At 47.5% G+C, this 72,089-nt stretch overlaps 1 protein-coding gene across 1 annotated transcript; it reads right to left on the minus strand.

Annotated features, from left to right (window-relative positions):
- Positions 1-1,579: 1,579 nt before the first annotated feature.
- On the minus strand, positions 1,580-28,621 carry LOC118503338 (protein pangolin, isoforms A/H/I/S-like). The gene is made up of 2 exons (XM_036036503.1): positions 23,883-28,621; positions 1,580-19,161 (listed from the first exon to the last, which is right to left on the minus strand). Exons 1-2 carry the CDS (start codon positions 26,657-26,659, stop codon positions 19,137-19,139), a joined length of 2,802 nt encoding a protein of 933 aa, XP_035892396.1. The 5' UTR covers positions 26,660-28,621; the 3' UTR covers positions 1,580-19,136.
- Between the last annotated feature and the right edge of the window lie 43,468 nt (positions 28,622-72,089).

The raw sequence follows: 72,089 nt of genomic DNA on the forward strand, positions 1-72,089 counted from the left end.
GTTTGGCACATTCAAAGAGCGTTTGACATTGGCCCGTTCATGGATCGTTCCAGCAAACCATTGGAAACATTCTTTATATATTGTTTCACACGTTTTCATCAAGCTGGTAAAATTTTGAGAAGATGGCGTTTTCGGGTCTTTACACCATCATTGCTCTGCATTATATCGTACAGGGTGAGTGACTGGATGGTTGAGAACCAGTAAAAAAAGCTTGGTACCCTAACCCAAAACATGTCTGCACGGGAAAGTGAGTAATAATAAGCTGTGGAAAGAAAACGTGATGAATCTACTCACTGGGGAAAAAGGAATGCGCAGCATTCGGGTGTCGGGATGGATCCGTTCTTCTGTGCCGTGCCTGAAACGAAGGAATCGCCGGCATTGCGACCGTGCTGGGCTGTGAATTGAGACTAACAATGCGAAAAATAATATCTAACAATAGGAACGACTCGCTCCGCAACTCTGCTCCGTGCCAGGACCTCCGGAACGCTCTAATGAGGGGATAAAACGGAAGATATCTCGTTTGCCATAACCATTTTGTGATCGAGTCGAAATGTGCTGCAAAAAGGGTCTTCCCGTTCCCCGGTGAAAATTGAGGAATGAAACGTACGATGAAGTAGTAAATGCTGAAACGAAAGCGGATCCACCATAAAATGGTTTTACAGCGGACAATAATATTAAAATTCCATTAAATTTCAAACAATTTTTACGACTCATTCAGGATGTGCCCCGCTTCGCTTTTTGGACTATTGGGCTGGCCGGACGGCTGCTGGCATCAGATATGGTGACGTTCTGGTGTGCTGATTTGGCTCACGTTCCTTCGTAGTTCTAGTCCCTCCATGGGCGCGTAGAGTAGTTGTGTTAGGACATCAGAAAGTGGAATCACACCTATCCCCATACCGGCGACCCTGGCCAGGCTTTACACCGTAAATGTTGCAGAAATTATAATTTTGCCGTCACGCTTCCTGTGCCACCACCATCACACGGTGCCTATGAAAGCTCTCAACTACTCACCACTTTTGGTCCAGACAGACGAGTAGTCGGACAACCTGTCGGGACTTTACCTTGCTCATGAAACCGCATGATCATGACCCGGAGCTCGGTATGAAAATTCAATTGAAATAGATGGGATTGTTTAATTACATCTCCCCAAATGGACCCCAAATGGGAACACGACCCTTTGCAACAAAATGACCGTGTTCGACAATAAACCAACAATGATGCCGCTTTGCCGTACCTGCCATCGACAGATACAGGCACACACATACGGCGACGAGCATGCACGCGGCGCATGAAATATGGGCCATAAAATAATCATCAAAATTATTTAAATGTCCGTGCTGATGAAAGGGAGTACGGTTTTGTGCTTTTTGAGCCTTCTTTGGGGCTTTCGTTTAAATGTACTTAAAGTTAAATTGTAATATTGAAGATCAAGATCGTTCCTTTTCCGGCTTCATGAGGATGGTGTGCTGCTGCGTGCTGGTCTGTAAGTATGTGGAAAATGAAATAAACTAGCTTGGTCTCTCGCTACGCTTTCGCAAATTTGTCTCCGGGGATCGGGAACGAAATTAAGGCATGGTGGTTAAGTGTTTTCAAAATGTATCTTTTAAACTCTTTATTTACAATGTTGGTTTTTCTCCATAACGCAAACCGCGTATAAACGCGCTGTTCTTGCGCACCGTCAACATAACTCACGGTTACAACTTACACTAATTCGTCTACCTATCGTGTGGAAGACGGATGCTCCACCTTTACTAGGGTGCGATATGCTACATTGTCATTCCACTAGTTGTTTTGATTGCTTGCTTTTTTACCATTTTCCGGTTTCATGTTCATCACTGCAAAAGCGCTGTGAGGACTGCAATGTCCGCCAAACGGTTCGTCCTACACTAGGGGGGGTTTTGTTGCACTAACTTCTATTGCTCGATTCGGCCACTACGATTAAATTAGCTTATTGTACCATGTTTCAAAAAAACACAGGGCGCATTCTCTCGCGCTCTATAGTTCGTACGTGTATGTGTATGCTTTTGTTCGATTTTCTTAACACTAGGAAAACAATAAAATATATTCAAATGTTTAGAGTCCTTCAGTTGCTTGCTCAGCAATACGTTACGCGCTAACAGGGATTTACTACCTACTTATATGCAATGACAGTAGAGCGAACCAAGATCGTTTGCCCGAGCCAAGATGCGGCCGGTTTGTATTGCTAGGCTTGTGTGACTAACCGCGACATCGCAGCTCGGGCCTTACGAATCTTGCGAACGACAGAATGGGAAATTAGGAGGCATTCTCCGCTTCGCACTAACGAGTCTAACTGTTTGCCCATGTCACACGTGCGGCTATTGGACGAGGATGGAAGAACTTGTTGTCAACAACTGGTTGATAAGACAATCGTGTCGCAGTGTTTACTTTTTGAAAGCTTTCAACTTCCTTCGATTGGGATTAATTTTTCTCTTTTTCATTCTCGGTTTTTACAATTTACGAGTTTACTCACAGGCGATAAGCTAGGTGTTGATCGATCGTTGCAGATTACGACGTTTTATTGTGTACATGCGTTTAAAGGCTCTCGCTCTAGGCACCACCACTGTTTTCTATATTCTTTCAGTTGCGTTGTACTTGTAGTTTTTGGGTTCGATCGTAGTAGTGCGGTTCCACAGCGTTTGCTTCAGTTCATCCTTGTTACACGCAAATCAATATTTCGCCGAGAGAAGCGAAACGGGCAAAAGCAAAATTGGCAAAAAATGAAAAGCAGCAAACACGTATCCAGAGCGGAGGGCGTCCGACATTTGCGCCAAATGTTTGCGCTAGCCATTGGCGCGTTGGCCAATGGTAGGGGAAATAAAAGATCGTTTGCGGCTTTCCAGAAGAGTTGTTGAAAAGTTTAACCCATTTCTTCGCTTGATTTGGTTTCGTCTTGTGCGTTCTCGTGGAAGCAGATATTCAAATATTTGATCATCTTGCCGCCATGCGTACTTTGATATGCGTGCATCATGCCTGTATGCGCGTGTGTGTGTGTGTTTGCGTCTTAAGCAATCCTGTTCCTATAATATGGAGCCTGCCTTTCCGCTTTTTAAGTAGCTGCCTGTGGGGAAGGAATGAGTATTTCTCCCCCGATGTTTCATAACAATATAACTTTGCTCACTCTCCGTTTTTATCGTGTGCCATTGACTCGTTACACCGTACAAGCTCACCCACCAACAATCGTTACGAGGGGTTGATGAGGCTGGTGTACCTTCGCTTGTTTCATCTCATCGTTGCATGATTTTGTGTTGTTTAAATATGTTTTATTTGTTAACAGGTAGATAAAATAAAACGGAACCGGTACACACAGCGGGCGTGTTTTCGTTTTGCCTAGCCTAGACCCACTCGGAACAACGCGTCCCGTCTGTCTTTCTCCCGGACTAGGTTCGGCTGGCTTTTTATCTATCCGATTGGACTGTTTGCATTTTCTAAATAATATATTTAGTGTACGTCTGTGTCTGGGCATGCGTTTGCGGAAAGCGAACAGCGAAACAAGGAAGATGGAAGAAAATAACAAAACAAAAAATAACTCTCCCCGAAAACCTCTTAAAACCACCTGAAACCAACGACGGACGAGGGATGGAAAAGGGGTGGATTTTCCTTATCTATCGTAAATGCGCTGTTACGACTAGGAAAGCAAGAGACACACAAGAAGCAAACGATTTGTGTCTGTGCGTGTTTTTTTTTTGCCTTCTGTTGAATTCTCGAATCTGCTCAACGTGGGTTAAATTCGAGCCATTCATTGTTTTTACCTTTTTCTCCATTTTCTATCATCTCCCTGGTTTGACTAATCCAATGCGTTGGCATCGTTTTCCTCTTTCCTTAATGCTTCGTTATTAGCCTTTCGGTAGTGTGATAAAGACGATCAGCACCCCTACCCCTCCCACCCAACCCTTTTTTCGCGCCCGAGCCCGCAACTAATGAGACCGGTAATCATTATAACATTAATAAATAATCCTCATAACAGAGTTTGGCACTTCGTTAACTGATTTTCTTCACCTTCGTGCCCGGTACCGGCTGGCTTTTGCAATGCGGTGCGGTGGAATGCAGCGCAGAACTTCACACGCTCGCTGGGGCCTTATCTTAACTTATGTGTGCATCGTTTTGGAGTGCGCTCCGTTCTTCCGCTGTTCTGGGAGCGTTACTGTGACGTTAAACTTGTTAGAAACTTCCTGTGAATGGTGCCATTCATTAGCAGATTATGAAACGTTGCTCATGCTCGTTACAGACAGCATAAATTGGGCGAAAGGTACGATCGGGGAAGCAGAAGCAGGATAAGCAGAACATCGACCGATCGAAACAGAACCGAGGATCTAGGTTTGCATCGGCTGGACGAAAGTATAGGTAAGTGCGATGCATTTCACACCGGGCATGTGAACACCGAATACTTTTTGGAACGTTGAGCGTTCCTTCACATGAGAGGTTTCTTCAGCTCGGGTGCGTATGTAACGCGAACGCGAGGTCAAGAAGCAGTAGAAGCTCAGCCAACGTTGTCCAAGCTGTTGAAGCCCTCAGAGTGAACTCTTCGGCCCTTCCCTGTTTGTTGGTGAGTTAGTGGTGCTGGTAAGGGTTTAAGTATTACAGTTTTCGATTTCTTCCTAGTACACACACCGCGAGGGAAACCTTCGTCGTAAGTTGATACGATACTCTGACGTTTGTTTTTGGTTTGTTCTAGAAAACCTAAGACATTACCCGCGAAGAAGCTGATGCTTCTTAAGCGCAGATGTTGTTCCATTTAATGTGATTTGTTTTGAAATCGAGGATAAGACTGGCACCAACGGACACGGAGATAGAAAATCAGACGAGAAACCATTAAGACAGTTCATATTTCAACGCACCCCAAAACGCGTTTGGATGGCATTACCAGTGCAAAGCCCGTATTTATCGGTGCTTAGGTAGATAAGTATTTCGTGGAAATCGTACTACAAAATATGACTAGCAGACACTACACAGGTATGATATGTCGGGATTTGTATCTACCACGACACCACGACAGCATGCACCCAACGTCAACGCCAGAAACGCATCTTTCTGTACTGTCGTGACACAACCCGAAAAAAAACAAGCTTGTTTTGCTCGACTGAAACTGTACGAAAAAGCACCGCAAGAAAAGCGCTGACAAACGTGAACACTTCTGCACTTGTTTCCATCACCTTGCCTGTTCAGGACACGCGATTCCATTTGGTTTACTCAATTGATTGGCACTTTTCGGTCACTTCTTCCACCTGCGCCTAGCAACGTTGTCTTCCTCCAAGTGCGTTGCGTTGCGAACAAGATCTATATGCATGCGGCTACACCAGGGGGACGAAGCAAGAGGAGCGTGTCGCGTGTGGCAAGGCCATCTGCCTTGAGCGGAGGAAAACAAAAACCCTGACAGGGGAAACAGTGGCCGCTCCTCAGCGCGTTGAAGTTAGAGCTTTATGTAATGTTGACCGTTTCAATTCGCACATTAAACGCTCGCGCCATGAAACAACGTGCCTGTCTGCCCGGCCTCTGCCAGGACCATCGACACACTGGAGCGATAATTCGCGGATGACTTTTGGATGATATTAACGGAGGTACCCTGATTTGAAAGGCCAACAATTGTATCGAATGGAGAAAGATAAAAAACGCTAAATTCAGCCAAGAGGACGGCTGATAAAATCTAGCGACTCTCCGAAAATGCGTGCCATGTAGCGGAAACAACGGAATGGGAATGTAATATAGTGGGGTGGCCACTGTGAGCGGTTGTGTTCGAAGTGTTAGTGTGGGTTTTCGTGGTTTTCGGGTAAAAATACCCAAAATTCCAAACCTTACCGCCGTTACACACGCACTCAGCAGCGCGTCCCGTGTATGTTCGTCCGCGATCGATTGACTTGTGATCGACAGCAAACAAGTGTAGTGTGTCCTCTCTCTTTCTCTCTACGTTCGACCGAGGCTTTGTTTTATGTATGTTTGTTCGTTTTTTATTATTTTTGTGTGTTTCCTCTATAGCCGTGTTGTGTTGTCGTACGGTGTTTTCGTCGTCCGACGCGACTGCCCATTCAATGGTGAACGGAGGAGTTTGGCGTCCGGATCTTCACCGATGCCATTCATTATTCCACTCATGTACCGGCCAATGGTTTAGTGTAAAGATAATGGACACCCTCTTCATTCGCGGTTGACGCGGTTTTCGAAGCGGCCATGTTGGTTAGGAGATGGCTAAGCGATGAAATTCCAGCAGTGCGAATCGCTCTCACCTTGTTCATTAGTAAAGTTCTCGTCCGCTGCGGCGCGCCACTCACCCACGGCTCTGTCGCGTAGCGCACGCTGCATACAAGTGGCAGTGTGTGCTGTGTTTACTTTTTGATTGATTAGAAATAATTACGATCACGTCACCCCGTGGCCAACCCGTTACCCCAGCGCTCCGAACCCCCCCCCCCCCCTCAATCACCTTGAGCCTACTCACAGGCACGGCGACTGCTTGCTGCTGATATTGTCGCCAGCCCAGAACACGAGGCCACAGCGACGGTTATCGCCATTATCGCTGCCTAACCGACCACCTAAACACATCGTCGCCTATCGCTCCCGGGCATCGAAAACGACGGTTTCGCTGTTTTGCTGCACTATGTACCCGTGCACATTTTCCGACCTCTCTTCCACCGCAACCCCAAACAGCACGGCGTTTGACCGCCGGGTCTGGTCCTAAGCAGGCAAACACGTTGATTCAATGACGGTTATTGATTGAATTTAGTAGTTTTTTCAGCTCTCGATCGATTTGGTTTGATAAAAATACAAGCCGTATGTGACAGTTTCCAGTGTCGCGACCAGAAGGGAGCACAATCCATGCTCCCCTCCCCCCACTCCTCCATTCACCCGTACTGTCCGCTTCGCAGTTCCATACTCCATGCTGAACATAGGTGCCGTTGGTAGATCGAAGATGATTTTTTATACAAAGTAGGGGAATGCCCGTTACAACGATTCAGGCTATTTGTTTAAAATTGGAGCTTTATCTACTTCTCGTGGAGTACGGCTAAAGGTTACCATGTATCCATCTGAGTATTTTCCCCATCTATTTGGAAGAGCGTGCTGTACGTTTTCTATCGGCTCGGTTCTTATCGCCTGTTTGACTACAGTGGAAAAGCATGCATGCATATCGAAACATTGGAAATAGCCCTCACCAACCATTCGATTCCTTCACTTTTAAAACAATATCTGTTACGACAGCATTAACAGCCCGTGAGCCGGTGGTGATGTTCGTCGTACGAGACTAAAATGCAAGAAATTGAAACGTAAAATATTGATTTTTGAACAAATTATGTTTGCTTTACACTTTTTCCGTTTTTCCCTTGCAGTTGCAGTTGCAGTCGGGACTGCCACGAAACAAATGGTGTATTGCTATGTAAAGGAAGCCAAAGCAAATGAGTGTGTATGTGCAAGTGTGTGTATGTGTGTGTGTGTGGTTAAAGTATTTTAGGCCCAGTTACGGTACTAAATATGTTTTCACTTTTTCTTCTTCCACCCTTCTCGTCCGCTTCAATCAGCTCCACCAAAGGCTCACCAGATTCGTCTCAAAAAAGGCCTGACACACATTCGATGCACACATGTACGCGTATGCTAACGAATAGTACACTTTACACATAGAAGAAAAAAATAGAAAAAACAAACCTGACGAAAAGTACACACATCCCCCAAAACCGCTGCTCCCATCAAACATTCCCGTACGGAGCGCAACTATTCATTAAATGCTAAAAAAACAAAACTTCGGCGGGCCTGTGCGTGTGTGCAGAGGGTGGAAGGTGGGTCTGTGGCACTCGGGGCTCATGTTTGCTAAGATCGTCTTGAAAGGTATTTGGTTCCATTATATTTTCCTTCACACCTGGCCTACTACGCTGGCAGCTTCCTTGACTACAAATCCTTCGGACTGATGAGCAGAGCAGGATTTCTTTGAGTGCTCGCGGAATGGCAATTCTCTGTCTAGTTATTTATTCCCGATATATAACTGTCAATAAAAAGGGATCATTAATATGCATAGCCATTTTAGGTATGCGTATCCGCTAAATATCTCTTTCCAATGGGAGTTGCGTGCGTGATGGATTTACCTAGGGCGTCGTTAAGAACACAAACCTTTGCTGTGTGTATTTAAAGCTTTCTGGGGGCAAACAGAGCGCTTAAAACCGAATACATAAAAAACATTTTTTACCTTCATAATTTCGATTGCCCGTAGTACCAGTTCTGCCGCACTCGAATATGTCATTCGCCTCAAATGCTCCAACGGACTGCGGTAGGCTCCAACTGGATGATTCCAATCAACTCCCACGTACAAACGCGGAGCGCACATATCCGTGCAGGAAGAAGTAAGGAAAAGTTTTCACGCCTCATTTGGTGCAAATTTCTCTTGTGATCAGTGCGACCGTTACAAAAAAAAAAAATCAGCCGCGAAAAAACATTAAGACGGATAGCTCTAGAAAAGTGGGTCTGGCTCTGGTGGCCTCCGAGGTGAAAAATCGGCAAATTTACCACAGCAACAATATTACGTGAGCGTAACGGTCAATTGGAGCCGCTGTCGGTGCCGGAATGAGCAGTTTTAATTGGCTACATATTCCGCACACACGAACATTGCGCCGAAACGAGCGCGCGATCGTTGGTTGGCGTGGGTGCTGGTGTAGTGTCAATATTGCGCTGCAATGTTTCGACTTCTTCTTCATGCTCACTTATGTTTTGCTGCTGCGGTGTAGATCATTCAACCAACTCATCATGAGGGAGGAGCTCATGCGGAGAACGAGAGAGAGAGAGAGAGAGGGCGAAGCGTAACGGAACATGTTCACGGCCAGGATAATGCGCACGTCGTGGTGATCTTCCGACGGCTCGGTACCGGTTCCGTGCTTGGGAAACAACCTCGGCTGTTTAGGTGTCAATTGCATTTTTAAATTTCAATCAACCACCCAACGCTGGTCTGGTCCAGCGTAATTAATTGTAATGGTGCTGTTTAATGGCGAACGACTGTTTTTCCTCCAGAAAGTGTGTTACTTTTTTGTAACACACACCGTGTCCGTCTACGCCTTGGCAAAAAGCGTGATAGTTGTGTTCAAAGTTTTCATCAGCTTCACGGTGAGTTAGGTTTTTCGGTGCGTGAATCTGCAATATGGACCACCGCCAGGCGGTAGCTACCCGTCCTGACCACCGTTTCTCCTCAGAACACACACACACACGTTCCACGCGGAGGTCAAGGGTGCTCATTTCGCAACTCTTTAACGCTCGCTTATCGCATCGCAGGAAAGCGCTGCTGCCAACTGTGTTCACCTGTTCGACAGATGCATGGTACAAGCACGGAAAGCAACGAAGGAGAAAAAAAAACACAAAAATTGCCAACAAAGTTCACCATATGAACGGGGAAGCTACGAACCCTATCCTCTCTCAAGCACCCGGATCGGGTTGGGAGGTAAGTTCTTCCCGTGTGCTTGTTGTGCTGCGAGTGTGTGTGAGCATTTAATTAATATATTTTCCACCAGACGGATCCCAAGAGGTGCGTGAGAAAGGGGAACGGCGCACACGGCGTTGCCAAGCCGTAGGAGGGCACCTAGATGCCGGGCCGCTACGCAGCGAAGGATGGCAAAGCAGCTACTTTGCGGAGCTGCCCATTTGTGGGCCTAGCTGAGCCTTAAAAGAAGTAATTAGCTACCGGAGTTACCCACCGGAGTGTTTACAGGCGCGCAAAAATATGAATTGTGAAGGAACGCCATGTTCGACGTCGTACTTTCGTAAATTTCTTTGCAACCATCCAAGTGTGTGTGTGTGTGTGTGTGTGTTTGTGTGTTCGGGGCTATGTGTGGGACTGCGTGGAAGGGTATCGAAAATTCAAAAAATGTAATAATTGCGCACATAGTAATTATGATAATAAATGAATGTTATTATTATTTCTTTCCCTTCGTAGCGCCATCCCAACGCGCTGGTTACACGATGGTTCCGTTTCCTTCACGCAACCTCGTTTAGACAGGCCGAGGATATTTGCTGCTTTTGCTCCATAGGGTCGGTTGGTCGGGTGGAGCTAGCATTTTTTCCCAACCCACTCTAAACGCATCTCTTCACACAGACTGCGCCTCTTAACGGTGCATGCGCCTGCTGATGCTTGCACCACGCAACCTTTTCCCGCATCCATTCAGCACCATTTCAAGGCCGGAACCGTGGCCTGCAGTAGCGTATTCGGACCGGCAATGGCAACACCGCAATAACAACAGAAAAAATAAAAACGGAAAAACATCACTACCCATCAGGCAAAACAAAACTCCGCGTATCGGTTTTATAGTTGAGCAATTAATTATGCTATAATTAGTACTTACTAACAGAGCTTGTGTCGTACAATGTGTTTCCCTTCATAATATTTGCTATCCCTTTCGCGCAACTTATATGCAGTCTGAGCAGATCGCATTCCTTCCCAAGAGGGCCAATGGTTTGTGTGCAGCATGATGATGAAGGGAAACTGGTCGGAAAAATAAGAGGAGCCAACAAGAGGAACTCCTTTGTATGACGAGTTGTGCTTAGCAGGAAGGAACTTCTAGCGAGAGGAAAGCTTAGTGGAATCATTGGTTCAGATTGATCGAAGACGATGCTTCTGCGAGACAATTCTAAGGATGGCGACGGTTGGAAGAATTCCCACTTTTCAGACGTCGATCGAGTGATCGGATGCTGGGCGATGGCCAACTCCATGCTCTTGACCAGCACCGCAAATGTTTGTGTTTCGAGCAAACCTCCGGAGCCGATAGGCTTTGAACTGATATGAGCGCGCAGTCTGCTGTGGGTGTCGTCTTAAGTCATCGTTAGCGCTCGTTTGATGGTATGAAGCAGGAAAACGACACCATGCGCTTTGGTGCGGTGGACCGCGATCTATCAACCCGTGGATGAGGGATGAAGTTTGCTTCGTCTGCAACGACTTGATCGACATCTCATCACTCACCAACCTCGGTATCTTGCGACCCGAGACGCTCTCGCGCGAACGGAAAGCCGTGGGCGCTCGGAAAAGCGTAAATTCCGCCCGTGCCAAACACATTTGCACTAATACAGCCAGAACCACTCGCAGCAAGTGTTGGCGCAAACGCTTTTACACGCATATGCTCGCGCACAAATGTCTCGTGAAAGGAGAGGGCAAAATGTCTGGCGCACACATGGTAAGAGGAAATGGATAGAGAAATAGATCGAGGAACCAAAACACACATTTCCATGCGGTGCGAGGGCGTTTTGTAAGGCTCGTTGGCCGTGCGCAGCGCTAGTCTGGAGATTTGCAAACTTTGTCCATTCATCGAAGCCATGCTAGTGCCGACCTGGCGCCAGAAAGCAAAAAAAAAAAACACCATTACCGCCGTCGGGTGTCTGTTGGATTGTGTCTAGGCCTGTCAGCGAGAGTATGGCTAGCTTTGTTGAGGACCACCAACGATCCACACGGAAGGAAACGTCGATCTAGTAGTAATGATTGGCTAGTACAGTAAGCTGGCAGCGCGTGTGTCGATTGAGTCAGCGTTATTTAGAAAATATGTGTTAAATTTTTGCTGCGTTTTGCTTAGCTCGCCCCTATCAGTCTTTCAACTTTGAGCGTTATGCAAGCACTTTACTTACGCTCCAGATGCACTTTTGCGTATTTGTTAGTCCTTAAAATTAGAACTATTCTGACCTTTCTCTAATGGTGTTTGTGTGTGCATAATAAATCAATGCTAGGAGGGCGATAAGAACACAAAGCTGAATCGTGTTGACTTTGCACAGGACAAGGGCGCACATCGGAATGATCAGAATTTTTTTTACAAAAGAAGAAGCTAGTGTGTTGATAACTCTACGGGACAATATTTGAACGTTCCCTGTCCAACAGGGCCCTGTAATAAAGCAGCTGTGATGTTTCCATATCGTTGCGCCTCCAGCTAATTGTTTCTCCATCCGCTGATGAGAGCCCGATTTGCCCGATCAATTGGCAGTAAAAGACGCGCATGATTTTTATGTCAGCCAATCATCAGAAGATATATAAACCGCCCCGGCCGTACCTTGACGGTAAAGATTACCTACGCTCGCGCATTAGATTAGCGCTGGACGACGACGACACGTACGACAGATAATCGACACGTTTATCGACTCTTCGAATTTTTCGTCGGTTCCGTCCTTTATGGTAGCCACAATCGCGACGATGACGGGTCGGAGAGGAAAGTGAAATGGTCCCGAAACGTTCGTCGTTCGATAAAGGCTACGGAATGCTATTCCGCGGGGTAAGCCGATAAAACTGTGCGGCAATTTATTAGGTGGGCGTGTGTCATCCCTAGAGAAACGACGAATATAAAATTTATAGCAGAATAGTGACCTAATAATAAGTGGAAATGACTACTCATTCTTGGCTTCCCAGCGACCAGATAAATGCGACCGATCACGGTGAGCCCCTTCGCCTATCGCCTCTATTCGCGCTCTGTCCATTTTCTTGCGCAATTCAATTAAGCCCCAAGGCATATTCACATTGCAACGTGTAAACAAATCGTCTTACGGAAATGCGGCCAGTGCGAGCAGTGGGGAGCGCGCGGGATCGACGGCGAGAGCGAATATGGATAGAAGTCACTTTTCAACACATTCGCTGATTGGTTACAAATAGTAGTACAGAGCACAAATCGTTCTGACCCAAACATCGCTACGGCCAACGATCGGGAAGAGAAATTGCAGCGACGGCATTAGGAGCAGAAACGATCGATCAGACTATGGCGGGGGATGAGATATTTCCCTAAATTAATTTATTTCGTTTCATTTTCACTCCTGTTTTCCCGAACAAGGGAAGGGCGCGGTACGTCGTTAGACAGGTGGGGGGAGGTACGAAGGGATACACAAATCCTCGTGTAAACAGATCGGTACCAGGCGTCTCTTGCGGACCGACCCCTCAACGCTGGACCATGATGAAAAGTTATGCTTAAGTGGTCTGCTCCCCTTTGCAGGTTCTAGTTTTCGATCCATTTATTGGGTCTGGCAGGGTGTGCGCGCTGGAAGTTGGGAGTTCCGGAGAGCGCAAAACGAGTGTTTGTGGTGCCCAATAATGATAGGGTAGCAGCAGCAGCAGCAGCAGCAGCAGAAGCAGCAATTGCCATCGCTGTTTATCAATCGGCTTGTATGTGTATGCGTCAGTCCGCCAGAGAAGGTTTAAAGCCAAGTACAAACAAGGAATTGGAATAGGGCTCTTTCATTGGTTAGATGGCAAGGGGCACTGAGGGGCTGAAAAAGAGAGGAAGGGGGCAAAGGGCGGACAGGAAGGCAGAGACCGGGAACCGACCGAGTGATGAGCAACAAAATTATCTGATGCGCTCCAATCATCACTGTCGCAACTCACGCAAGCCGTGTGGTGGTTCAGCGCCGGCAGCTAATGGGTGCGAGATACGCGCGACAGGACCGCCAGGGTACCAGCCGCCGGGACTGAGCCAAGATTTTTTTTTTCCATCTGTCCGTTAAACTAAACGCATGAGATAACGAGCTGCATGGGTTGGGTGGTGGTAGCGGAACGCTCAAACAGGAAAAACGAAGTGAACCAGAGAAACCGAAAATTCCGATTCCATCCGGACCAATTGGAAAATTAAGAAATATCAGCGTTATGCTTCGCGCCCATAACAGGAGGTGTCATATCGGATGGCAACGACTGTCAAGTGTCGGTGCAACGATAACGAAACCGTCACATCACTCGATTTGACCGGTCCATCATTTGACAGCCTGCGATGATGTCCATCTTCGAACAATGTGGGTCCTTCGGGGGTTCACGAACGACCCACTCAAAGCATGAGTTTTTGGATGTTTGTGGCATACTTTCTTTCCTTATTTTTCGCTTCGCAATTAATTTAAGATCGTCTTCCAACGGCTTGCGCGCGAGAACGCTAGACCACAGTGGAGCTCATTTAACTAACACCCTTTCGCTCACACGCGCCATTTTGCTACCCCATTCGATAGCTCTCAACGGTGCAAAGCAGCAACAACTAAAAATGATAGAAGAGGAGGACGTTTGGTTAGCGTTCGTGTAGCCCCGTGAGTTCACTGATAAGAGTACAACGCGCGGTGTGTGTTGTTTCAATGCCTCCCTGGCCCTTCCTCCACCCGGCTGTTTGTGACGATCCAACAGCCCTTATTTAACACAGAGCCCCACTAGCTTCCCGTCTCTTTTTCGCTCGCTTGGAGCGGGTTTTTTTATCTGTTCTACTCTCCGGGGGCCACAGCAAAAGGCGTCGAAGCCGGTGATGATTAGACAACGACATCGCGACCGAGCGCAACCGACTCGCAAACACTACATCCTATACGACCCCATAACACCTACCGCACGACCATTCGCACCCCTGCCCCAAGCTCCGAGGCCTTACATGCCGTGTGGCCAGAGATAGCGTCAATTTAATTTGTTCGTTTTGCTGCTACTTGCGTCGTCTTGTGGCTTTTTCGTGAGTGTAACCTCAGACTGTTCCTATTCGAGCCGCCTTCACCCCCTTGACGAAGCCAACATTCTATGCAACGGTATTCGACGGTTAGTTCTCCTTCCACAGTTTCGAAAAGGAATTTCGCTGCTGGTTGGATGAGAGGGTGGCTTTCACCTCGTTACGTCCCGAATAGACGGCTAACAAGCGGCCAAGCAAAACACGGAAGAAAGTGCACTGGGTGGCTCCTGTCGAAGGAGCAGACCAACAGTATTCGACGTTCTCGACGTTTTTGATCACCCTTATAGAGTCATAATTGTTGACTGTCATCCCACGGGAGTGAGTGATTTAGCAATTTACCGAGCTTTTTTTGCTGTGAAAAGATAGGATTCCTTCGGACCGCACAACCAAAGGTGGAATGTAAGGAAAGCTCTCTGCTTGAGCTACAGAGTCTCCGCGCGATGTGTTAATCGGTTCACTTTAATGAGACTTCCGCTGGGAGTTTGGCTGTGCTGAACGAGACGCGTGTATTGGGCTTTTTCTCTTCGTTGGTAACCTCTCCTGATCACGCGCGGATAAATGATGGTCTAGGTAGAAAAAGTAATCCACCAGGAATCAACCTCAGACCCAAATGCAATCATGTGTTGCTTTGATGACATCTTCAGTTGTCGTTGCTCATCAAATACATTTTAACACCTCTTATCATCGGATAAGGAAGACGTTGTGATTTGAAGCGCCCTAAAGTTCCATCTCGAGCGGTCTGGAAGTGGTTGGAACGATTTCCTCGTGGCACGACCACTCGAGCTAGCCTTGTTGACATATGCCACACTTTGACAGTAAAAAGATTAGCTGCATTAGGGGCGATTTCTTGATTGTGACAATGATAAACACCGAATGTTGTTGTCGATGAAGCTTCGATTGAGAAGTTGGAGTTGGGAAGAAGCAAAGATAAAGATCACACCTTTCGATCACGGCGCATCCTTCGTGCGATCGGTTGCCCGTCTGTTAGGCGGTCTGTCCCACTCACACTCGCGTTTTCTGAACCTTCATAAACCACTTCCATTCCGTGGCGATCAACAATTATTGTGCGAGAACAGGCCGGCTAGAAGAAGACACGACGAGCCGGCGGCGTGCCGGTGGCTTCACCACTCTTTTTCAGCCAGTATTCAGAAAACCCAATATTTATTTGTTTACTCAACATGCCATAAATTATGTTATTTAAAAAGGTTCTCGTTTCCGAAACACTTCGGTCCGGTTCGTTCGAGACGTGGTTTCTTTTTTTGTGTGTGCTGTTGCTGCTTTGACTCGAATCTGTATTTGTGTGTGCGTCTTTCTGCTGTGCTCCCAGTCTGGTGTTTTGCTTGCTTTCTTCTTGCTCGCAATCATCTTCCACCCTACGGAACGAGAACTGGATTCCCGCAGAACCGTAGAATGTGACTTGTATCGTAGTATTATTACACCACGCTCGCGAGACTCGCTGCTAGCGGCATGATCGCATGACTTTTCCCATGACCGGGTGGACAAAATAATGTGCCAGTGCGAGAGGATACCACAACGGTGACGTGAGCCCACGAAGGCGAAAAGAACAGCAGAAAGACAGCTTCGATAATTCTGCGATCGCGCTCGGTAGCCCGGCAGTAGCAGCTAGGCCAGCAGCCCAGAATATAAAGACGAGAATCGGGTCTCCATCATGGCTCCACAGTACGACAAAAACCGTGGTATTGGTAGACTCACGTTCAAGCGACCGTGCGTCGTCGGTTGGTGTGCGTATGTCATAGCGACGTTCGACTCCGCGAGGTGAACAACGCGGACCGCAAGATAATCAGCCACAACTGATCACCGCCAGCAACAACAACGGCAGCAGAAGTTGAACGCGGGTCGGCTGGTAGCAGGGCGAGGTCCACAAGCGCGCGAACGCGCGACCAACAATAACGAGAATTTCATAAAACCGGCTTGGCGCGATCGGAGGCCATGCGCAAATAACGCGAACGAATGGAGGATCGTTCGTCCACAAGTGTTGCAGAGCACACACTGCAGAAAATCCTCACGGAAGGACAAGAAGCAAGCCGCGGAGGCAGCGGTTTTGTAAAGGATCGTACTCTTACCCCTGCGCGCGAATGGTTTGGTAGGACAAACAAATGTCACTTGGACGCGAAAACACTCTTATTTCATGGAATGGGTTGCCGGCACGCAACCGCGGTAAGTAGTGCAGATGAACTCAAGACTGGCTGCTGCCGGTCGGCAGCTAATCATCCATTTTCCAGGATAACATAAAACACGTAAAGTTGTGGGAAGCCCGCATGCGCAACCAGCGTCTCTCGGTTAGTGCGCGCTTCGTGGTTGCCTTTTCTTGGAACAAAGACATAGGGATGTGCGGAATCCGAAAACGTTGTCCCATATTTTCTGCCACAGAATTCCGGTCAGAGAAACCATAAAAATGGATGAAAGGGTGACATCGCGCGTTGAAGCGCTGTTGGTTAATATTTCTACGCGCATTTACGGTGTAAGGCGCCTAGAACGTAGGCAAACAAGTGGCTATATGAAGAGCTTATATTGTCAATCGCCGCGCGTGTTGTGGCTTGTTTGTGGCGTTAGCTGCACGATTGATTCTCCCAGAAGGAGCTGCATTTCTTTGAGCATTAAACGCATGGACAAGCTGTCTTATTCGCTCGGTGTGCAGCGAAGCCATAAAATTCGAAGAATCCTTAATGGCTTCCATACCACGACGCACACGCGTCGGGGGCCGGAAAAGACGGTTCGGCTTAAAAAAAAAACGAATCCACACACAGCAATCTGGTGACTTCGTGGTCACCATGGGCTTTTCAACAGTCGTTTGCTTGTGGGACAGTAGCAACGCACTAAGAAATGAGGAACAATAAAGAACTCACTACGAACGCCACCTTTCGAAAATTCGAGGAGCATAACGGAGTCGAAAACTTGGAGTCGGGAGTTGTTTGAATCTGGCTCGTATTGTTTCATGATTTATCGGATTTGAACCCCAAAATCTGTACAACGCTTGTCTTAAGCCACGGTAAAACCATTTTTTATTTAAACTGACTAAACCATTGCCTAACAAGGCATTCCATCAATTCAGCCCATTCGAGTTTTGATCCAACTGATATCGTATATGACAATGGTTTTTATTTACCAAATATTACACGGACTGCTTTCAAACTATTTAACTATTTAAGAATTGCTAAGGGTATTTTTAAAACTATTCAAGGAGTGCAAAGGAGATATGACATTCATACCATGAAATTAGGTATTTCATTCAACTGGGGCAAACATTCCGATGTCCAAACGGCAACAAAAGCAACAAAAGTCTTGCACTTACACGTGAGTTGTGCGTGCTGTATCTAAAATGCTTAAGGAGTTTCAACTCCATGAATCGTCAATGTTCCTGTCCACGTTTGCTTAGGTTCCGTGGGTAGTCTTGTTTCGGTAGCCAAAACATCTCCTTTGGCCAAATCGTCTCAATTTGCAGTCAATTCTGCGACGAGAAGATTTTTGTGAAAATCTCTCAAAAACTGTTTCACCATCGTCATCGTTAGTGGGTCGAGTGACCGGGCAGAATCGATGGTAATCGTCGTGGCTAATCGCGTATTCCACAGGACCGCTCGTCACACAAATCGCTATCACATCTACCTTTCGCGTCCATTTTCGGTGCGAAAAATGTCATTCTAAAGGTTGCCCTTTTATGTGCGGCTGGTCGTAACGTTTGTCTGGAAGGAAAACTCGCTTCCATCACTCAAATCTCGCCCACTGTGCCGCAATGTTAAACTTCACCGACTGCATGTCTGTCGTCTGGAGTTCGTTGCTTTTGCTGCCGTTGGTGTCTCTTTGTCTGCAGTACCTTTCGATAGGCGATCGGGGCATTCGGTGCCGCGGGGAAAAGATCTTCGCTTGAGCCCGTTGGCGAAAAGTTGTTGTCCTACTTGTGTGACCATGATAAAGGGTGCATCCACCCACCCGATCGTGCATTTGCCGATCCTATACAATGGTCGGTCCTATACAACGCCTGGTTCAAGAGCGTCTTTTGCTTTCAATTTCAAGTGCTTCTGATGTTTTCGGTTTTCCTTCTCTAGCTCCTGAACAACCTTCCCTTATTCAGATAGAAAAGTCAATTACATTTTTCAGCTTGTGGCTCTTCTAGTTTTTCTTCCTTCCTTCCTACAAGAATGATAAAATCAGCAGATTTTATCATTCTTGTAACCCCACTTAATTTCTCTTCGAATGTGCAGACAATGTTGCACCACCTGATTTTACCTAGAGGTCAATCTGTTAATTGACGGCATTTGCCAAACGATCGATACCGTTTTTTTTTTGTCATCTCCTGTACATTAATTGCGTTGGATTTTGCTGCATATCCTGCATATCCTGTGCCAAGCACTAAGCTCCCTACCTAATTTGTGGCCTCGTTGGTTAACAAGAAACGTTTTCCAGTGTTAGGACGCCTATAGTCTGATCTTTCTGACTAGAGTCGCCAGCATTAGCCAGTTGGCTTTTGGGCGTTTGGAGGGAATTGTTTCCTCGAGGATTCAGAACTCCACAGTGCCCTCCATGTTTGTTCATTTTATGCCTCATTTGTGTTTTTTTTACATACGCTGACTTACGTTGAGGCCGTGATTTGCAAACCGAAGCGGAGGAGTTGCCCATTGAATCCCTTCTGCGACAACGATGTGCTTGGATTGCAACTCTCCAAGACCCTTGCAATGTACCAGATCAGCTGTGCGTACACAAACGCACTGCGTAATTGGGTCACCAACAGCGAAGATATGGACAACTAAATGGAAGAGAAGAACCACATAATCACGATGTATCAAAATGTGGTAAGGACAACAAAAGTCATTTGGATTGGGCATAGTTGGTTCAAATGCGGATAAGGTACTCTTACGATATGTGTAGCGAGCAGGACTGGACGTAAGTTAAAACACAAAGTACAGGAAAAACACAACATACACGTGTAACTATTCTACCGCAAGAACATGTAGAGCTACATTACGCATAAAACAAAATAACAGAGAACGGAAAGATCGGTACAATTGGAGTTAACATCAGTAAATCTTCAAGCGACTAAACATGTTTCGGTTTGATTAGTTTTTGTCGGCAAAAACCCGGCTTTAATGGTTTTTGTAGAGAAAACTTTCAAAACACAAACAATGTTAGCTGAAAAAATGTTCGATCATTGCTTTGAAAATGGTTAATATGTTAAGGATTTTCGATCTGTTATAATATTATGGGCAACTTCAAGCAACTTCAAGCAGTACTAAACGTGGACGTGTGTGCTATTTACTATACTTGCCATATCACACCTTTTTGCGATCTTTCTATTTACACTCATCCACCAAAGTGCGTTTCTATGGGGAAGGTCTATGCCCGGCTGACCGGGACAGTAAATAGCGCTTTAAAAGTACACCATACTCATATTGACCGCAGAGCTACGATGTCAATGAGGAAAGAGGGTCATATTTCTCTAATGACTTCTCATTCGTCACCATAAATCGATCCTCTTTTGGTATTTCCGCTCTTGTGAAATAGTGGGTAAGAAATGGGTACCTTTCGGGGTAAACAGCGGCGCACCAAGAGAAATAAAGATCGTTTCGCTATGGCAGACGAAGATATACCATTCGCCAAAACCATTGGTCCGCGACGCCAGCACGGAACGCCAGGCTGGGAGGGAGGAGGGCTTTGCATGTTTTCTTTGTTTTCCAGCAAAGCTTGAGTGATCCTGCGCCCAATAAAAGTTACTGCCGGATCAAAGCCTTTACAGCTAGTCGTATCGCTGTCTGTATATATATGCTGCTGGCGCAGGAAGACTCCACCGCCACCATTCAATCGACACGAACCGGAGAAGGCCTCCGATCGGCTTTGCTCGTACTTCAGTTATTGGCCCGGACTGAACGGACTCGTTGCAAGGGGCAGCCGTGTGCGCCATTTCGTCTAAAATATACAACCATGAACCATAAAATGTGAAATTGGTTTTACAAATTGCAACAAAATGACCCTTTTTATGGCAGCACGCCGCCAGGGTTTTGTCGGTTGCCGTCAATGCTGATGGGTAAAGCAGTTGAGTGGTTTAAAAACTTTATCCTGGAACTATAACGAACAGGATGGTTCGCTTCCATACAGCAACAACAAAATGTTAATCTTGCAGAAGAAACAGAAGAATATTGCTTGCATTCTTAGAAAATCGTTCCATGTCATGCTGAGCATGGACGAGGCACGACGAGTGCATCGATCAATCCGGAATGATTGTTGATGATCTCTTGATGCTCTCACGATTATCGGTACTCATGCCGTGATCCGTACGCACGCAGATAAACGCGCACACTAACAGGTCAGTGTACAATCGTCAAATTCACACATTTCAATATCACTCGTCGATCGTTAACCACCTTCAACCAACAATAACCGATAATTAACGAGATTTCACGGTTCTTCCCTGCCAGCAAAAGGGAGCACACCACACAAAAAAAGGGAAAGAAAATACCCGGCACAAAACACGAGAGAAGCCAGAACGCCATCTCGATTGTCCAGTAATCGACCGGCAAGTGGGAAAGGGTGGGAAAGGGAACCGACCAGGAAACCTGGGACTCACTGATCGACATTGCCCCTGCCTCGGTCACGAGGAAACGACTGACGACGCGCCAGTGGAGGGAGCGGTGGTAATGCCCAAACTACTTGAAAGGCGCAATTATCCATCCATCTCCGTGCAAGAAGAAGTCCCACGTACCCAGCAGAAGAACGCACAGCATTCGTGAATTGGGGACGCTCAAAATTGCGCAAAAAAGGCAGAAGAGCAGGAAAAAAAAAACAGTCAAGAGAAAGATCGACAAAAAGTACGGGGAGGGTTTTTTTCGCTTCCAAACTTTTCAAAGAAAATAAAGGTGGAAGACAAATCACAAATGAACCCGGTTACACCCTTTCCGTCGCTGCGGACCTTCTTCGCAGCACGCAGGATGGAGAACCGTCTACAGTCGACGATCGCGTACCAACTTCCCGTTTCGCGCGAGACATGAAATATTCGCTGTCGTTCCGAAGGAGCCTTAACCTTCGCCTGCCTCCACTTCCTGCTTCCCTGCTGCTGGGGCTGTTCTGCTCTAGCCATTGAAAATTTACCACAGCGTGCGCACTCTCGGTTGGAGCTCGGCTGGAGTTTGGAGCCGATCGTGTCTGCGTGTGTATGTGTGTGCCTATCTGCTGCTTGGATGCTGATCCACCACAACACCAACACCCAGCATCTTCTCGACCCTCTTTCTCTCTCTCTCGCTTTCCTGTTCCACCTTTCAAGAGTCGCCTTCGTTCCACAACCAAACGAGGGAGGCTGTGTGTACTGACACTTCATAAATTCTTCGTTATTCCACACTTCACCCCGCACAACCCATCACAACACACACACAAACACGCTGCTCTCGTTGTTCCTCCCGATCAACCCGCTGTGTCTGGCGCAGCGTACTAAGGACCGGGGTTTTGGCCCGGGGACAAGCTTGCCTGCCCGGGCCAAGCTGTTTTTCGTTTTTTCGTGTAGCCTTTTTAACGAATGACGAAAAAAGTATTATTGCTTCCTTTCCCGTATTCTTGTACTCGCGCTACGATCTTGCTCCCCGGTTTTGCCCAGCGATCATCTCGTTTCTTTACGACCTTTGGCTGGCTGGTTATGGTCCTCCTGAACCATGTTCTATGTTCCGTTCTTTAGCTTTCCATCCATTATTTCTTCCCTTTCTGTTCATCCCTTGCCATCCGACCCACCCACCTGCCACGATCGCTGCTGTGCCTCTTGCCCATTAACTGCTTCCTCCTGCATCTTACTGACCCTGCGACACCGCTGTCTCCTGCTGATTTGGAGTTGGTTTCTCTTGGCCAGGGATTTTTTGTTGTTCGTCTGCTCTCTTGCTTCTCCTTTATCGTCGTCATCCTGCTCATCTCATTATACTTCACAACATATTTCAGGTCCTTTCCTATTTACAAGTTGTGTGTTGTGTTTCTACTATCACACACTTGATTGATTTTGCTCTTTCCCCACCTCGTTTCAGCATTCTTCGCTCGCTGCTGCCTCAAACACGGCGTATACCCATTTCTCGATCTCTCGTTCTTGCGATCAGATTGGTTCTGAGCTTTCTCAAAATCAAACCAAACGAAAATCGAGAAGGAAAAAAAAACAACTCATCCAATCATTTCATCGTTCTTTGCCTCGTTCTGCTACTTCCCCCCCTCCCCCTGAAACGCGCAACCCTGCCGTAGAGTCCTCTAACCCACTGCTCTTAGTCCTCACTCTAAGAGGCAGCAAGCAGAGGAAGCCGAAGAGAAAGGAAGGCAAACAATCGGGAGTACCATCTAGAACGAGGGAGATGGAAAAACTTGTTTTGGAAATTCGTTCCCCGCCCTTTGTCCTTCCAGTCACCCTTCTCCCGCGACAGGATCTCGCTTGCATGCCGTGCCTCCCACGACAGCAGAAAGGGAAAAGGCAATGAGCCTAAGAAACGATCCTCAACCCAACCCACCAACAACCATTCCCGCTCTTTCCTTCGTTCTTGTTCCACCAACCGTTCGCTTACGGAGATTCTTTTCTTTTTTCGGGTGTCCTCCTGTTTTCCTCCAGCTTCACGACTCGTACCCTCCTCACCCGGATTTTCTAACCTTTCTGGTCGTTTTCTCGGAAGACAGATTGATCGTTTCCACGCATCAGATGCACATTACAAGAGCGACATACGCATGCAGACAAGCATGCGTATACTTTATTTTGTCGTTTTTACATGCTTCGATTTTCTATTTCACGTGGAATTTGTTGCTCCGTCGATCGATTTGTGATTGTACTTGTTAAACTCTCCATTATCGAACCATCGAACTGTGGTTGGTTTTCAGTCTTTTTTCTTTTTTACACCATCAATTCGAACTTGCGATGATGCTTTCGTTGTGCTAAACTTCTACTTCTCTGTGTCATACCATTTACCTTTGAAAATGCAACAGGCGACGCACCAGCAGGAACTCGAGACCTGACTTTTCGGTTGTTGCTGCAACTATCTAAGCACGCGGACAGAACTACAATGTACACATAGAACCCTACTTACTTAACATAGGGAGAGCTTTACAATTATAAACAGCTTAAGGCACGCATACACAGCATACATACATACACACACAGAAATACATTACATGCATACATACATCCATTAGACGAATATTATCACGAACACGATACTCTTAACGCACAGACGAGAAAAACAACCAAATCTTGGCCGACACATGTGGTACGGCGACCGCACAAATAGCTGCGATCCGCTCCTACACCGGCCACAAAACGGTTAAGCTAAACATTTACAAATCTGTTCCCGCGCTAAACATAACAAAAACAATGGAAGAACCGTGATGCCGAAAACCCGAACGCATGGGGAACACACAATTCGAAAGGATATTCAGAGTTCGGGACGCGGAGATGTTTTCGGGAGGGGGAATAGTATTTTGTAGTGCTTTGTTTGTTTGTTTGTTTGTATATCGGTACACTACCTATCACTAGCGATTTGACTACTGCTGCTGCTGCTCCGACTACTACTGCCGTTGGTTACTGCTGCGCCTGCGTTGTCATTGCTGTTGGTTGCTCCAGTGGTCGTAGCGGTCGTCGTCGTTGTTGGGGAGAGATCACCGTTGGTGTTGCTGGTCGCGTGTAGCTGCGTATGGCCGAGCTGCAGGGGGTTGCTGCTGTTGTGGAGGGCGGCGAGGTGATGATGGTGGTGGGCGGGATGCAACAGAAACCCGCCCGTGCCCGCCGGTGGGCTGGAGGACGACGTGGGATGAAGGGTTCCGGACGAAGGTGAGCCCATGGGCCCATTTCCGGTGCTACTGTCGGGAAGTTCCTCCTTGATGGTGAGCGCAGTCGTGGACGACACGGACGAACCCCCGGACGAGGGCGGTGTGTTAGGCAGCAGAGGCGGGGAAGTCTTCAGGTTTAGCTGCTGCAGATGAGGTGGTATCTGGAGCGAGGGCGTGGACGACGACGAAGACGAGAGCGAGGATGAAGAGGACGACGAGGACGACGAGGACGACGAGGATGAGGACGATGGCGTTGGTGGAGCCAGTGTCGGTGTGGAGGGTGTCGGCGGCAGCAGCATGGCAGTTGGACTCTTCCCCAGCCCGCCTCCTGTTCCGTTGGTCGCACTCGAGGAGCTGTTGTTGAGGTTTACGCCACCACCAACACCGTTGCCATTACTCGCCGAAGAGGACGACGAGTTAGTGCGCATCGTGTGGTGGTTGTTGTACGGGCTGAAGTTGTTGCTGTAGCTGTTGTTGAGCTGCGAACCGCCGATGCCGGAATCGTTGCTGATGTTGTTCAGTTTGTCGCTCACGTTCTGTAGGGCAGCGGCCGCCACTGCCGCTGCAGCCGCCGCCTGCTGGTGGTGGTGATGGTGATGGTGATGGTGTTGGTGGAGGTAATGTTGTTGCTGTTGTTGTTGCTGGTGCTGCTGCAACTGCTGCTGGAGCTGCTGCTGCTGATGCTGCTGTTGGGCCGAAGCGATCATTGACGCTAGCCCTAGGTGATCGTGATGGTGGTAGAAGTTCGTTGGAGTGGCAGGACTTGCAAGTAAATTCAGCGGGGAGGCTATACTCGTCGACGGCGACTGTAGACTCGAGAGCACGCTGAGGCACCGTGGGCTGGAGAGTGATTGGTTGATTGATTCGCGATCTTCGTCCTCCTCGCCAGGCGATTTGCTGCTATCGTCCTCCATGCTGCCACAACTGCCGATCGCATCGTCCGAACCGTCTCCCCTATCTCGACCTCCCTCCCGATCACTGCTTCCGTCACCTCGATCACCGCCACCCGTTTCCTTGTAGCGGATACACTTCTTCTTGCGCCGACACGGCTTACACCACTGGTTCTGCTGGTCGAGTCCGTAGCGCGCTCGACACTTCTTCATGCTGTTCCCACCAGGATCCGCCGGACTGCGATCCTTTTTCCGCTTCTTTTTCTTCGCACCGTACCCGTAGTTGTCCCGTGCCGTCCAGCCGGGATAGAGCTCCATGTGCAGTTGCCGCTCCTGTCGTGCCTTATCGTAGTACACGCTCTGTTCTTCGCGCGATAGCGAATGCCACTTTCGGCCCAAAATTTGGTTAATGGCGGCTGATTCTTTCAGCGTACACTCGGCCACCACCTTTGCCCGCATCTCCTTCATGTACAGCATGAACGCGTTCAACGGTTTCTTCACGTGGCTACGCTTCTTCTCCAGTGCAGCCTCCCGCTCCGCCAGCGATTGGTGCTTGTGGCCTCCACCACCGCCGCTTCCGATGTTGTTGTGATGATTTTGATGATGATTGTGATGGTTGTGGTTCGTGTGATGGTTACTGTTGTTGTTGTTGTTGTTGTTGTTGCTATGCTGATCACTAAGCGATCCTCCCGAGCGGTGGTGATGGTAGGAGGAGGAAGACCGATGGTGATGATGATGTCCCGACGAAGGCTCATGATCAGTCCCTGACGATGAGGATTCCAGCTTGATCGACGTTCCTTGTCGATCACTACCCCGGTGTGATGCTCCGCCACTGCCGGGAATGTCCTGCTTTGGACCGGGCGTAATAATGGCCGGATGGCCCGGATTTAGTGCCGGATGTGATGGATGGATGCTTGGAGGAAGCAGCGTCGGTGAGTATCGATAGAAATCACTCGACAGCGACGTGTAGATCTGCAGCGAGGAGGGATAGGGCGTTCGGAAGCCGGCAGCCGGGCTGTAGAGCGAAGGCGAGTGCCAGGATGACGGTACTGGCAGCATATCCGGACTGATCATCGGGTAGGGATACTGGCTAGTCGGAAAGCTGTACAGCGGAGGCCTCGTCAGGCTCATCGTCTTCGGGTCCAACTGATACGGTAGAATGCCGCAGTGGGCTGGCGGGGGCGAGGAAAGATGGTCTCCATTATGGCAGAAGAAAGGCGGCAAGCTCATCTTGTTCGCCATCGACACCGGCAGCCCGGCTGCTGCGCCATTCGGGTAGGAGTAGGGAGGTACGATGTAACCCATGTTAAATCCTGGATGCGGTGCTCCGTGCGGCAGCTTACCGCCTGACCCGCCGCCTCCGCTTCCTCCGCCACTTCCACCGTAGAGCGAGTTGGAGCTTTCGTGGCGGGTTGTTCCATTCTTGACCGTCTTCTCCTCGCTTTCGGTCAAATCGATAAGGCTAGACTTTTCCTCCAGTAGATTTTCGGACAGCTTTTCATCGTCCCGGTCGCCCTCGTCCTTGAACACTTTCACCTCGTCCGTGCTGCCCAGCTCATCGCCGGTCGAGCTGTTGTGAGGCATTTTGCACACCGAATATCTTGCTTATCTTGCCTCTACACTAATCGCGTACAGGAGCCGTAAAACCCTATTGCTATTCCGGAAGCCACCAATAAATTACAACTCCTTCAGGCCAGGCAAGCCTTCGTGCTCTTCGATCGTACACAACACTATACACAACTATACTGAAACGATTTTTTCTTCCTTGAGGATCATTCACGCACTAGCACAGCATAAGGCACTTGGAATTCGTTGCTGAATATTATTTTGGCGGTACGACGGAAACACTAACCATTAGACTTTTTAACCACTACGTCTGCCCACCCGAGGTTAGAAGGCACTTAGGCATTTCCTAACGGGTGTCACCACTTCTGACCACGTTTTGCACTTACTCCCTCGGTTGCTTTCTTTTCTCGCACACGCCAAACCGAACCAGATTGGGGAAAATTTCTTCGCTTGCACTCGATTGCAATTGCACTTTGCCTACTACTGGCACCCTTGCTATTCTAGATCCCGCGCACTCACACACACTTACACACACACACACACACAAAGGCGAGTGCACACACGCGCGCGGTACACGCTCGGAAGTGAGCAAGCCACTCTCGCTCTGGGTGGCGTTTCGCAGATGCAGATGCACCTTTTCGCACTCAACTACACTCACTGTCGCACTGTCCGCCCGCACCGGACGCCGGAGAGCGTCAGATCTCGCGGTGTCTGTTTTTGCCAATCCGTTGCCGGTCTAAGGCCTATCGGCGCCATCGAATGCGGCCCCTGCCGTCGTCCTCCGATGCTGTTGCTCTCCTGCTGCTCCGTGGCTGAGACCGAGCGCCTGGACGCGATAATCCGATCATGTTCCGGTGCGTCCCGGTAGCAGGATGGAAAGCGCAGCAGCTCGCGCTGACGCTAATGTGTTCCGCATGTGAGGGTTGGTTTACGGCGCGCGTTGCTATCGTACCGGTCGCGATGCCGTCATCTCGCGGGGCCGGGTAGGTCGCACTACACTTGTTTCTTCCACTCCAGCGACAGCGACCACCAACAGTGGGCAGTGGGCGCGGAATAGACTGTAGGAATAGGAATGCCAGAATACGCGGCCGAACACGACACACACTCGCGCACACGCCGTTGATGAGTAATTGGCCTACTGCGTGCGTTTTACTATTATTATGACATTTGTTGCGATAGAAAATGGCCTTCACAGAATAGCAGCACGCAGGAAGATTTTTGTTTCTTTTTTTCACTTCGTTTGCCACTGGACGGAATCTGCGGTTCGCACAAATGACCCAACGCAAATGGGGCGAATCTCCGGGCGTGTGGAACAGACTTCTTTTTATCTCCTCTTTACAGCTTCCACTGCTACAACACTACCACTAATGCTGTTTTCTTAGCTACACAGCGACACTAGACGGTAGGGGAGGCTAATTCTTAACGGCTTGTTAGCGACTGGGATGTGCGCCGTTGTTTTGCACCGCGCACAACATCACATTCCCGAGCACGCACCCGCACCCTGATCTTGGACAGATCTCGCGAAACGCGAACAGCGCGATAAGACACACCTTGTTTTCTTTCCCCAGCCACAGCCACACAGTGGCTATAATTCCGCGTGAAGGATTGCCTTCAGCAAGCAGCACACCACCGAACAGCACTACACTTGGGCAGGAGGACACTTAGCCGATACTTGCTGTACCGTGAAAATAATCGGATAGATCGGATCGGAACCCTCGCTGTATTCGCCACGATTTCCGACGGCACTTGTACACTTGCGCTGCTTCCTGGGCAGATGCACTTGCTGCTCCTGACCTGCGTGCGGTAGAAGATGTTGTGCACCTCGATTGTTCCTTCCTGAACGTTTCCCCAATTTTAGAACCGATTGTTTTCCCAATTTTTCGTACGTTTTTGAATGTTTTTCGTCTTGTTTTTGTTCTTGCGCGCGCCGATCGCGAGCGAACTTGCTTCGATGGTGGTGAGAAAATGAATGAGAGAGAGCCGCCAACGTTCCTCTCTCGTCATGTCACATTTCGCTGCCACCGTTTCTTCCTTCCTCCTCACTCCTGCGGTCTATCGAACTGCTGTCAGATTTCAGAGCGAAAAGAGCGAGAGCCGAAGATAGCCGAAGTGCTTCCAACATGGCGGTGACGTTTTGGATCGAAAAAGTCGGCCGCACACTGGGAACTATGGTTGAATTGGAAAAAGTTTTGTTTTATTTGTTTTACAGGTCGAGCAAAAGTGACCAGAAAGTGGGTGAATTGTTAAAAATTAATGACTCGGGGTTATCACACCACAAGATGTGGAGAAAGAACTATTTAAAGGATGTAAAATCCGGTCCTGCCTTGTGAAGACCGGCGCCGCTGTCGCCTCGGTCACCGGATCGCCCCATTTACGAGTATGGGAAAATATTATGATCGAAATCAGGGGAATTACAAATCCACCGGTGAAGTATATTTTTATTTACATATTTTTTAATTGTTACGAAATAGGCAATATTTTACCCGATTGCTTTTTCTGTAATAACCACAACACATTATAATGCTTTTACAAAAGAAGTACAGCATTAATTAATTGTATGCCAAGCAAGCAGACATCCTTGCACACAGCTTCCCGTGCCATGGAATAGATTAAAGTGTTCCAATGGAATAAATATTACGAGGGTATTCTTTGTAACAAATATGAAATAAATTGAGCAAGATAGCAAATATACAATCATCAAACAATGAACCGTGTATGAGCTGAAGTCTTCCAATTCCTGTGATTGCAATCGATCGCTAGGCGTATCCCTCAGGAACGGATGTAATCAGAGACATCCTTGTCATTTCCGCTTTCTTATAACGGAGGGTTTTGCCTTGTTCACAGGAAATTCAATTAAACAGGAAATTGTTCACTATCAATTATATTTTTCCATGTAACAAACAATGCGAGCGTTACATTGTGCTGGAAACGCAATTGAAGAAGTAAAATTTAAATGAATTTGGCCTCGAATTTTGAAAGTTAAGGAGGTGACACGTGTTTTAGTTCCAGAACCGTTTCTCTTGCGATCCCTAGCATTACCATGCTGTGTCGTTTGGAAGCGTGTGGTAGTGGTTAGAAAGAGCCGTGTAAGGGTACATTCTCATACAAAACAAACTGATCCCACTGTTTGCATTCCTGGTAAACCTCATCTTACCTTGTGGCGGTGGCCGGTCGCCATGCACAACGTCTCCCCGGGTTTGGAAATGCACTTTCCGAATGGCATTGCAGACGGGATGCTTGTTTTCCTGCTGGCCGCGCCATGATGTCGCGGCAGACCACCACCCAAGCACGCACCCCTTTGCACCAGGGAGTCCCGTTCTGTGTTCTATGCCAATCGACAGGTTAGCTGGAACCGTAGGGCATAGAGGGATAAAGAATAACATGGAAGAAATTAGTCCCCCGACGCGACAAAAATCAGTCTCCAGCAGGAAGAACGCTGGAGGGAAAAGGTACAAATAAATAGTAAAACCTTTTGTTATCATGCTGTGCAAATATGGTTCAATATCCATTATTGGTACGCACTTGTTTATCTTTGTCCTCTCCTTATGCGCACCTTCTGCTCCAGCGAAAGCGAAGAAATACGCAGCGCTGCTGGTGCACAACTGACCCACACGCGGTTCTCAGGCCAATGCCAACGGCTTCGAAGAAATGCGTGAAAGCGATAGCGAAGTCCTACGCAAGCTAGACGGCGGTTGTGCGGGCTGACGCGGAGGTACCTCGAAGGATATTATTTACACCTCGATCCTGGCTGGAAGGGTGCTCGATCGTTCACAATCGCCCCGGCGTCCAGGGGAGCGAGTCCTTTTTCTATATGACGTCTTTCAAATGTTTACTTTTTAATCTACCAGAACGAATACATTTCTCGGTATTGGGTACGGTTCCTTCGGGTCCCAAAAAATTTGGGACGGACATTCTACGGATTGCGTACCCTGCTGTCCTTCGTATTCATCGTCCCGCATTTTCAATGGTTTCACTTCCTATATTTTTTTGTCTCGTAGGGTTGTTTGCGAGACTCACCTAAGCGTCCGAGGCGTTTGGACGCATAACAAGCTTTTTTCTCCAAATAAGCATTTTCATTGTTATTTATCGTCCTTCCAAACGGGGCGATGGGCGATGTGTGATAATCGAATCGGCTGCCCACAGCTCCTTACAGGCACGATATCACGCATTGCGGCAGGTCGGCGGCAGGAACGCTGTCCTTTCGCGCTGTGGAGATGGTGCGTGTTATGATGAGATCGCTTGCAGCTACGAAGGATACATTAGACATTCTTAGCACATTCGATCCGGCGTTTGCTGCCTGCAGGATAGAGTTCTATTCTTTGTGCGCACTGTTGCTGCAGTTTGTTTTGGCCCTATTCCCTCGAGGGCCTGCCAGATTAAACGGACGAGAATGAATGTTCGCTTCTTGGAAAATATCGGCGGGCTGCTACGAATTTTCAGGAAGCAAGCAGACATAAAATACAAAACACCAATATTGCACCGAATTTACGCATCATCACGCGTCGTCACTCGATCGTTTCTCGTGCACGCACGGATCAGGTTCGGCTGTATCGTGTTACGCACCTGAAAGCGAACCCCTGCAGCAGCACAATTGGGCGAATGATTAATGTTTTGCTTCGAGAAAATTTCACCGAACAGCCCACCCGTCGAGTTTTGATCAGTCCCATCAAAATTGGCAATTGTGTACACGTTCGAGGCGTATTGCTGGAAGGATCGGGCAGCGGGAAACTCAAGAACCGATCGAGCTGGATCGCCGGAACGAAGGGGCAAATTTCACGTCTCTTTAACTAGGAACAATCTGCGCAATGTGGTCCCTTCAGTTTGTTGGACGAAGGGATGTTCTTTCCCTTGTTGCTGGTATTCCTTCGTAGCAGGTTGCTTCGGTCCTCGTTGTCCGTGTGTTTGTGTGTGAGAGTATGTGTAGTGCAAGATCCTTCCTGGGATCCCGGAATCATTAGCAAACGCAACGAGGGATCTTGTGCTGTGTTGAACTTTTCAGCACCACTTCCCCCCTGTTACCTCTGTTCCTCTTGCGACCAGCTCTGCCGATAGCCAGCAACGGGATCAATGGGATTCCAGAGCAGGTAGTCGATTTGAGCCAGTGCAAGGATTTCTCATGTTCCCGCTGGTTCCCATTCTGGCCCTTGGCTCGGTTGGTCCGTAAATCGTCTCCGTCTTCTCCGCTTCTTGCTGTTCTTCCTCTTACACACTCGTCGCAACGGTTCTGTATAATGCATTCTTTTTTCCCATCACGTCCATCCGTTTGTCCGGTCGTTTTTAATACAGTGAGGAAGAGCCTCGTAAAGAACGAGCTGGAAGGGAGTAACACGAAACAACAACACCACCAACAAAAAAAGCATCCCGAATCCCTAAATTCTATGGGTAATTTATGACAATCGAGCCCAGGCCAACAAGGCTGGCCCGAAGAAAAAAAGAAAACAATCCTATGGCAAGCTTTGCGTTTCGCTTTTCTCTGCATTAGAATGGGCTCAAATACAAACGCCAACAAACCCTCGGCTTGGTCCAACAGAGCATCTAGCAGCATCAACAAACGCAAACATGCTTTGTGTGATACGTTTCGAGCTGCTGCTGCTGCGGTCATCCGGTCGACGATCGAGAAGAGGGCTTACACGGTTAGAGCCTTCCTGCTTATCGCCAAATGTGATTGAGCCTAGCAATCCTGCGGAAATCGGCTTCCAAGGATTAACCGCACCGTCGCACCGGTGGGAGTTCGCTGGTAGCTTTTCGGCAACTCCTCCCCTCGAGCGAGGCGGTGGATTAGAGGCTTAACCATTCACGTCCACCACCATCCGTCTGCGACACCGACGAACAATGGCCAATTTGTAGATGAGTGTGAAGATGCGGCATTCATGTAAGGTGGCATCGCCTCGTACGTTCTACCGAACAGCTTTGATGTGACACCGTAAGGTGCCAAAAGTGATAGAAGTCCACTGTCAAGTGGTCAATCCTGCGGTTCACTGCACCCGTCGCGGATCGTTCTTGATCTCGGAGCCTTGACCCAATTCCGGTGCCTCAACCGGCACCTTGTTATGGCAAATAAATGAGGACAGCGGACAAGAAAAAGCCTCGAGCATGGGGTACGATCGTTTATCGATCGTTAGATGTTGCCGAGGGCGCAGTAGTCGATTTGTTCTTGGTCGTAAGTGAGTGACGCAAGCGTGCACGCGCCCTGATTCTCCTTCAGATCAAAGAGCGAATGCCGCGCCAAAGAAGGATATGTGCGCAGGATCGAAACGACAGACCACGACACGCTAGCGATGATGAAGCTGGTGTTTGATGAAACCCGAAAATGATGATGATGATGATGTTACGGAACCATGTCAATATTATAAACATGTCAAAACACTTGCGGTTGGTGGTCGATAGACGGATCAGTGTTTGTGTGTTTTTGGGCTTCACTCTGGGAAGAGAATAAATTTCGTTGGCAGCGATGTGGAGGGTTGGGTAGACGATACGCTTGTTCGACTGATCGTATGTCAATTTTTGGCCTAACGTGGTAATTACTTAAGGCGTTCCCTCTGCGCTCCGAGGCGGCAGATTCGTTGGCAAAGGAAATTATACGGTTGCTTGCTTCGGTTAGATGGATCGTTTTCACTAAACTATCGGCCGAAGTAGCCGTGCCCGTTTGCGATCGCACAGACCGGTATGTAATTTGTGTACGGCATTAGAAAATGATGATTTCATAATTGGATTGTGTACGAAGCCGGACGATGGATAAAAGCTGAAGCGGTGATGAAATAGCGATTTTATTTGTTTTACCGAGCTGGGGCTTGTTAAAGAGGTCCTGGGACGATCGTCGATGTGTGTGGTGAGGCTTGAGAAAATGATTTCGGCAGCTAATTGGCGGAAAACTGTTCAATGGCGCCGACAACTTAATGAAATCGTTATATCCGGTGCAAACTTGGAACAAGTTCAATGTTATTTAACTTGTTTAAGGCAGGTTTTAGACATTTTTCAATTATTTTGTTATTGTGCAATTTCTTTAAAGAGCTCTTAAACTTAATTTATTTTCAATATGGATGCATAAATCAATTTTGACGAATTAAAAATTACAATTGGTTGATTGCTTCGTTGAGGGTTGTGTCATTTAAATCTTCAGTTTTTTTTCGTTAATTTACCAAGTTTTGAGCCTCTTGTTCTCAAGACGCCGTTAGCGCTAAGTATATAGCCAAACACATTTCAAGCTTCGATATTAAATGTAATTTTGGACGTAAAGTTATGCTTAATTAATTCATATAGTACATTGTTAACAATTAAATGTTGGTTTACAATCAAAAATATAATAATATGTGTGCTATCGATTAAGCCAAAATAGCTATCACTACAATAAAGACGCGATTGCCAGAAACAGAATTAAGAATTAAAACCTGAACTTAACGGGCAAAAAAAACATTGAATTTAATAGACACTTTTTTTAATGGAGCTTATAGCAGCGCGAAAGTGCTTAAAATTTTTTGCTATGCGTGTTACCTACCTTAAGGGGTATTGAATTATCGTTTTGTATTTGCACTGCAAATAGCATACTTTTAGGAGTAAATATTTAATTTTCAGCTGAATTTATGCTTGGTGCTGTGCGAACATGCCCCAACAAATATGCTTTGCGTATTGCATACCTTTAAGCATATTGAATTATCGTTTTGCATCTGTACAGTGGATTGCATACCTGTAGGAGTAAAAATGAAATACACGACGAAAACAAGCTTAAATTTAAACATTGTAGATAAAATCTCATATCGCACTCTTTATTTGTTGCTAAGTTTTTGCGCAAAAAAAAAAGCAATAAGTGTGCTACTTTATGAATGCAAAGCATCAGCGTTGTTTATGATAACTATATTATTACTTTTAACAATAAGCTCACTTGTAGAATAATACAATGTCCAAATATCATTAAAGAAAATCTAAATGCACATATTCCTGTGCGATTTGTTGCGTAGGTCGAGTGGTGGCTTTGAGTAATGACTTTGAGACAGTAAATAAAGTAATCTACGGGCAATACAAACCGTCCGCCTCTTCTTGACTTTCCAGCCTTCACGAAAGCCCATTGCTCCTTTCGTTCAATGGCAATCACAATTAACAATCGCAATAAAAATTCTGCCAAACTTTCTCAATAACGAAACGCTGAAAGGAAGTGAAGAGCGAGAGAAAGAGAGAGAGAAAGAGAGAGAGAGCGTGCGTCTCCATAATGCTAACCAGCAACGATGGTGGATAAAAGATTCGAAACGGCCATCAGGTCGTAAAATGGGCACAAGGAAATGGTGGTCCTTTCCGGGTGACCTTTTCATCCTTCGGCCGTGGCGACTTTCCCTTTCTTTTGTGCGAGTCATAAATCAGTTAAACAAATTCATTTGCCTTTCAGTCAAAAATTTTCTTCGTCACGAGTGAGCTTGCTCATTTTTCCGGCGAGTTTTTCTTCAACTTTCCACCATCGCGGCAGAACATTCGGTTCCATCATACTCGTCAGTTTACACTAGGCGTTAAGGGCTGCAGGGGAGTACAGTATTTTTTGCGTTTTATTTCTTTTTTTACGATTTTCCAACAGTTGGTGAAGCGAAATTCATTCATTTTTCTACCATTTCCGACACATTTTTAAACGCGCACGCTTCAAATGGCCGTGACTGGTACATAGGGCTTAGCTTGTGTTTACGGGAGCAAACTCTGTGCTTGAGAAGGACGGCCGTAAACGGAAGACCCCGTGTGCGTGTCACTTTATGAGGAGGGAAATTCGTTACCACCCATCTCAGCTCCCTCGCCACATCGTCCGACCTGCCCAGCGGGTCTCATGTGCGGCTGTTTGTGGTTTTGCCGGGTGACGACGTTGAGAGAACGGTGATAAAAATGAACATTCTGTTGACAAAAGTTTATCGATGGCCATCTCGCGCCACCTCCATGAACGTCTAGGAACACCAGTTCCCGGCCAGGCCAAACAAATTATCCCACCCGTTCCGTTCGCGCGTCTTTTGCCCGTGCGAATGACCAGCACGGTCGTCATCGTCAGTGGAATGTGATGAAAAGTGGCCACAGCCAGCAGCAAAGCAGAGTTCCCTCCTCCGGTCGGTGTGCGTGCGCGAGACCGTTAGTTATTTTTTATGCCTTCAGATGAATTATGCGCTCGTGGTAAGAGCGAGTGGTCTGTCCACCTGCCCATGGCCACCAACATCCATCCCCCATTGATCTGATGGCTCCGAATGTGGAGCGTTTTATAGACTTATGGTTTTACGACTCTCTAGCGGAATGCTTCTTACGCTCGTGTGGTTGTGATGATGGCCAAGACGACGGGCTAGACAAAACCATTCGCGACTAACCGACCAATCGACCAACTGGGGAAACGGGGTGAGAAAATACTCGCGCAACAGGGTGATTTATCGAACGAACTGCGGCCAGCGGTGAAGAAAACGCGACCGAAGCCGCTAATCCGACAGGTACTTGCCACCAAAACGCCTGGTGCTTTTCTGACAAGCGACCGCTTCTAAAACGTGTTCCGAGCGCTAATCCTTGCCCGGTTCCGGAGGTATTTGCCGTGGGCTTCTAATTTGAATCCCACCGACCTACACTTGATCACGTCCTCTCGTGAGCTACTTCGAGTCGAGCAATTGGACAGTGGTTGGTCAGTCGCTCGCTTTCCTCATGACACTACTTAGCTCCGGCTGCTTGTCACCTTGTCGTTGATGAAGATGTTGAAACGCTGGATCTAAAGACCGTTTCGGGCTTCAGAAGGCCCGCTCGCTTGTTTCGCCTTGTTCGTCTCGATGTCTCGATCTCGATCGGATTTATGACAAACAAGTCGTAAAATAATAACATGACAATTTATTAGCCGAGCGCCGGGAGGAATTCGTGTTGGCCTGCTGCTCAAGTACGGTGGGTCAGCATGGGTGGATTGGCGATGAGATGCTTTTGGTAGATCCTAGTAATAAAAATAATGCTTTTGATACACACAAACCAACCCATCGGGCCATTTGGCATCGCGCGAGTTCAATTAAACGTGGGGTATGTTTTTGTGATGCTGTCAGTGAAATTGTAAAATTTGACCAGCACATCAGCATTATTAAAAATTGCTGGAAACAGGAAAGTGGAGAACGAATCAGCAAAAAATGTTAGGAGAAACCAATTTCATATCGTCATCAATGTGTCTGTGTGTGGGTATATATGTAAAGCTTCTGTTGCGATTGGTGTCGGCACACAAAAACGGTCCACAGGTATCTCCAACAGAAAAGAATGTTACGGCGATTCAAACCAGATCTCTAGCCGTACGTTTTCATGGCTGCGAAGCAAAAGCAGAGTTTTTGCGCCCTGTGTGCGCTGGTGGAACCACACAGAAAGAGATCAGAGTTTGATTGGATGGGAATCGATTCCAGGAGAAAGCCATTTTTATTTTCACTCCGATACACTCGGTACCACGGTGGTCTCGGTGGTGCGCAGTGCAGTCGCGTGGATGCAATATTCAAAACTCATCCAGATCCCGGAGCATCGACAGCAGTTAGGTAATGGTGACCGTCGCGAGCACCCTACCTGGGGGATTAGTGACACTTGTCATCCGATGTAGTCGATCCCGGAAAGACCGTACCGGATCTCCTTCCTGCGGGAAGCAGGAGAGCGATGGATGGTCCCCATTCGTCAAAGGCCGGTGGAGCGTTAATTAAACGCCAAAGTGCTTAGGGACTTCTGTGCTCCTCGTATATGGTCGTATCCGTCTGTGTGTGTGTTTTTTTTTTGTTTGTTACATCGTTACCAGCAAGAATTTCCACGGTGGGTTGCCGTGACGGTCCGATGTGCGCTGTGCGAGCCCGACTCGAAGGGTGTCAATTTGCTTGTCAATTTAAGCTTCGTTACGTTTGATTACAACCATCGGCCGATCGCACGCAGCGCCACCAGAGCATCGGCATGTAATGCATCATTGCTGTGTGGACCGACCTTTGGACACGCTCCTGCATTCTCACTGATGGCGGTTACGTCTACGGTCTGCACACACCCATACACAGCATTTGCAATGCATCTGCGGTCCCTGGGGCAAAACCACACTTCCGTCGGAGTTTCGTTGCTTGGCCAAGGAGTTTTCGGGATGTAAGTAGTGGGTTTCTAGGATCCTTCGCTCGATCCAAAAATCCTGACCGGAAAGTTCGTTAACTTTTTCTGCCACGTGACCGGTTGGCCAAGTCCGTTGCTGCTGCCGCTGTCAGTGCGGTGGTCGTGCTTTGGGCTGGGATGCGAATGCGGATCGGTTAATCAATATTTCAAAAAGAACCAAGATTCAATCCCCTCCGGATAGCCTGCCTGTGGATGAGATCTGGAACGGGGTGCCACTGTTCGGACAGCTGGTGAGAAGGGAAGGACGGCAACAACCTTTAGCCGGATGTTGGTGTTGTTGTCGAATGTCGAACCTGTTCGAGGCCTACGGTTCGAGAAAGATGGGACGGAGCCATGCTAAGAGCTAAAATAAATAAAATAAAGTTCCCTAATCTTGTTTCGAGTAAGATCCCTGCGATGGGGAGGTAGCAGCTGTAGGGCACAAAAATCATTGTGCAATTGTGTAACTTTCAACGAAATCCAGTTTCATTTTAGCGTGTTGGACAACCGCTTCGGCAAGAAAAACATGTGCCGAAGAAAAAATTGACCACAATCGAACGGCACAGCGAAGAGTTGATATTTTGCATTTCCGGGTAGCAGCTGCAGTCGCAGCAGCAGCCAGAAAGTTGCTGTTTAGTATATTCCTGCCGCACATTGTGTGGCTGGGCGGCTCGTCGCGTGGAGTAGCTTTTGTGCACTCAAGCGATCCAAGCGACCTCGCGTTGCGTGTACCATTGCAAATGCAATGTCTCGCGCGCCGGCGGCAGAGTTTTTGGCCAACTTATGATAAGGGTTAGGACGTGAGGGCGCACCAACTTTTTGGAAAACCGGGGACAGGGCAGGAAGCAGTTAAGAATACAGCAGTTGATTGAATTGATTGGGCCAGAAGTGGAAAAGTTCACCTGCATAAGCAGGCACTAGTTACGTCTCCTGTCGAGGCGTGGAGAAATTTTTCTCCCCTTTTGACCGTAGCGACTTTCCATTCGTATTGAACCGGTTTGGCAGGGAAAATGGACGAGGTTTCCATTGGTTTGGGGTGAGTAGCGAGCGGGAAAAGTTTCCTTTGCTCCATTTTTCCTTCCATCGCATGATGGAACAAGTTTGGCTGTCCGGGCCGGAAGCCTTTGGGGGTGAATTTTTATTTCCCAACGTAACGTGGCGTTGACAATAAACCGGAAACAGGTTTAGAAGTTTTTGCGTTGTTGATGTTGCCGTTGGTTTCTTTGGTGATGCAGCCTCCGCTAGAAATCCTCGGGCCGGGGGATTCTTGCGTTCTACTGCGCCGGCATTGAAAGTTGCCCATTCTTGCCGAAGCTTAATGCGGTGGCATTGTGAAACTGTGACCACATTGCGAATGCCAGTAGCCATCGGGTTCGCAAAAGTGGCTTACGATGTAGCTGGAGCAAGGAAAGTGCTTCCCGGTTCTTTGCCGAAATCCTCAAGCTTCTACGGGGGGCCAAAATGCACTTTTGCACCAGAAAGCGGGCATGAAATGTTTTGCCCGATACAATTGCTACCGTGCCGAGTAAGTTGCCCATTGTTGGTGCATTACTATTAACTTCAGCCTATAAATATCCATAAACACGTAATATTGCCCATCCGGCGCAATGCTCCCTAGATCGCACGGTGGAGATGCACTTTATTACGTCGCACACTGCCGAATGCTGAAGCTTTTCAATAAAAAGTACGGCCCGCAACACTAGCGAAGACTCCGAACCGGGCATCTTTACTTGTTGGCATATCTGATGACCGGGGGCGCCAGTGGCGTTGGACGAAAAATAGGACTTAATAATTTAAATTGAAATTAATGTCCAGTTGTTTACAGGCTATGTAAAATGTATTGCCACACACACACACACACACAGTCTCTCTCAGTACAAGTTCTTCACAAACATTCTGGCTCTTCTCTTGGGCATGTGCAACGGGTCCACATCGTTTACGGTGCGAATTAAGGCGAGCCCATTCGTTTGGAGCGCTCTGCTCCTTACGGTGGTGCTGTTTGAACACGGATAAGTGTAGGCAACACTTTTGTGCAGTGGATCGGTTTGCATAATGTCGACAAACAAACCCCCGTCGTATCGAGCGAAAACATACACACACCGACATCAAAACAACCAGGACGTTCCCAAGGATTGCGTCCAGGGACTGGGACTGGGGAGCGAAAGTTTAGCAGGAAAACTTTAAGCTTCTTGTTTGCTTTAGTTGCTACTAGTTGTGATGATGCGGCAGCAGTGTTGTTATGCACGGCCATATGCCGGTGTGCCGTTCGGAGAGCCGTGGTTGCCGGCTGGATCTTTGTGGGGTGGTTTCGCTTCCAGTGCAGCGTCCGTGCCAAGCACATCCTCGGCACTACGTTGCAGTGAGAGTAATTTTCATTTTTAATGTGCTATTTCGCTCCCTGCGCTGGTAATTTTGCATAAATATAAATATATTTCTTGTGAAACGCCGGGCTTTGGTTCCGCTGTCGCGGACCGGCGACGACGACGGTGGTGGTGGTGGTGGTGGTTCGGTATTAGTGGCACATCTTTCACCGATCCGACACGACAGAAAGTTGTGCGGTTCGCGTTTGTAAATAATAGATGCGATGGATGAAACCATTAACAGCGGCCCGGCCAGCAGATTTTTCGGCTGCATTGTGTAGCATCAGAAGCAGCAGCAGCAGCATTGCCGGAGCGCCACCGGATGTGGGAAATAATCTGCGATAAGAAGAAATCATCACCGGGCGACATGGCCGGGGGGACTTTTGGGCGATGCAGTCAGTGACAGGGGCACACTCTGTTGCGGGCATACGCTGTTCCGGCTTGAGGTTGATTTTCGGCGAGCGTAATCGCGCTGGGATAAAATAACCGCAAACACACAGTACCATAGTTGTAGCCCGGTTGGCCGGCGTTTCCCGCGGGAGTTGGATATGAATAATTTAAGCTCACCTCGCAAAGTTTCCCAACTCGCAACTCGCTGTCGCATTTTTGTGTTTCATGTGGAGCGTTGTGAGCGTGCTCCCTCGCTCTATCTCTATATTACTCGCCTCGGTCTGCCAGCACCGGCAGTTCCGGATGTGTAGCAAGAAAATCCATTTCCTGTGCGACGTACTACCACCATCAGTGCATCGCTCTACACCGGGAATGTCAATGCACCTTCCTTCACCAGGGGGAGGTAAGAAAGATAAGAAAAATATCATCCTAAACGCATGAGGATGAGGGCTGCGTCTTGATGTTTTTTTGATTTTTGTCCCCTCGCTGGCTCGGCACGGCAGCACTGCTCTGCTCGAGGTTCCTGGGAGGGTGAACGAGCAATCAACGAGACGTACGCATGCAGCGGGGGCAGCAAATGTTTAAAAATGTATTTTCCATTGCTAAAAGGTCCCCTGCTTCACGACCCGCGGGGCTGAGGGTCACGGTTCGCAGGGAGATCAAAAGAATGTTTGTAATTTTCTTCGATGAAGTTAAGGTATTTCTATCGAAAGTTGCTCATCGGAAGACGATTCACTCGCGACCTGCATGATAAAGAATACGAGCTGGTGCGAAGGGTGTGAACTGTATGTGAGACCGATTTGGTGGTCTTTTGACAGTGGGCTCCACCCGTCCCGATCCCCTTCAAGAAGGCTCAGCCGAAGAAGTTGGTCCCGAAATTAACGAACCTTGTCCGGTCCCAGTGTGGGGTTTTTTGCTGCTGCGCGGAGCGATGTGACGGAGGCAAAAATGAAAAGCGAACTTTTTCCATTAGCTCTAGCTCGCTTGCCTTTCATTACCTTTCATCATCGAGTGGCCACATTTTTACTGTCAAGAGCAAATTACGAAATTTGTAGAGCTAAATTGTTGGCAATATTTCGCCAAACTATATTCTGTGGGCTACGAGTAGGAGTGGCAATCGAGAGGTTTGAGTGCTTCCCGCCATTTGGAAGTAAACCGTGTCGCTGCAACAGAATTGATGCAGTGCACTTTTCACAATTTCCAGTGCTTGTGCTTCATGTTTGTCATCGTTTCATTAGAGCGGAGTGTATGGACGAAAGAAAAATGTAGTTCCGTTTCCTTCAACTTATTATCGCTTTCGGAAGCCAGCAAGGTACAGCCGGCCCCGTTGAACGGTTATCTTCGGTCAGGTGAAGAAGACACTTCAGCTACTTCGGACTTCGGAAGCTTCAGTTTGGGAGTTTTTTTTCTGCGATTGTTGCCACAAGAATGGCTTCCGGAAAGTATCACAGTACCTGAAATTGGTTGAATGGAAAGCGCGGAAGTCGTTCTAATTGCGTAATAGGACAGAACTTTTCCGCGTCATTTTGCGGGGACCAGAGATCCTTAAGGTGGATCGCTCTCGTTCGAGAGTCTTAGCTGCACTGCGTCTCGAGAAACGGGAAGCCACACCGTCGACGGTGACGGTCAGGGATTTAGTTTGTGCAGAACTTTTATCATACGTCGTGAGCAAAGTTTGTGATTATTTTTATCTGCTCCCCGTATTATCCCGTTGACGTTTCGGGCGGTTGAGGTCCGCCGCTTAAACTAGTGCTTCACCGCCAGATATTAATAGTGGCAGTTACTTTCTTCACGTGCCACTACCCGCTAGCTTAGTGGTGCGATAGGACAGAAAGTTGACGGTGCTACGTTGAGGGGTTTATTTTTTCTTCTCTTGGCCACCTATTCCAACCGTCACATTAACGGTTCGTTTGGGCTTAAAGTTGTCGGCAAAAGTCATTAGTCGATAAGAAAGTCGAAACATTCTCGCTAGGGATGATGGTGCCGTTGCCGGGCATCTTTTACTGAAACCATACCGAGCAAGCATCTCGTCGCTAGGTCGAAGGATAGTCTGTAAGAAAGCCACACGTACGCGAGCACACACAAACACGGATGGTACGCAAGACACAAACGCCGGAAATGGTTACAATTCCTCGGGGATTTGAAATCCATTTGATGTTAAGAAGGATTTTCAATCCGAGTATTCGGTACAAAGAACGCAAATACCATAACATAAACACAGCCAAAGAATCTCAATGAAGGGGAGCCATTTTTCGGAGCCTAATAAACTTTCATGATGTTGTCATCTGCAGAGAAATTGACTGTGTGCTTGCTTTCTTTTTTTTATTGCAACAAAACTGCACCACCGGGAAAGACGTCGGTGATTGGGTTTGGACGGAGTTGAAGGAAGGATATGCGCATACAAAAAAAAGGTGCTAAAAGCAAGCGGTTTTTAGGATCGTTGCTGAACGGCGATAAAAGGAAGGAACACAGCACCACATCCAGCCAGACATTGTGAGGAAATTAAAATTCAACATCAAGAAATTGAACTGCCGAGGGCAAGGATTAAATTCCTGCGAGCGTTAGCAGGACAGCGAAGGCCGGGGAAACAAAGGTAAATAAAACAAGTGAAACCAGTGAAAGTAATGCACAATGCCAGCTACTTGGGGAAGTTTTTAAAATGTTTAAAATATTTCGCCTATCACAGAGACGAACAAGTAAGAAGTAATTGCAAATATGCAGCGTTTGCTCGGGGACCCACAACGGTTTTGTAACCGCAGCCGCTCATGAACTCGATACGGCAGGGTAGTAGACCTTTGGTAGGCCGAAGTTAATTTAAACTTAAGTCATGTTTTCGAACTTTGCACCCCGATTGCGGGGAACCTCCCCTTTCGCTGTCCGGATATCTCCAGAGATGCGTTGAACGGACCGCGTGCTGGTGTAAGAAGGAGGTCCTTCGCTTACAGAGTTATGATGTATTCGTGAAACCGCTGCACGAAAGCCCACATTTTTGACGTGCAAAATCACCACATAAACCCGAAGTGTGCTCACCTTCCATTTTGGAGGTCGCCTACGATGTAGACTGCTGTTGATTCTTGACGTCAAACGTCACAATTTTGTCTCATTAGCAGCATGGTTTCGATGGTAAACTTGATTAGATTTCTAATTACGGGTACATACACGCTCACATCTTCCTTCCCACCGGTGGCCGGAGTGCCGAAGGAGGGTGGAGTTTATTGAAGGATAATGCTTAAGCAGCATCTGAACGAAACGTGGCACAGCATCGACCCCTGTTTGCTGTTGGGCTGCTTAATTCATGCCCTCAAATCAACTGTCACTCGTGCGCTGTCACAGATGTGACTGAGAGCTTCAGTGGATCGGTGGTGTACACGGGACTACACTTTCCCTTGTCCCTGTTCCGGTACTCGTCGTGTGCGTGTGTCGGTGTCGACTGGTGTATTGCAAAAGCCAGCATGCGGCAAAATTTATGCTCATTTGGTACATTTTGTCCCTCCAGCACCACCTGTCCATAAACCAGGGCGGCTAATTGTTTCTTTTCATCTAAACCCACAGCCCACAGACACGGCACGACACGACACACATGACTTCCGGGTTTTGTTTTTGGCCCAAAAATTAATTACATTTTTGATCCCATTGGGAGACCTTTCCTGTGTCTGCTCTTTCTCTCTAGCTCTCTCTCTCTTTCTTTTTCCAGTCATCTTAACAATCGAAGCAAAGGGAAAGGATCGCGACCATTTCCTTTACCGACGTCTGTGTCCACAAGGACGCAGGGAGCAGGGCGTAATCGTTTCCAAGAGGGAAATATATTTAGTTATTTCCATAGAAAAGAAAGCGGAATCGCCCGAGAAAATCTCGATACCAATTATGTGGCCCTGCATTTGTCGTTGACTGGCTGGCTGGCTGGCGCCTCCATGTGTGTGTGTGTGTGCTTGTATGCGCGTTACTAAGGGGGCCCGTCGGCCATTTTTCTCCCCCTTTAAGGGGTGGCTTTTCGCTTTCTGACTTTGTCTCGCCGAATCGTACAGACACGTTCTAATATGGCAGTGGCAAGAATTCGTAGCCGAGCGCAAATGGCATTCCGATGGCAAAGGAAGCACATCGGAGCAGTCTTTTGCAAAGAACCCATTCGTCATGGTGTCTTAACGATGCAATCGTCTGCAGCCGTCACCAGCCTCCCTCCAGTCGTCCGTGCGATTTTATTTCATTTCCTCCATTTCTGCGCTGATGGGGTTCATTTTCGCTGCTGGTAGGCTATTGTCATTATTGTCGATGGTAGAGCGCTTAAACGGTTGAACGGATGCACGGCATGCGTGGATAGGGAATGGTATCGCCGTCGAGGTGTGAAAGGCATCCGACAGAGCTTTAAACGAGGGAGAATGGATAAAAGAAAATGGCAAGCCATCGCAATGTCAAATGAACTTTAAATAGAGGCGGCCAGAGCCATGTGTTATACGTTTTTCTGCAGCAACAAGACAGCCCTGTGTGGTTCATTTTAATATTCCCAAACTGTAACCAGTACAGAATTAAAGTTCTAAAAGTATCAAAAGGTCAGAATATTTTGGTTTCCGTGTGTGAAGAAATGTGTTTTCATCTATTTGCGAAAATGATCAAAAAATAGCATGGTGACTGCGTGCGTGTAGGGTGACTGCGTGATGTTCGCATGGTACGCTTTTAAATAAATTCAAGCGGAATGTTCCGAATCATCAAACGAACTGCGGGACATACCCTTCCCAGAGTGAATGATGTAGGGAAAAAAGAGATCCAATGAAAGGACATGAGGCAAATCGTGCCATTTGATTGGAATTTATTTTCAACGCAAAATGCTTCGCTTGTAAAAAGGGGAAAGAAAGAAGCCAACAGTGCGACAGAGAACTCGCAAACACAGTGCTTGGGGAACAAGTTTGAATGGTCATTACCGTGATCAGGATGAGGTTATGTATCGCATTGATGTGTTTTGCAGGTACATTAAAGCATCACCAGCATGACTGCATTGGTTTGCCCAATCTATCCCAGTTCATCCCGGTCTGGTGTGTATGAAAACAATAAGCGTAGCTAATTTTGCAAACCAATTTCCCATAAGCCATAAGCCGAGCGGTCATGCTGCGTGAGATCAATTACACGCGATAATACGGCGTGGTAATATGATTTGGTTTCCAAAGCAAATTGCGACTCGCCAAATTCATCTAAATTAGCGTAATTAACCACACTTGATGTGCGAATTCGTTTCAATTAAAATTACAGTATGGAAATGGGAAAAGATCTGTTGGCCCGGAACTGGTGAGCACGAGTAGCACCGGAGGGCGGAGAGAGGATTGAAAATTTCAAAATATAAGACTGCTGGTGGTTGCGGTCGGGGATCAAACTGCATTGGGAGTGCAACCAGATGTTAAATTCGAATGGTTCATCGAATTGAAACTCTGTGCGGCTGGTTCATCTTTGAATTTCCCACTCCCTTTGCTGTGCGGTTCGGGTTTGCTGGGGAAAAGTTGGTGCCAGGGGCGCACTATTCGCTTTTTGGCTTTAGATCCGTACAGTGCACACGACCGGGCAGGACAGACTGGAATATGGTCTCGCCGAATGGGGTTGAGTTTGAAGGGGAAGGATTTTTAATTTAATATTTAAAAAATCATTGTTAAATTGGGTTTTTTTTTCAGTCCTTCGTGCGGTGCTCTTTTCTCTTGTGCTGGCCGAATTTTTTTTTTAGCTCGTGCCTAGCTCTACTGCACGGGTTTCACAAGTGTTTCCGTACATGGGAAAAAAGCGTTGCTCACACAGAAGCGACCATATACACACTTACACACATGCACAATCGCTGGATGCTGCTGGTAGGCTAGAAGAGCCTCGAGTGCACACAGGACATCACGTTACCGATTGGAGCTGGAAATCGCCAAAGTGGAATTGTAAAATCAGATTATCAGACTGCGGGCTGTTTCTGTAATTGGCAAAGTGGGAACAAAGCTAGTGAAGGTGCAATCGGTATGGGGATCGGCGATGGAAGTGTGGAGGATAATATATTTTATATTTAAATTGAATCACTATGATTGTTATTAAAATACTGTCAAATTGAATCTAAATGAAGTAACAGATCAATCGAGGACGCAGTGTTTTTCCCCAAAAAGGCGCTAGGCTGCGTATCTGGTGAGTCGGGTACTGAGTACTCGCCATCGGATGGATTGGCGTAGTGTAGGCCCCGGTATTATGATATATTAATTAGATTACCGTTTTGATTTGTTGGCTAGTTTGCTCGTTGGCGCATTTGTCTTGCAGACTGATCTGCTCCTGGGGAATATATCAAGCGTGATTGATGGGCGTGAAGTGGTATGAATATGTATGCCGGGAAATGTAGCGTCCAGGTGGAAACTCGCCGTAACCCCATCAGCCGGGAGTGAGTTGATTTATCGGCTGTACCAAATATTGTCCACCGATTGATTGTTCTGCCATGTTTCACGGGCAAGGAAGAGGTTTCGGGAGCAGGCTAGCGCGGAAGCTGGGCAGGATAATGGTGTCAAGAAGCATGGGCGAAAGTCAGCGACGCGTGACCATTTCCTTGCGCGTTGTCGTAGGCGTCTGTGCACTTCAATCAAATTAATTAAATTGCATTAACAAGTTAAACAGAAAGTTCCGTGAGTGCGGCAGCCAGGGCAGGAGTACAAGGAGTAAAATTCTGGATCCTAGGCAAATAATCATCAGCAGTCAGCAGTCATCGCTCGAGTTACTCGCAGGCAAGAAGATACTGGATCGCACGTGAGCGGGACGAGGGAACGCCACTCGTCACGCGAGCGGTTCGGATCGGGAAAGTTTCCGGCCAGCCGGAAGTTGCTGTTTTCGCAGAACCATCCGCCTCGGTTCTCTGTTCTAAAACACCCTCGGTCGGTCGGTGTCGCATCAGTTAGCGACACCCCATCAATTTTCGCATCATAATTTAAATTAACATATTTCCATCCTAAAGAAGTTAGCACGAGCAGACGGGCACACAGCAAAATCGCCCAGAAAAAGAACACAGAGTTGTGCCGCACACAGGGGGACAAACAATTTTGTAACGAAGTAACGATAAGAGGCTGAAAGGACGTAGTTTAGGGCGCGTCGCCAAGAATCGTTAAACGACGCGCAGGGCCAACGTGTTTTGTGTCATTAGAAATTGATTTAAATGCGAATGCAAGTGGGTTTGAGTGCGGCCATAGCGGAGCGTCGGGCAATATTACAGGCTTGCCACAATCATGCACCGCCTAGTGGATGGGACATTTCCTGGCAGAGGGTTTTGCAAAAAGGGGGACAAAATAGGTGAGCATGATTGTTGCTGGCTGAAGAGGGAAAATTGTTGCTCGCAACCGGAACCGGAATCGAAGCGTGGCTCACGTAAAGACGACCATCAGCTAACGTTCTTAACGAGGGAGTGTTTGATTCTTTATTTCAGTCACTTGGGTTTTTTGTACAGATTTACATTGCACGCAACACAGGTTCGATAAGAGTGGTGCAAAATGATGCTGCTGGTAGATAAAGCAATTCTTCGGATGGGCCAGCCGTGCCAGCAGAGAGCAGTCGGTAAATTGATGGTTCATATTATATAGCCTAAAGCGGGGCCTCTTTAGGAATGCTGATGGAACGGCCAGCAGGAGGCGTATTCTGATGACATACACACACACACGCTCGTCACGGCCTGCAGGGTAAAAGGGGTTACCGCTTTTCCTGCATTCAAGGGGTACCGCTTCCGGCTCGATCCACCTCGAGGGTATGTTTGTGAAGTCTCACCAGAGGTGGTTTCGCAATCGAGCGATTGCAAGTATGGCAAGTACATGGCATCCCAGGGTCACATCAATTTGTATGCTAACTGTTAACACAAATATTTAATTATCCGTTCGAGAACGAGGATGATACATTCCGGATGAGCTTCCGGGGTCGATCAGCACTGGACCTGTTTGTCCTGGTTTTGAGCTGGAAATCCATCAAACTAGTGCGGTGAGGTGTATTGATTTGTGAACACCAGGCTCATCAACTGTGCGGGTCATAGGACATCACTCGCTTCTGTGCCGTGCCTTGTGTGCTAGGCATGGGAAGCGATTGCCGTAGCCCTCGTACACTGGCATGCAACATTTATCAAAACGTCGACCGTTCTCGATCCGTCGTCCGTGGCGTAAAAGAAACCGTTCGGACAGCGAACGATAAGCAGTGCAATTTCCCAGCGCAATGGCAACTTCTAAAACTAACGATCGCAACAGCTGCTGCAGCAGGCCAAACTGCCTTGGTCAAAACTGCGACCGAAGAAGCAGCTAGGCACGCAGGCACGCTGTCAAATAAACGTCTGGCTGTGTCGTTGTCCCGGCACACGAATCTATTGCACGTTTGTCCGAAAGCCCGTCGCCGGTTTGGGGTTGTACACGGGAACAACACTTCAAATCACATGCAGCAATCAAAACAGGATGTCCTGCACAGCGTACTGGGGTTAGCGGGTTAGTGTGCGGAGATTCGGGGCTCATTTTATGTGGTCGGTTGTTTGGATGTTTTGGTCTATCAGGAAGAAAATGGCATATGTGATGTATGTCGGGCGACCGCGGACGAAATCAATTCATCAAAAATCATTTTTCCAGGACAGTTGAGAGGACGTTGTGCCCCTGGGCGGGAGCGATGGGAAGATCACACTCGGATGACGTTCAGCTTTGACAGAGCACTTGTTGTTTGGCTTGGTTGTTGTGTGGTGTGCTGTGTGCTTCGCGCTTCGATCGGTGTGTCGGTGGTTCCTCCGAGATCCGAGGTCTGGATAGTGCGTTGATTTAGTTCGGCAGCTGCATGTCTGTGGCTGGTACGAATCAGTAGCATAATTGGAACGATACGCTTTGAAGTCTGGGCCGTGGAGTTTAGCGGCGGCGGATTGAAGGTTTCCTAGTTTACTTTATACTTTAAGAGCTGCCTCTCGTTTGTTGAACGAGCTGTGTTATCGAAATGCTCGGCGGCGACTGCCGGGCTGTTAGCTGTTTGTGTGCAGCTAATTGAAATGGTTCACATCTCATTGAAGCGAGCGTATTAAAAAGGCATGCCAAATGAAGCAAAAGGCTACTGCCCTGTAAATGGGACCCTGCACTTTAACCTATCGATAAAGCGAACGGACAAATGGGCGCCTCTTTCCACAAGGGGTGTTGCTGCTGCTACTGCTGCTAGATGAGCATTCGATTCGTTGGAGTGCCGTATGGTCATGAAAAAGTAATGCCGATTGTAAACGGAAATAATATAAAAGGGTAAAAGCATTAAATGTTTGATGCCTTCAAACGATGCTTTTGCGAACACGATGCGTTAGCAAGTGACTAACAACATCACCATCACCATCGTCATGGTCCTGATCCGTCTCGCTGCTGCTGTTGCTGTTGCTCCGGTGCTTTTTAGATGATGGATTATTTGATAGATGCACAACATATCGCATGATGTATGCCGTACCGCTCCGGGAGCACAACTACGATGCCGGGTACAGGTGCATCGAAAGGGCACCACCGTTGACCGCACCGTCCTTGGCATCGTTCTGTGCGCACTTCGGCCGTAGTCGTCCGCTCCCGACCTGCACGATGGACATGGGATCTCACGGTAGGGATGAATAATTGATATCGGTTTTATGTCGAAGGTAGAACGGTTCTTTGCTACACCCTGTACTGCAGCCGACGGCCAGCCAGTCCTTCGTCCGTCCGTGAGTCCTCTCCGGGTTCTCTAGTTCATTACCCGTTCGGGTGAGCATCATTTAAGCTAATTGCTACATAGTTACCATTTCAATCATGTCTCGTCTCGGATTCCCCCGGGATGCATCGGGAGAAAAATATTGTCCACACTGAGGTTGCGACTGACCGTTTGTGAGAGTTGCCCTGGTCATACACGTTACAGAAGGCACCGGAAGTGTGCCCGTGTGTGCGTGATGGATAAATAGACTAGATTTGGGGGTTGAGAATCTCACCCCGACAACACGTTTGACCGTTTGACGCAATGCTAGGGTTCTAATTAACGGCAAAAACGGACAGCAGCGATTTTGTCAGATTGCAAACAGCGTACGCAGTATTCTACTCCTGTTCGCGTTCTCCCGTCCCACGGCAAAAGGGAAAGTCTTTGTGCGCAGGAGTATTGGGGATTGTACAGTTGGGATCATTAATTTTGCAGGAACTTTTTGCCTTCGTTTTTCTTTTTCGTACTGTATTGTTTTGCTGTACACTCCCCGACCCAAAACTGTCCGCGGATTGCTCGTAATTGTTGGAAAGTTTTTGTTGCACTTTGCGAGAACTCATTTTTCTTTTTTGTTTTTAATAAACGAACGTATGGCGTGACCGTGTCTGCCCGATAAATAGCGTAATTGATCCGAAATGAAGTAGCAGCTGGTGTTAATTGGGAGTTATTTGCATCGTACCGTGACCTAGACCGTGAAGATGGGGCAATTGGTACGCTCGATGGTGCGTTTTCTGGTTCTTGCTCGTTTGCTGCCGGTGTCACAACGGCGAAATGATTGTCGCACGACTGAACGTTGGGCGTTTGGGTGTGCCAGAAATTTGCATACGTGCGAAGATCCGTCTGCGGAAATAATTGCTAACAAATATGATAAAGGTTGTTTTTGTTTTGTTCTGAACTTGCTTAAAGCCCAACGGGGAACCAATAAATTGTTCGACCATCTGGTGGGCGAATTCTCTTTTTTTACTGTTGATGTTGTTATGCGTTCTTCCCGAAAGAATGTACCATAACTGTTGTATAACGTCGAGTTGGAGCTACTTTGCAGTGCGCTTGGTTTTTTTTTAATGTTCAAGCTCGTGATCATGTTTTAATATTCGAATTACAACTCGTACAACATTGTGAAGTCCCATCACATGATGCGCTACGTTAAAGTTGTACCGTGTGAAAAGGTGTACGGTTCGGTCCTTCAAGATTCTGTGGCAAGTAATTTGATTTTACAGCACCGTAATCTACACAACAGTGTGCAAATAACCGTTTGCTCGGCATTATCTGCGACAAACGGTGAATGGCTTCCGGTGTTGGGATCATTTCCGCTTTCGTCCATAAACATATCCGCGCAACCTAACGATAATGGTTGCGCATTTTCAGCTAATGTGCACGATGGAGGCGCATCCTGGCAGACGGAATAAGATGCGATGACCAAGGAAGGGCAGCGTTGCTTAAATTATTCATTGCTAAGTTTTGTGTGCATGCCCTCTGGAAGTGTCCCAGGTACGTAACAGGGCGGAGGACAGCAAATGAAGGTTCCAGCTCGTATTGGTGCGGGACAGGCTTGAGCCAGGCATTGGAGTTCCGTGTTTCGGATAAGATTTCCCGTTGGAAGGAGCAAGCATCGAAAAAGTTTACTGATGAATCACTTCGAATGGCTGATGTGAATTTTTAATCAAGTTTAGTGCTTAGGCTAGTGCCGAATACGACACGGAACCATTCTTTCATCTTTCCGGGGTCGGATCTTCCAACTCACCTCCGGTCGAAACGTTGCTGCAACACAATCAAAGGAAACACGAGGGCTGAAACAACAACGGAAAACCCCGTTTTTGGCGGAAAACAAACCTAATCTTTCTACTCTTACTTCCCAATTGGCGAACGGTTTCGCATTGTTTTTTTCTTTCGTAGCCGTTTTTGCGTTATTTATTTATGCAGATCGACAGATAACATGTATCTCTAGCCGAGCCTATCGCGTGTGCAGCAGGGAGCAGCACGTCGGAAGAGTGTCCCGGTAGGCAAAAACGACACATCTTTGAATATATGCGCAAAATCGAAAAACAAGCACTCAACCCCACCGACGATGATGATAGCGCTTCAAGCGCTCACAATGAAAGACCATCGAGATACGGTCATTAGAAAGGATGCTGAGGGTCGGCTCGGGAAGGGTGGGCAGAAGTTTGGTCCGTTGGGTATAGAAAATGAGTTACGTTCTGGGGATCTCCCACCGCTCGCTCGCCCAACCTAAACAGAACAGAACCGGGATAAATATTCATTTATGCATTGAAATGTGGCCCTCGCTCTTCAGTGAGCACGTGTTTTGATGGGCAAAACATGTGTTTTGCTTTACATTCTCCTCGAATGTCAGGTGGATACGATTCAAACGCAAAAGAGTTTTCGGCTGTGGAAAATGGCCGTTTGTTTCGTGACCGGAGCTGGAGGTCAGATTAGCCAGATTCGAGAGCCAGCGCAATAGGGATAGGGAAATCTAGCCATCTATCTGCTAACTGCTGAACGCGTGACGGTAGCCAAGGACTCGATTAATTCATCAATTTTGCGCTTGCTGCGATGGGTAAGGCTACTGCGATCAGCACCAGCAGCAGCAGCAGCAGCAGCAGCAGCAGCAGCAGTAGCATGCCATGCCGGTCGGTTGCGCCGTGGTGGTACGGTTGTTGGTTTTTTCGTTACGCACTCGAAAAGTGAGGAAAATATTTTCCTTAAATTAGCAATTCTGAGCATTGCATAACATTTTCGCCCCATTAGCATAGGCAGAGAGGGTTGGATGTTGGGCGGTTGTTGTGTGAGTGTGAGTATGCGTGAGCTTGTTTGTAATCGAAACGCTTCACATTGCTGCTCTCTGAGGCATGTGGAGGCTGGCCGAGTAAAATAAAATGGGTATGATTTTATTTAAATCTTACGTGTGCACGTTTGCAGACAATAAAAAAAACCAGAATGCAGATATGGGTTGGTAGTAGTAGAATCGAATTGAGGTGAAATTCTGATTGCGAAAAAAAAAGCCAGAATCGAAAGGACACAACGTAGCGGCATTACAACGTGCATAATTTACGGTGTGAATAAATTAAATTAAATATTGAAGCATTGTAGCAGTTTCAACCTGCCCCCCCGATTGTACAGCGAAGCGCAGCAACAGAGCACTCAAACGGTACAGTTTGTGGAACGTATTTTCCTCCGGCAAGCATGAATGCCTTCACGCAGCGAAAGTTTGCGGTCTCATTGGGCCCGTGTTTGTGTTTATGCTAATCGCATTTTCTGCTCAAACAAATCAAAGGCTTTTTGGTGGCGTCGCCGGGTACGAGAAGGATATCATTGACAATGTTTGTGGCAGTGGTTTTAATTTTATATTCAAATTGAATGTATTTCTAATCACCGTCGTCTGCAGGGAAATCGAGAGCGAGAGCCGACGGCCGGGAAGTGCGGGAGGAAGGATATTCATGACAGTAAGTTGAGCCATTGTTTGATCCACTATTTGTCGTCGGGTGATGAAATGAAATTAATTAGGACCACCTCTAGGTGCTACCCTAATTAAGAATAAGATTTGAATGTTAATGAAGGAACGGCTCCATCCAACCCGTGTCAATGGAAGGCTGCAGCACTGTTCCGGATGGCAGCACTGTTCCGAACAGATACTGGTGATCGGGAGTGGAGGTCTTCGCTGTGGAAGTTATATCCGAGATCAAATAGTGTCTGAACGAGCAGTGCAGGAGTGCATTGAAACTGTTGCTTGCAGTAGCGACAACGCCTTGCATGGAAACAATTTTAATCTCGTCCGGGTGGTCCGTTTTGGATGGTGGTGCGCCTGGCGTTCAAAGTCCCGAGCTGGAATGTTCCCCGTTTATGCTGTGCTGCTGCGTTGCCAACTTCCTGCGAAGGATCGGGAGTGCACTGAGGCAAGGATTGGAGCTTTTGATTTCATGAATATCTAGCGTTGTCGGTGGGTGGCGTTTGATTCGAGCGCTTACCAGCGCGCCTTCCACGAGATCGGAAGCGGCCTCGGGCAAAACAAACGAAATATATATCCACCTCTCAACTGCAACTGCGCTACCTAGGGATAATGGTGGTGGCGGCGACGGTGGTAGTGGAGGTAGTTGAAAAACTATTGCAACCCGGACGAAACACTGCCCTTCCAGATTTCTTGTTCTAGTTTACGATGAAAAATTTTCTTCGCTTTGGGGCATTGGGCGAGCATAGAAAGAAGCAAATTGTGATGAGCAGAAAATGTGCTGGCAAGGCAGGGGGCAAGGGTAACGGGACAGCGGAAGTGGCCGAGAAGATGATGCTTTTCTTGAAAGGGCAGAAGACATAGATACTACACCCCCGTACCGCCACTTCTCTGATCCACTTAGTGTGCAAACGGTCAAGAAACAGAAGGTGCAATCATAAAAAACCCGACTTCTCCGGCGCGCATACTAGCTGAAACGAGTAGAAAACTCTTATGAAAAATCCTCGGAAACTTGGTAAAATATTTCCTTCCGCATGTCGCTACCGAGCAGCGAGGCGATTTTCCCAAGGATCTGCCGTATTTGGTCGGTTTTTACCGCTGTCCTGTTATCACCGGACCTACCGGTAGATGACGCTGATATGGACCCTGTTCGGTGCATGTGTTCTACGGTGTGGATTGCGCACGGGAAACCGTCCGTCCAGATCGGCCTGGTCCGGGCATGTGTGTGACTGGGTGTTGGTGTTGGCCATCCGGCAGGCGGCAAACGACGACTGCCTGTTGTTGCTGGCTGAATGTTCGTTCTCCCTTTTTGATTGGTGATAAAACAAGTTGACAGCACTGAAATACCGTAAAAGCGATTCGTTCGGTGTACAAAGGAACTTTGCTGCCGTCTTCACACACATGCCTATCCGTGTCCCGGGTTTGGTGCTCCAGAGATACTTCCGGCGCTGGCATTGACGGACGGAAAGGCATATCACTTTGCTGAATGATGATATTTCGTTCCTTTTTGTTTTGCAGCTATTTTTGCTTCCGTTTGTCCGTGATTACTTTCGCAATATAAATCGCTATTGCGTACGGAATATCGTGCCACTTCCTGGGTAGACCCGGCAGTCAGCTCCGACTAAGACGATACACGTTCTTGGTAAGTTTATTCGCTCGAGAACGGGAAGGGCGCAAAGCGTTAGTGGAAGTGTCGAGTGTGCCAAGGGGGGCAATGGAAAGGATATTACATTTTGATTTTGTGCCGAGAAGCTGTAGCTACCGTAGAACGCAAAAGGCGGAAACGAGCCGAACACACAACCGGAACGGATAACAGATCTGACCGGATCGATTGAAGTGTGAGAATTTGATTGCCAGCCTTTTCGAAGCCGTCATATTAATCCCTTGCCAACTCGCTCTCTCTCTCTCTCTCTCTCTCTCTCTCTCTCTCTCTCGCTCGCTTTTGTTTTATTTATCACCCTTTTTCCCCAACTGGGCGCCTCGCTGAGAACGGTAGAAACGTGTTTAGTGCTGAATGATGGCTATTTGGCAGCAGCTGTTAAAGTTTTTCGAAAGCTAACGTCAAACACTTCATATTTACGTCCACCGGCACCGGGAACCGGGTTAGTACGGCGCACCTCATGCAACGCACCGTAAATCCGTACCCTTTCGCTCCCACTTGCCACGGACCGGAATGGTATGGTAAGAGCTCGGTCAGGTGAAACTAATCGACCGAAATCGTGACATTTATAAATGAGAGAAAAATTTACTTTCCGAAAAGTGCTTAAAAAGCGTAATCGTTGTCGTTGCCCTCGGCCACGGAAGCCACGCAAAAAAGGTGTGGAAATCGCCATTCTCGGTGGCCAAACACGGCGTGAGCTGTGTCGGGGCAGAAGACAAAAAAGGTAAAGCACAATACTCACCGGCGGACCGTGCATGTTTTGATGCCGTAGAACCTGATGTTTCCACGTCAGAACATTCGGCCTGGCTCTGTTCGCACAGCATCCGGGAAAAAGCGCTGTACACGGCCAGAGCAAGCAGGCGGTGCTGTGTCGGGGCCCATTTGTAACCATGTCAACCAAATATTTACCTTCCGACGTAAAACGTACCAAACGGTAGGACCGACCGGTAACGGACCAGGACCACGAATAGCGCGCGCAGTGGTGGCTAGATGGAAATTAAATGCCCAACCATTCGGTAAGCATTTGTCAGCGAGCAGTAGCTGAACGTCAGCGACTAAGGATCTGCTGCCGGAGTTTGCACATCCGGCTGCTGGTGCGAGTGTGCGAAGTAGGTGAGGTGAGTGTGGCTCTCCGCGGGCCAGTGCCTGTTTAGATGCAGGATGGCAGGACAGTCGGGGGGCCATTATCTCGGGATTGGTCAAGCGTTCGATGGGAAAATCGGGATCGGGTACGGGACAAACCAGCATTCGTTCTCGAGCCGGTACGCGAAACTCGCACCAGACTGCAATTAATAAGCAAGATCGAGGCTGAGGTGACAGGGATACGCGCCGCTGGAACGAGGGACCACAAGCGGTGGCAGTTTAACGAAATATTTGCTTACATTTACCACACTTCGCGTCCCGTTCTGCAAGCGCCATCATCTCGGCCGCAGTACGCTGACGTTGCTGACGAATGGCGAACGGCGAACACACGGTGTGTATGCGTGTTTAATCTGCCCGCTTGAAAGCCACCCATCAGCCCTTGTCACGATGACATCTCGATGTTTAGTCGTTCGTTTTACGCCCGTTCCGTTTCGTGCGATTTTCACGGGTTCTGGTTTCCGCTGCGTTGCGATCGTGACGTATCAGGTGGCCAGATGCAGGTGCAGCATGGGGACACATGGGGTACCGTTGGCTAGCGCCAGCGTAATTTCAACTCAACGCTCGGTGGGTGGTGAGAATAAACAGCAAAACAACAAAAAACAGCAAGCGTAAGTGTAAATTGGAAATCGCGTGTAGAGTAGTTTAGCTGTGCAAGCTAATGCGGTGGATAATTTGAATGTGCGATAAAGTGTGAGTGTGTGTGTTGTTCGTGCACTTAAGTAATTACCCCCGGCGTGTCTGTCGAGGGATTGCAACATTTAAATAAATCTCTGTTCCCGGGAAATTATTAGCAGCTTGGCAAGTGTGGCTGTGTGTTTTGTTTGCCCAGCGATAAGGTGACGATTGTAATGAAGATCATTTGAATGTTTGCATGTTTGCGTAACTATTTTTTATTTTTGTTTTGTTATCTTTGAGGTTCGCTTAAGAGAACACATTAGGTTTAGTTGAACATTGGTACTACAAGCACATGCTCTAAGTAACTGCTTTTATGAATATGAAATATTCAGCACATAATAGAGTCACTTCTCTAATACACATTATTATTGTCTTGCATTTATTTACAGCACGACGACTGGACAGAGATTATGACGACCATCTCAGGTGAGTCTTGTAGAAGTTTGTAATATACACAGCAATGTTGAACGTCTTGAAAGGGATGTTCGTCTGATCCAAATTCCTATACCAGAAATGTGTTTTGATACTCCAAAGCCTGAAACTGTTTGCCTGCCATAACCGCGTACGCCCAATATCGGGCAAGGAATTATAAACTTAGTGTTCCAAAGTAAAGGAAAAACGCGCGGAATTTGAGCGAGACATTAGATGGCACGCGCCACATCAACCCGCGAGGCCGATCACCCCTATTCCGTATCCGGGCGTTTCATTTTTCCCAATCGGAGACAAACAAAGCTACGATGACACGTGTATTTGGGTGATTTAAAAAATGGGAAGCAAAGAAAAACGCCGAAAAACACGCGCATTCCACTTTGCAATCATCATGTTTTTATCTTGCGTCGCGCAGCACCCCCTGGCCACCGCTTTCCGGGAAAGCGGATGTCTTGTGGCGCATTATTTGTAGGACGATTGCGAGCGAAAAGAAAGCGATAGGGAGCGAGCAGCAACAGCACGGGCATGGAAGGAAAAAAAAGTCGTTTATGCGAATCGAATCGACTGCAATGGTGCAGGATTGGGTTTGCAGTAGTTTCCAGCTCCACGGGAGGGTTTATTTTGCTTGCTTCCGCCGATAGGAGATTTATACGGTATTACGTCCCCGGTGCTATGGATATGGGGGTGTTTGAACTCATGTCGTGGCTGGCGTATGGTCGGTTGTCCCATTTGTGCCCTTCAGCATTCACATAATATTATGCTGCATGGTGTCAGTTTTATTCGACTTTTCTTAGATCCGCACACCGGCTCGCACCCTTCCCGGGTGCGACACACGCGGGGTCAAAGATTTATGTTATTCGTTTTTGGTATTTGTATGTACCGCGGAATGGCAGTTAATAAATTTGGTGTCTAATGTTATTGGTTATGCAAGGCAGATCTAGCAAAGGCAGAACAACGACAAAAAACTGGTCACAGGAACCAGTACCAGGAACCTGGAACAAAACCCCAGCAAATACTGCTGTTTCAAATAAGTTAAAGAAACACACCTCGCAGTGCTTGCATCAACCGGAAGAAACCCGTCCCGCCATAAATGGTCGGTGGTTTGTGAAGGCCTTTTTTTTCTCTCCGTTCAGCTCTTCGGCAAGGAACATGCGAATCCATTTTATTTTATTCGCCGTCGCCATCCGCGTACCCAGGCCTTTATTTTGGTGTGTATCCCGTGAGCTATTTTATTGAAATAAAGGGATTTTCTTTATGTTGCAACTGGGCCACGCCACCTGAAGGGTGGTGATGCAATGTGCCACGACTTCCGAGCGGCAGCGTGTACAAGGAAAGAACACGTGTTTAGTTTTTTGACGCTCACCCGCACCGACAGCCCAGTGTGCAGTACACCCGTGGGGGATGGGTTGCGAATTCATTTTGCGACGGAAGAGATCCTGGTCAGCCGCTTTTTATTTCCGTTTTAATCCAACGAGGTATCCGTCGCATCGCAATGTCATTTCCACTGTGTGCTCGTTTCATCCTGACACGGTCGCCACCCAAGAGGAACGAACGGTGGCAAGGGTGGCGTTTGTGCTCACTAGGTATTGCCACCATTTGAAATTGCGTCCTTGCAGTGCCGTGTGTCGCTGCCCGGCGGATGGACGTACAGCCAGAGGGACGGTGCATACGGCGGGGGAAGACAATTTCCTCCCCGGGAAGAGCAAGTTGCCAGCGCTCCGTCTGTACGAAGGCGGCTGAAACCACGTGCAAGGTGGTAACTAAAACAAGGAGCTTTTGCAGGAGAGGCCGCATCTGCGGAAAGTGCAGCTGCCCATTCTTGGGAGTGTATGTTTTGGGAAGCACTTTTTTCCCGGAACGACATTTTCCGTTTTTCAGATGAAAGTTTTTCGTACCACCAGTTTTTCGTGGCTACTACTGCTGGTGGTGGTACTGCTGTATGGCTAAGAAGCAGAGGGTAAATCAGTGGCAGTCGAAAACGTCCTCGCCGGTAAGCAGTCCTGGCACAGTGGCTAGCAGCTAGTTGGGGTAGGATGGGGCGGCATAGGTTAGTCTTGGTCGTAGTAGTTTGCCACTATTTGTTGAGGTTAGCGCAAACGAATGAATTCGTTCGTTTCTTCCCGGTAGACTTTCCTTTGGCTGGGAACTAGGAACGAAGCCCAGCCAGTGTTGCTGGTAGACCGGAAGACACCGGATAGGATGTGGAATGTTGTACTGTGGGTTGCGGTTGTCAAGAACTGCACGGTTCATGTCATCTCAGTGTAAAGGAACTCGTTCCATCCACTAGACGCTGGAGGAAAAACCATGTCCTCCGTGTGCCGTGAGCTTCTGTTTTTACAGGATTCTTTCCTGTGGCACGTTCATCGGTTGGCGGCCTCCGACAGACGCAAAAGCATCGGAAAAGATTATCCAATTTTTCGGGTGCCAAGAGCGAAGGTGTGCGCGCGCGGGCATTGAGGTTTTGGTGCGGTTTTACTTAGTGTAGAGACTAAGTTTTCCTGATTTTTCCTCGAGCCAATGTTGAGCCTGAAGTTAGCGGTGGTTAGGCATTCGGAGTGAGGGATGGTGCAGACACATACATAAGTTTTTCGCGCACGAAATGTTCGCATCCTCCCTCTGCCCGGAGCATGGGCTTTGGAGATGGAGAGAGGTACGGCTAATTTAGGTGGCTGTTCGACTATTCGGCTGTGCTATGGGGCTGTCATGGACTGGGGTTTATTGAATTGGATAGTTTTATTCGGTCGTTTCTCGTTACATTCTCGTGAGCACTCCGGCTACATCAGATAAATTACCGTAGATCAACTGAAACGTCGTGATGACTAGACTTTTCATTGAGTTACGCAGGGATTTGTTCGGGAGTTTGATGATTTTCCTCCGAAAAACGGTTGATTGGCACAATGCAATTGTGAAGCGAACATAATGAGTTACGAAAGTTGGATACAATTGGTGGATAGTAATGGATTAACAGTTTGCAGTAGCGTAAACTCGACCAACTGTTGTGATTGCTAAATGGATTGCTTACAACCGCGTTACAATCTGCGTTGAAAGATCAAAAAGGGCGGAGTTCCGTTTCGTCTGCGCTCTGCTAATCTCTTATAATTTTCAATCCTTCAGTCCGCGCGTGTAATCGCAGAGCGTATTCGGAAAGCGTCGTGAAGAGTTAACATGAAATGTCGAGAATGGTTTTATGTAATATAGAAACTGCGGCAATAGTTTCATATCCTGCGTACATATAATGTGAGCATCTATCGCAAGAAAGCGCAACGTATTAATAAAACAGTGTAGCACAAGCAGATACGCGATGGTGATATTACATGCGAAGAAAACACTAAAGAGGGAAAATAGATTAACGTGGAACGTTCTTAGTGTGTAGCACATTGTGGTTCGTTATTGTTCGACGCGTATTGCTTGTCATTTTAGGTATCTCGACACTCTTGACATGCGACCGAGTCCTTCCGAACGCCGCCATTGCGATAGAGCATCGGGGCAAAAGAATCTGTAGCATTTCGCTTGTGGGAGAAGCTCGAAGGACGTCAGTATGTCGCTCAAGACGGGCCCAAACAAGCTCCAAGAAGCAGATCGGATACCATTCACATATGTCAGCTTATATTGCGATGCTGGGAGTCGGAGAATGGCGCTGGCGCGCTCGGTGTGCTGCGTGAAGGATGACAATCAACGTATCTTCTTGCGATATGACATTCGAATCATTGTGGCTTGCCTTTACGCGCTGCGTGTATTGGGTGGTTGGGGTAGGTAGAGCCAAAAGACACCAACCGGCAGCGTGGCAGGGAGAAGAGCAAGCGGAACCCCCGCTGGCATGACTGTTTGAATTGTTTGAATGGAAAAAGCTTCATCATACTTTTCCATGACACAATTTAGCGCCAATAGCAGAACAAAAGATCTTGGATAAACATTCTTCCGCCTTGGCCCACACTCACCCTTTCCCGGGTGGTCGGTTTGCCAGTGGTTCGTGTTTTTTGTGTGTGAAAGTGAGATGCGGTGCAAAATGTTACCGCAAAATAAATATCATCATTCCAGTTGCGTTGGAATTGAGATTGAAAAACTATTTCCCACCGAGCGAGAAAACAAGCGAAGCAAAAAGCTTCCATTGGATGGATCTAGTAGGACGAGTGGCGGGGCAACGGATCGGAATAATGTATAAGTGGAACTGGAAAGTTGGCAGATTTTTCGTGAAATGATATCAGTGCCATAACGAGCAGCGTGGCGGGTGTGCCGCACCCTGGCAGGGAAATTGGTAAGTTTTTCTTCTACTTTCTACGCGTCAAGGCAGCCAAGCGAACGTGAACTGAGTGGCACGATTTTCCGCACTTGCTCACTGCGTTTGCGGCTCGGCTTTTCTTGCCACAGCGCACCATCTCGTGGGCGCGTTCTTCGTCTTGCAATAAGAAACGGCTCGAAAGAAGTGTCTATAGAAAGAACAACAATTGCATTCAGTGGTAATCGGGTGGCGGCGTTGCTGCTGGCTCACAAAGAAGGCTATAGAATGAAAACCGCGTAAAACCTGGTTAAAATGAAACAATAGATGAATTGGACGGTGCTGTGTCGATGGGTCGGAAGGAAACTTCCTGCTGTGAGCCATTGTTGGAAGAATTATTCCACGCAGGATCGAGAAAAATAAGGGTTGAAAATTGGAAAAGGTACAAGTTTGGTAGAAGTTCGGTTTCGCTCAATTATTTTCCATTAAAATTTATATCACCTTTTGCTTGTTTGCATTTCAGCGGAATCGCGTGTTGCAGGAGCGGGAACTTGCTGGCCATATGGTTTCTGCATAAATACATCCGAGAGGAGTTAATATGCAAAATAAATTTTCCAACCAGTTCTTTGGGTAAGAATTTGTGAAGCATAATTTCTATTTAAAATGCTACACATAAAGCTTTCGGTAACTTTATCCAATTATCAACAACGTTTGATCGATTATGCAGTTACGACCTTGAGGCGAAATCCCGGAAGATAATCAATAGCTTTCTAATAGCTGTATCCGGCGCCATGGACGTAGTTGGGAGCTGTTTTCTTCTGGCGATGAAGAAGAACAAGATAAATCATCGACCTAATTGAATGGACGTTCAATTAAACCAAAAACCTTATTATCACTCGGTGGGTTGCTAGGATAGGTGGATTGAAAAACCAGGATACCAGCTCCACGGCTGTAGGACAAACTAAGGGATGAGGTTTGTTGGGAGCGATGAAGGTCAATGCAATCATGGCGAATGATTAGAGCTCCGGGGACGTGATCAAGTTGCGGGCGTAGCTTCTGTTCTTCTAATCAACGCGTCCATTGTACAGCGAGGATGCTTTCCGACGGCAGTATGTGGCGTTCGGCAACCCTTTCACAGCCCGGATCAGACCCGCCCTGTCTTGACGACAATTGTGATGTGCGCATCGCAGTGATATAATTGAGAAAAAGTCGGACAGAAAATCATCTCCGGAAGCACTATCGATCGGTCGTTCAATATAAGGTGCAGAGGTTGTTATGATCATCATTAAAGGCACTTGGCAAGTTGTATCTTTAGAACGGACTATTAAGAACGTCGGTTTTGTCGCAAAGTAACGCACCATGTACTGGCTGCTGTGGAAGTCCACAGCTATGCAGCTTACTTTCTCTCTCGTTGATAGTCACAAACGATGTGCTCTATTGGTAGTGCAATTCATGTGGGAAAAGAAAGACTCACCGGTATAGCTAGCAGGTTCGAAGGAACTTTTGCTTTTGAGCTTGGTATGACTTCGCAGACGAAGTATACAATGCGCCGTCCGTATGGCTGGGCATCTTTTAGCACTCTTAGCAGCTTCGTTAGACACTTCTTGCCCATCACACTAAGGGTAGAAAGTTATGTAAATGGTTGTAATTTCGATTCGCCCTTAGGAAAGTTGCATTTAAATAATTCGTTTTACTTCGACCTCTTTGTAGGGCTGACCTGACTGATGGTGTACGGAATATCGATTTCTCAGCATCTTTTGTTGTAGTATTTGCTCCTTTCGGGCAAGGGATGGTATAGTTAGTTTGGCTGCGTCATGCGTTTTTTCTGATGCCAAAAGTTCCAATTCTGCGATGTGTTGCAGTACGGAATACAAAAATAGGAGCAGTTTTCGTGGGGTGATGAGCAAGTCAGGCTGCCGGGTGTATTCAGACGGAATTAGAAGTCAAATTATAATCCACTGACTGAAGAACTTTGCCATTTTTGAAGGGGGACTATAAGATACCAAAAAGGCGATAAAACCAGCTCAAACTGAGAATCCCTTCACGATGAACGCATGCAGCAGTGTCGTCGTTTTATGGCTTTAAATGTTTATGTGGCATTCTTTGGGCAAAATTCCGTCGAAGCTGGTAGTGGCGGTGGCAAGGATCGGTATATAGTAACACGTAGCCGTAGTAGCATCCCTTCACAAATGCAGACTCACAATCAATTCTCTGAACAATTCTATCGGGGAAAATTTCCCATTACTGGGCTTGATGGGGGAATGTTTTCAGACGAGGCCAATCCCTTTGGAGGGCTAGTGGAAAAAATAACATAACAAATCGAAAAGCGGAATGAATTGTACATTACTCTGAACCCTCTGCCACCACGACACACGAAGTGTAGAGAAAGCAGCAAAACGAACCCACAAACTTCCAGCCCTTGGTGGCGTAAGGAAACGAGATAAAGTTCGACCAGAAAAATTAGCCCGCGGCAGTAGGGAATCAACTGCCGGGCCAATAATTGCACCGTTTGTTGAAAGAGCGCCGGGAAGCAGTGTGTGGCGGGAGTACACTGGCAAGGCGGAATGGTTGGTAGGTCTGGTAGTTTATCAACCCCAGCGACTATTTGCTTTATTGGCCACAAGGATCGGAAACGGGGCGGTCGAGGTTGCCTGCAATATCCCACGCCCTCCCGTCCGGACCGGCACACGTACGCACAGACCAGGATCATGGGTGCATTCGGCGAAGGGTGTAATTTTATAGTTTTATCATTTGCGTGGCATCGGGCGAGAAAATTAAAGTCCTTCGTAACGCCCGCAAACTGCGACAGGGCGCTTATCGGAAGAAAGGCTCAGGACGGTTGGTGCTGGACAAACGTAAGAAAAATCTGAACAAATCGAACGAGGGAATTTCAAAGTTATCCGGCCACCGGATAAGCGAAGATCTGCAGAAGGCACCGAGTGTCCTGTTTCGTGTCTCTCGTGTGCATTATTCTGGTTGCGGGTGGTGTTGCAGATGGGAGACATTTTTTATTAGTTGGCAAATTTATTACCATCAGATCGTTTAAGGGTAAGGACACTCTCGGGAACACTTTTCGCTTTTCGCTCGTTGCGCTCCTGCCAACGCAAGGTTTGCTTTGCTTTGCTCCTGTTCCAGGAGGAAATTTATGAATTTATTTTTCTACCGGTACGGGGCGCGACAATCGGCCATTTGCGGGAGACAGCTTGAACTTTGCGTGAAGAGTAGTAGAGTGCGTGTATTTTAATCTTTATTCGATTTTTAAGTTTGAGTCCAGAGTACCTCGAGAAGCAGGGTGGATGCAGGCAGCAGCAGGGGTATGCAGCTGGGGCCAACTGGTATTGAATTTCTTTCGAGCACAATAACCGGCACGCCTTCGGTGGGGTGGTCGTAAAAGTTGTAAGTACCATTTGTGTGGGACGATTAAATCGTCTTTGCAGCTGCAATCGCGGTTTTACGATGGCTATTAATTCCAAACTAAAATTGCTCCGCGATAGTGAAGAATTGAAACACGTTGTACTGTTTGATCGGATTTGTTGTGCAGCTAGGGGTCGAATGTACACCACACGTGTGCTTCTAAGTGGAAATCCTGCCGTATCTAGGTTGATGGCCACCGTCGCGAGCATCGTTTGTGGTAGTATTTGTGGCAGTCGTATGACCCGCATAGTTCCGGAAAATTGTTTCATTAAAAAGGGCAAAGTGAGGTCTGGTTGGGCGGAGACCGTTGATGGCACACGAGGAAGACGAGAACCACAAACTATGCTTTGCCATTAGGCTTTTCATGTCAACGCGATGGCCGCTACGATAGTGGCACGCGAATTCGTTTTCCACGAAATGGACAGGGACATGCTTTTATACTATCGGTAATTTAAATTCTCTTACTAGTGCTATTGGAAAGTGGACACAGTGTCGGCAGCAGGTAAATATTTCCAACTTGCCCAGCTTCGTGCAAAAGACGCTCTGTTACATGCGCGATACGAACAGGTATCCGCAACCCTGTTCGATGGCCCAAATTAGTCAGGAATGAAATTTTGATGCAACGTATGGCTATTTTACTACAACATAACAGTGCATGAATAGAATCGTTGTCAGGCAAAGGTAGTAAATCAGCACGGCCATTTTTACGTTTGCTTTTCGGTCCTTGAGCTCTTCGGGATGAGGACGTCGAGGATGGCGCAGTGTGCGCAATTTTGTTGACCGGAACTCGATGCAGGTGTTTTATTTCTGGAAACGGTGTGTGGAGTAACTTAAAGTTTCAGCATACCATCAACTTTATGATGACCGCAACGAGAATTTGTGTGCGAGCATTTTGTGTGGAGGAATTGCGATTGCACGACTGGGAAGAGATTTGCGAACAGAGCCGGAACCGGTACGAGAGAAAAAAAGGAATGGAGAGAAAAGCGGGTGACCAATTTAACAAAAAGTCCGCACATTTCGCATCCGAGTGGGTTTTTATTTAATTTGTATTGATTACGCACGGTGCCATTTCAAACAGGCGAGTCTTTTGGCTCAACATCAATTGTTGTTGCCCGGAAATCCAAACACATTGAGAGGGCAAGCACCTATCGTTAGGGTCCGAAATGTGAACCGTAGTTAAACAAAGTATACGTTTTATTTACTCAATTAAATGAATTTCCCTCGCTTTACATTATGTTGCCCTGTGTAAGGTGGAAAGGGCTAATAGTGCAAATGCTAAATTTCCCCATGGCATTGTAATGGGAAATCCTGTAGCACAGCGTACTGTTCACATCGGATGTGTCCCCATTTCGGGTAATGCGTACACCCCCTCCTTAAACAACCCAGCACACCACGGCTACACATACACACGTACGTGCGGACTGCGGCCTGCACTGTTCATCTGCAACAATGCCCACCGTGTTTCCGCTCCATGCGAATGTAAAACAATTAAAGTAATTAAGAGTAGTTTTTTCCGCTAGTTTTTAAATTAGTTTGCTAAATTACAAAATACCAACCGGACCGGTACAAAACATGTGCCGGGACATTAGGAGAAGGGGCTAGCATATCCTGGCTTGCCCGAGTGTCCTGGTTGAGCGATATGGAGCGAACTGTGAACGCAATAGTGTGCGTGAACGGGCTACGGTTTATTTTCCTAACCTAACGTTGCAGAATGCTAACCGCGCTTGTCGTGCATGAATGTGTATGTGTGTGAGTGTGTGTAATTCGCGAGGGTTGGAGAATGCTGACCGCAAAACCAGGAAGTCGAAGCAGAAAGGCCAAAGCGGCGGGGTCAGGCTCGGTTCCAACGGTATGTGAACATTTGCATTTTTACGGACTGTTAATTGCGCAAGTATGGCAATCGCGTGTACGACTGCGAAAGCTCGCGAGTAAGCCTCTTGCACTAGACGGTTGGACGGTCTCTTCAAAGTCCTTTAGAGAGGTCCCGACCAATCTGACATCCACCTCCTCCCCTCTCTCTGCATATCACCTGTTCCTCCGTTTCGTGCTGCTGTCGTCGCCACCGTCGTTGTCGTCGTCAACAGTCGTTAGGCTGCGTCCGGCTCCGGTCCCGGCATCTTTGCCGTTTAATTGAGGTTTCAGTGGTAGTGCTTCCTGGGACTGGCAGTGGGAAAACAGCCCAGCTCGTGTTTCGGAAAGTGGGGATTATTTTTAATTAAAATTTCTGTTTGTATATGTGAAAATTATGGCTCTAATAATGAGCCGGAAAGTTTGGCCTTTGCTGTGTACGTACGGTTGGTTTTCTTTGTGTTCTCCGAGCATCGAGTGTGTTAGTGAACGTTTTTTATTATTATTATGCGTTAAGGATCTCTAGCTCCTAAACGGATGGATGATATTGATACCACAATAGGTTGAGGTTTGAGGTGGAATGGGAGAGACAGCTAAAAACATTAAAAAAAAAACGAGAAGAAGCTCTCGCCAGCACTCTTGAATAAAAGAGAAAATTAAATTACACGCTGAACCATTGAAAAATGTCCCCAATTTTCATAATTTTGGCCCCTCGTGAATCCTTCGGAGAAACCTTCCCACGGAATCATTACATCCTCGGTGTACGGTTTGGCCAGGCGGGAGTTTTCATTTTATGGGTAAGTTAGAATCTAAGGATACTCCGCAGGGATTTTTATCGAAAGCGACCGAAGGGAAGGATGGTAACGTCCAAGTTCCAAACTTAGGTTAGCTTAAATTCCCTAAATCTCAGCGTTTATTATCTTTTATCCCGGGAGCAGGGAACGTACCTTTTTCGGGGAAAACCGGAACACTGGTTGGGTAAAGTGAACCGACCAACCCAACGATGATAATGACATGTGCAAAAACGGAAGAGTTAGGCCTGTGCCGTGACGGGTGGCGGTGGATCGGGTTCCCCGGCGGAGGAAGCGGTCTTTCTCTCGATCGGCTACTCTCGGCGGAGTTATGAGGGATGTACCACCGGTCTTTGTAGCGACCCGTACCTTTCTTCGGGAACGATAAATTATTAATGCCTAGATTAGTGAAAGCTTTTCAGCACTGCATTGGCATAGCTGCAGGGTTGTCGTGTGGCTTGTGGCACGTGAGGATTTGTTGTTCTTTCGCGAGCACGCCGAAAATGTCAGGATGTTAATTCGATTTGGGACAAGTCTAATGAATTGATTAAAAGGGAACACATGATGTGACTTTCGAATGGTCTCTGGAAGGATCCGACATGGATGCAGGCGAGCGTGCTGGCTTAATCTAGTTTGCATTGCTGCCTCCGAAACTCTCTGGAGAGGGTTATTGTTGTGTCTATTTATGGCTGTTTGGAGATTGTTGATTAAGTGCACTGTTTCCTTCGGGAAACTGTTACGATTCGGCATGCTTTGGTGTGAAGTTTTGATTGACTCATCGCATCCAGTGGTAGATGATGAGCTGATGGAAGTTGCCAGCATTAAAGCGTGTAGGGAAATTCCTACCATTCGGGGAAACGGCAGAAACAGTAAGCAGCTTTCGCGATTAAGCTAGCACCGACGAAGGCCGCTTTGTTCAAAGTCACCCCGACCGGAATCCGAGAGGGCGACCGAAACGACGTCTAACCACGCAACTAACAGTGCTTCTTGTTGAAGGTTGTTGGCGATCAATTATACTTTCGATAGTGTAATTACAAACTATTTTAAATCGCTGATGGTGCTCTCAAAAGTCTTGCACGCACACACACACACACACTTACACTCGGAAAATCCATACTTTGATACTGGTTGCAGTTGGCTACCGTCCTTGAGCTTTATGAGACAAAAATGGTAATGGAAGTGTGCTTTTCCCTTTGCGTTCAAAGTCATTAAAATTTGTAACGGCAAGGACGGCAGCAAGACGATGAACAATATCCCGTTTTATCGGAGGTGAAAATTTAACCAATCAACGAAATGGCAAAATTGAACGCAAGGTGCACTCGCTGCGCTGCTGGGCTATTGGAAATTTGGAGCACTTTGGTGTTTGAAATTGTCGGCCGAGAAAGTGTGGCAGATAAGATCGAAGCGTTATTCAAGAGTAACAATTATTTTCGTCATAAATAATCGGAAAAGAAAGCGCCGCGCTGCTTCTGGCTGGAACTGTGGTGCGGTTCTAGCAAGCGCAATGAGTGAGTTGGTACTTTTTGCCCCAGCACCGGGAGTTATGCCAGTAACAAAGGCGTTCGGCGTGGTGAGGATAACGTAAAAGAGAGCATCTTGTGAAAGTTAATTTAGATAAAATCGCAATAACATAAATTCATACATAAAACCTCATCGCCCACCGCCGGTGATGGGGCTTGGCCAGCCGGAAAGCCATGGCACATTCTGCCTCGCTCAGCTGAGCACTAGCGTGAGCTTTCACAGAATGAGAAGGTTTTCCATAATCATAAACCACAATAAGCGTTTGTCTGGCGATGGCATGTCGGCGACCGAAAGGCCTGTTTTGTCGGCTAACCAACCTGCCACGAGTTCGCTGATGAGCTCTTCTGGGTTCAGGTTTGGGGAAAAATTGGAAAATAATAGATGATCAAAAGACACAGGACAGTCGTATCAGCAGCACCAGCAGCAGCAGCAAGAGGATAATACGCGGATGGTGAAGACGCAGGCGGAGGATCAAAAGATGGCGATGGCAAAGATGATAAAAATCTGCCGTCTTCGATTTATTTCTTCCAGGGTAAAAGGGGCAGAGTTGGGCTGCTGGTACTGATGCTGGTGCGACAAATCGTCTCAGTGGAATCACGTTTTTCTGGTTCCCTCGGGAAAAGCAAGAAGATGTAGTATATTGTTCTGGGGAGAAATTATCAAATCGTCGCTTCGTTGCACAGGAAATTGTCCCTGAAAAGCGAATCCCGGTAGTGTTCGATGTCTGTTTGCACCTTCATTCATTCGCATCGTGTTCCGGCTCAGAAAATCGATTGCCTAAAAAGAATTCTAGAAAAGAAAGAACTAGAGCTGGAATGGAGTGGAAGGCAAAAGACCGGGTGCAGAACAATATGCCCGACGGGAGATCCAGCAACCCCGAGCCGGGCCTGATTTGGGCTTAGGACGGCAACGATGCACTGGGTCAGCCTGCCAAAGGCAATCTTTTTCGATTCGTACCACAGGCCTTGGACGCGGGAGCCGAAACTCCCAAAACTTATCAGATTTCACATCATCATCTTCATCTTCATCATACCCTCCAGAGTTTTGCGTTTCCCCGGAAAATACGATGACAGAGAGTGCGGTGCATGCCACGACGATAAAATTCCTATTACCCGCACAGAACGGGACTGGAGCGAAGCTGCAGCGAAAGCAGGAAAAACTTTGTTCGCTGTCTAGAAAAATCGATAGCGAGGCAATTTTCCACTTCAGCCTTTGGCGTGGCCAACAAAAACCATGGTTCTAAGGATCGGGGTAGGAGGGAGGAAGGGTCCAAGGCTCTGCAGCCGAAGGCTTACTGAATTATTTATTAAAAGTGCGTGTCCAATCAGTGCTTCGGTGGTCGCGATGGCACCGGAATGGCAGGTGTTCGGAGAGGCTCGCCGAGCAGCGGGTACTGCTGGACGAAAGTGACGACGGAAAATTGGAATTAACACGATTTTTGCTGGCGGGGTGTCGTCGTCGTTGTAGTCGTTGAACGCGTGACGATGGTGTTGTTGCGTGCAGTTGACGGGAACGGAACACGAAGAGTGGATTGATTGGTTAGCTCCCAGTTTTAATAAAGCATTCAGCAATGAGGCTTGAAGTGTGCGGCGCACGGGCGGCGACGGGTGGATTTTTTCCCCATTCGTTTCCCGTCAATCAGCGAGCATTGGAGAATAAATCACGCACCAGATCAGTCCGGCTGGTCCGCTGATGAAGGCTCATTTTCCGCTCAGGTCAGAACACCACGGGAGAGTGATTAGCTGGCGTTCGTTGCCGTTTTGATGGAAAATGGCGGAGGCTGTTACAAAGAAGCGTGGAAAATAACAACACCTCCTTTGTATTACACGTTCCGGCTCCCGGCAGGCAGCGATGGTCATTTTGATCGAATCCTTGGCCATCGTGACAGGTTTGCGACCTTTCGCTCGGAAAATTGAACATGAAAAAGCAAACTGTGCGGCAAAACTCGGCGTGCGCCTCTGTGTGTCTGATCGGGTGATTTTATTTACCGAGCAAATCCTTGCGAGTGCTCGTGGTTCGGCGTGGTGAATGTTGCTTTTCAGAACGATCAATTTGTTGATGAATCATCAAAACGAAACCATAACCGCAACCCACTTGCGTCAAACGTCAAAAACGCGCTAGTGAGACGGTAGTCGGGCTGATGTCAGTTTGGGAAATGACATAAAATAACATTTATTCCCGACTGCAAGACGAATGGGCTGTTATTCATCTTCATTTTGCGGTACCCTTTTATCATCACGATTATGAAGTCTTCGAAGCCGGCTGCCGTTCAAAGTTTTTGCTACTTTACCAAATGGAACAGCCACCAGTCGGTTGGGTGCTGCCAAAGAATCTAGCTGGAATGACGGGAGCGCCAAAACGGGAAGACCGAAAAAACTTATGAGAAATGAGAAAGAACTGGAATAAATAAAATCACAATCGAGACGAAGAGGAAGCATTCTAACAAACTGCTACGAACTGCAACTGTCGAAAAATCAATCGGAAAATCACCAGTACGAAAAACAAACTGACTAACAACGAGAAAGCAAGGATCGCAAGCGGCAGCATCCCTTTTTGCGAGGTCCAGGACTCGTGCAGCATCGACCGGGCAGGGCACAAGGTGGCGCAAACGGTGAAAGAAAAGAAATCTGCTGAAATTCAATTCCGATAATGAGGAAGTTTGATATCGGTGAATCGGTGAAAAAGAAAATCGGATCAACCAATCGGTTGTCGAAACTGGTTCCTTTGTGTGCGAGATGGACCGGGGAAAAGCGGAACAGGTAGCAGTACTTGTTGGTGGAG

This window comes from Anopheles stephensi, chromosome 2 (genome assembly GCF_013141755.1).
Source record: "Anopheles stephensi strain Indian chromosome 2, UCI_ANSTEP_V1.0, whole genome shotgun sequence".
Lineage (NCBI taxonomy): Eukaryota > Metazoa > Arthropoda > Insecta > Diptera > Culicidae > Anopheles > Anopheles stephensi.

Bases quoted from the DNA above. Each gene is read 5' to 3' on its own strand.
- LOC118503338 (XM_036036503.1), bottom strand. From the start codon at position 26,659: ATGCCTCACAACAGCTCGACCGGCGATGAGCTGGGCAGCACGGACGAG. The intron at 19,162-23,882 runs GTAGTGTACCGA...TCTTCCATTTAG, and splicing joins AGTCAAATCGCTAGTGATAG to TTGTCCATATCTTCGCTGTT.